At 35.5% G+C, this 72,089-nt stretch overlaps 1 long non-coding RNA gene across 1 annotated transcript; it reads left to right on the forward strand.

The window, feature by feature from the left end:
* Positions 1 to 11,291: 11,291 nt before the first annotated feature.
* On the forward strand, positions 11,292 to 30,844 carry LOC143678911 (uncharacterized). The gene is made up of 2 exons (XR_013173469.1): positions 11,292 to 11,621; positions 30,521 to 30,844. It is a non-coding gene; the product is annotated as an uncharacterized LOC143678911 (long non-coding RNA).
* The last annotated feature ends 41,245 nt before the right edge of the window (positions 30,845 to 72,089 follow it).

The raw sequence follows: 72,089 nt of genomic DNA on the forward strand, positions 1-72,089 counted from the left end.
GAAATTATGTCTTACAGAGGAGGAAAGGTTAGAGTATGGCTTGGAAAGAGACCACATTTGAGTAACAGCAGAGGTTTTCTGGAGATGACTTTTAGACACTAATTATAAATAGGTTCAGTTTGCTATTGCAGAAATAACTTTCATAAGGGCAAACCTTAAGATTGAGACCTTGGCTTATTAAATCGGGGGCCCCTCTTGCTTAAGAAAAATGTCAGGAATTCCCCAGGTGGGGAAGTTTAATAGTTCTATTTTTCCCAGTCCCTCAAGGGATTTTGCAAATACTTTTTCATTTTCTGCCCCAAATACTCTGAAATACATCAAAGTATAGCATTAACTTGTACTAAGATTTTATTCCTTAGTCTAGATTTTATATCCAGTAAACCTGAATTAGGTGGCTTAAATAAACTGACTAAACAGACTAAATTAATGTGCTATAGAAAATTTAAATTTTGGACAAAATACACATTTTTCTTTTTGTCTCACACAAAAGTTAAAGGTTTAAAACAGCGACAATATTATTTTTTTGCCTTGTACATTGGTTTACCTTCATTTTAAACACATTAGTTTGATTACAACTTTAATCAGAGTTTGATCTTTTTTTTATTTTTAATAGTTGCTGTATGGAATTATGCTGACTTTCAGAGAGTCTCAGGTGTCGCACAGATATTGTAAGTTCCAGGGAACTACTAGGTTATACAAAGAGAAAAGCATTTCAGAATTTAAAGATCACAGTTAAAGCTTACAATCTAAGCTCTGATTTTAAAAAGTATTTAAAACTGAAACTACTTTCAGAAAGAAAAACATTAGACAGTTGCTTTATATTAACACACCATAGCAAAGGGTTTTGTTCTGTTTCACATTTACTTCTTATGTTAACTAATCAACATAAGAAGTCCAAGCAGTTAGGTGCATTTTTTGTGAAGGGGGTTGGAAGTATTTATTTTATATATCAAACATAGACTTTATATGTTCTTTGTAAGTATCATCTTTTTAAAGTATCTTTAAAATTTTTGATGGGAGGAAAAATATTCTTACCTATCTTTAGAGGAGTAAACAGAAATACGGGAAGGGCAAGTAAATTGCCCAAAGCCATACAGCTGTGAGTGGAAAAGTCATGACTGCGAACTCAGGCAATCTGGCTTCAGAATAATTGTTCTTAACCACTATGCCGTATTGTATAGCTCTTTAAAGTTACAATTACATATACAGAGTAGTAAATTAAAGATACCATTTGAGATCATTTGGATCCAAACTTGCTGCACAATAACTAAGGAATTTCTTTTAATTCCACCCATTAGAAACACAAAAATAACTTAATTATTGTTCTAGTTTGCTAGCTGCCAGAATGCAATACCAGAAATGGAATGGCTTTTAAAAAGAGGAATTTATAAAGTTGCTAGTTTACAGTTCTAAGGCTGTGAAAATGTTCAATTAAAGCAAGTCTATAAAAATATCCAAATTAAGGCAACAACAAGAAGTTACCTTCACACAAGAAAGGCAGATGTAGTTCAGGCTTTCTCTCTCAACTGGAAAGGCACATGGCAAACATGGCAACATCTGCCAGTTTTCTGTCTAGGCTTCTTGTTTCATGATGCTTCCCCAGGGACATTTTCTTTCTTCATCTCCAAAGGTGTTTGGCTGTGAGGGCTCTCGTAGTTCTTGTGGCTCTCTCATGGCTCGGTCATTGCTCTCTCCAAAATGCTTCCTCTTTTAAAGGATTCCAGTAAACTAATCAAGACCCACCTGGAATGGGTGGAGTCACATCTCCCTCTCATCAAAGGTTAATACCCACAATTTGGTGTATCACATCTCCTTGGAGATATCTAATCAAGTTTCCAAAGTATAGTATTGAATAGGGATTAAAAGGAATGGTTGCTCCTGCAAGTCTGGATCAGAATTAAAAATGGCTTTTCTAGGGTACGCAGTCCTTTCAAACCAGCACAATTATGAAAAACCGAACTCTCATCATGTCATAAATTCTGTGAGGTTTAATTTCATGTCTTAACTTGCCCAGGTTATGGTATCCAGTTATTTGGTCAGGCACACACTGGCTGGATTATATTTGTGAAGGTATTTCACAGAAAGATTTGCATCTATAGTCAGTTTGTGTGTGTGTGTGTTTGCATGGGTAGGCTCTGGGAATTGACCCTTGGTCTCTGGCATGGCAGCTGAGAATTTTGCCATGGAGCCACCATTGTACGGCTCTTACAGTCAGTTGATTGCATCTATGATTTATTGGCTCTGCAATCAACAAAGGAAATTGTCATCAGCAATGAGAGGAATCCCCTCATCCAATCAGTTGGGGGTCTTGAAGAGAGAACTGTGGAATCCCTGCCTCTGCTTTAGTCATCCCTTTTTACCTGGGGAATTCATCATCACTTTCATTGGTGCTTCTGATTTGCAGCCTGCCCTGTGGAATTTGGGCTTATCAATCTCCATGGTTGCATGAACTGATTCTTGCTTCTCTGGGGAACTTTGACTAAGACAAGTTCCTGTGCCAATTTTCATAGCATATTAAAAATACTATTCAGTTATATTTATATTGATAGGTATTCATTACTATCCTTTCTTAGACCTGAGTTTATAAAATGGATTACCTTAAAGAATAAGAAATCCATTTCTGGAAGAGAATGAAAACATTTTGGAATGTGCTTTAGGAAAATTGAGACAATGTGATGGGATTCAACGGGAGATTAATAAAAGCTTAGTTAATCATCTGTGAAGCCTGACTGAGTTCAGATAGACCACATTGACAATGGACTAACTGGGCTGGTTTTATGACTTGACTTTCACCAACAAAAGTCAACAGAGAAAGGAAATAAGTGAATCTGTGTGTCTAGGATGAAAGTAAATGATCCTGTCTGTTCAGGATTACTGAAGGGAAAGGCAGTGTGGCAGATGGATAAGGGACAGTTGGAATTTTAAGAATATATATATTTACACAGCTTTGTACAGTTCAGTAATAATCCAGATAAATTGCCTGGGCCAGATGGTTGGTTTATCCAGCCATGCTGTGTCCATTTTTGTATGCAAATGAAATGTCTACTTATCAAGAGGGCTTTGGGAGGAGGTCAAAATAGAGCAGCCAATTTGATCAAAAAGATGAAGAATTTAGTGCTCAGTGATGAGAATATTGAAAGTATACAATATTGTTCCCTACTATATCTTAGTGACTTAATTTTTAATGCAATTTTATTGAAATATATTCATATACCATATAATCAACTAAAGTATACAATCAGCGGTTCATGTATCAGCATATAGTTGTGTATTCATAATCACAATCAATTTTTTATTATTCCCAAAACAATAAAGAATGAAAATAAAAATGAAAGTAAAAAGAACACAAAACATCCTATACCCTCTATCCCCTCCTATTATTTATTCAGTTTTTGCCTTTATTTTCATGCTCATCTGTCTATAAACTGGATAAAGAAAGTCTAAGTCACAAGGTTTTCATAATCACACAGTCATACCATAAAAGCTATTTTATACAATCATCTTCAAGAATCAAGGCTATAGGATTACAGTTCCACAGTTGCAGGCATTTCCTTCTAGCTACTCTAATAAACCAAAAACTGAAAAGGGATATCTATATAATGTGTAAGAATAAACTCCAGGATAACCTCCTGACTTAATTTGAAATCTCTCAGCCACCACTTTGTTCCATTTCTCTTCCTCTTTTGGTCAAGGAGTCTTTATCAATCCCACAATGCCAGGGCCAGGCTCATCCCTGGGAGTTAGGTCCCATGCTACCAGGGAGATTTAGACCTTGGGGTCATATCCCATGTAGTGCGGAGGGCAATGAGTTTATCTGCAGAGTTGACTTAGAGAGACTACATCTGAGAAACAAAAGAGGTTCTCTGGGAGTGACCCTTATGTATAATTATAATTAGGTTTGGCTTCTCCTGTGCAGAAATAACTTTCATAAAGGCAAGCCCCAAGATGGAAGGCTTGGCCTATTAAATTGGCAGTCCCCAATGCTTGCAAGAATATCAGATCTTCCACAGTGGGGAAGTTCAATATTTCCACATTTCCTCAGCTCCTTAAAGGGATTTTGAAAAGTGCTTTTAAATTTTCTTTCCAGATTACTCTGCAATATATGAGGACACAACTCTAACCTGTATAAATCAACAAGATCTCACTCCTTATTCAAGATTCCACGCAATTAAAGCGTTTGAATAAACTGGCCATACAAATTAAATTAGATAGCATGCTACAGAAAATATAAATTTTGCACCAAATAAACATCTGTTCCTTTGGTTTCACACAGAAGTTGACATTTTAAAACACAGTAAATATCATTCTTTACTCTTTATTCTGATTTACTTTAGTCATAACCCTATCAGCTTCATTCATATCTCCACTTGAAGTCTGGTCTCTTCTTCAGATTTTTTAATAGTTGCCATGTGGAGTAATGCTAACTTCATAGCTGCAGAACTCTAGCTCTGAATCTCAGGTGTCAATAGATACCCAAAGTTCCATAGAAAAATCAGGTTATACACAAAGAGTTCAGCACCACAAAATTTAGAAATAACAGCTACAACTCAGGAATAGATGTTACTGCCATAAGAGCTTGCAATCTACGAGCTTTTACAATGTCTTTCCCTATATCCCCTTATAACCTATGCTCTCAAATTCTCAGAGTTAGTTCATATTAGTGAGACATTAAAATATATTTTAATACATTTGTAATATTTGTCTTTTCATTTCTGGTTTATTTCATTCATCATACTGTTCTCAAGTTTCATTCACTTAGTGCATGCCTCACAATTTCATTGCTTCTTGCAGCCACTCAATATTTCATTGTTTGTATACACCACAGGTCACTCTTCTGTTCATCAGTCAGTGTACCCTTATGCCACTTCCATCCATTGCAAACTAAGAATACTGCCACCATAAACACCAGTGTGAAAATGTCCATTTGTGTCCCTGCTTCAGTTCTTTCAAGTATACACCTAATAATGGGGTTGCAGGATCATATGGCAACCCTATACTTAGCCACCACACTGCTGTCCAGAGAGGCTGCACCATTCTACTTATCTACTGACAGTGAGTAGATACTCTCTCTCTCTCTCTCCACATTTTCTCAAGCACATGTATCTTTCTGTGTGTATTTAAACAGTTTTATTCACATTCCATACACTCCATCCTAAGTAAGCAAGCAATGGTTCCAGGCATAATTGCATAGTTATGCATTCACCAGCACAATATATATGAGGACATTTCCATTTCTTCTGCAATGAAAGAATAGGGAAAGAAAGAATAATAAAAAATAACACAAATATAAATAAAAAGGAGAAATAAATAAATAAAGTAAAAAAGTAATAGCCACACCAGCAAGAATCCCATGCCCTTCCCTTATATCCACCTCAAATTTGCATTTAGCTTTGGTTTACTGCCTTTGCTACATTTCATGGAAGCATATTGCAATGTTATAGACATCTACAGATCCTAGTTTGCATTTATTGTGTTTTTTCCATATTCCCTACTGGAGTAGTTAGAAACTATTGTGTACCCCCCAAAAGCCATTTTCTGTATTCCTACTTTGATATTGTTGGGTGGGATCTTTTTTACTATTTCCATGGAGATTTGACCCACTCAGTTGTGGGTGATACTTTGTGATTAGGTGGTTTCCATGGAGATAGCTCTCCACCCATTCAAGGTGGGATTGCTTACTAGAGTTCTTTAAGAGGGAACCATTTTGGCAAAAGTTTTAGACACCACACAAACAGAGACCATTGGAGATACGGATGGAAAACATCCCTGGGAAATCTTTATGAAATGAGAAGCTGGGAGAGAAAGCTAGCAGATGTTGCCATGTACCTTCCCAACTGAGAGAGGTGTCCAGAAGCTGATGACTCCAGCAGATGCCAGCCACGTGCCTTCCCAGCTGACAGAGTAATTCCAATGGCCTCATCCTTTATTAAGTGAAGATGACCTCTTGTTGGTGTCTTAATTTGGACGTTTTCACAGCCTTAGAACTGCAAACTTACAACTTAATAAATTCCTCTTTTAAATGCCATTTCGTTTTTGGTATATTGCATTCTGGCAGCTTTACAAACTAAAATACATATTCATTTTCAACCTCTTACACTGTTGACATTCATTCTCCCTCATGGAAAATCCTTCTTATATTTGTACATTTAATCACCATCATTGTCCACTCTAGATTTCCCTAAATTATACAGTCCCAGTTTTTATCTTTTTTTTCTTTCCTTCTGATGTCACACATGCCCCTGGCCTTTCTCTTTCAACCATACTCACACTGAGTTTTGTCAGTGTACTTACAATATTCTACTACCATCAGCTAGTATTGTGCTATCTATTTCAGAATTTTTACAGTCAGTCCTGCTGAACATTATGTACTACTTCAGCATCAAATGCCCAATCTCCAACTTCCATGTATTCTCAATTTTAACTGTCAAAATTCACTAAATAATGTTAGTCCATATTAGTGAGACTGTACAGTATTTGTCCTTGTACTTCTGGTTAATTTCACTCAACATAACATCCTCAAGGTTTATTCACATTGTTGTGTGCATCATGACTTTATTCTGATATATCATTTATGATTTTTTCTCTCTCTTTTTATGCTTAATGGTAGGCTTCATTTCTCCAGTCTTCCCCAGACCTCTCTCTTCTGTCTTTTCCTATCTGCCTGTAGTGCTCCCTTTAGTATTTCTCATAGAGCAGATCTCTTGTTCACAATGTCTCTCAGTTTTCTGTGTATCTGAAAATATTTTAAACTGCCCCTCATTTTCGAAGGACAGTTTTGCTGGATATAGAATTCTTGGTTGGCAGTTTTTCCCTTTCACTATCTTAAATATATCATATTACTGCCTTCCCACCTTCATGGTTTCTGCTGAGAGATCCACACATAATCTTATCAAGCTTCCCTGAACGTGATGGATTACTTTTTTCTTGCTGCTTTCAGAATTCTCTGTCTTTGGAATCTGACAATCTGATTAGTAAGTATTTTGGAAGAGTTCTACTAAGGTCTATTTTGTTTGGGGTATACTGTGCTTCTTGGATCTGTAATATTTTATGTCTTTCAAAAGAGATTTTTCAGTGATTATTTGCTCCATCATTCTGTCCCTTTTCCTTTCTTTCCTCCTTATGGGACATCCATTACATGTATATTAATATGTACCCCCATCTGTGCTCTTATGTGTAGAATTTCAGATGTCCTGTCCTCTGGTTCACTAATCCTATTTTCTGCCTCTTCAGATCTGCTGTTGTAAGTCTCTGTTGTGTTTTTCATCTCTTCTATTGTGCCTTTCATTCCCATAAATTCTGCCACTAGTGTTTTCAAGCTTTTGAGTTCTTCTTTATGGTTGTTCAAGTCTCCTTTATATCTTTTGCCATATTTTCCCTCAACTTGACAACTTGACTTTTAATTGATTTAGCATGCTTGTTTTAACATCTTTAATTATTTATTTCAACTCCTGTATCTCATGTAAAGTGTTAGTGTATTCCTTTAACTGGGACATATCTTTATATTTCCTAGTATGACTCATAATTTTTTGCTGATGTCTAGGAATGTGATTTCCTTGATTAATTTATTCTAAAGGTCATTTTCATTCTTTGACCTAGAGTTCCCTTGTTGGTTGGCTTTGTTCTCTGTTCTTTGGCATTCAATTCAAGCTCTTCTAAACTTCTAGCATGGCTTTTGTTTAACTGATAAGAATTTTTTGGCTCTTTTTTTTTCTGATTCTTATTTTGCCTTTATGGAACTTATTTTGTGGAGGGTCTCCTCTGATATGATTGAACCTAATCAGATTTTCTCAAGAAAGTCAGACCCATATCTCAGGAGGAAGGTACAATCAGTACCAAGTTTCCCTGAGGATGAGACCTAGTGGGTTGTCTGATTTTCCTGTCTTGCCTCTAAACTCTGTGCTTTTCCTATCCTTACTAGAAGGCGGTGCTTGTCAGCTCACAGTTCCCTACTGGCATAAAGTGATATGGTGCCTTTAATTTTCAGTGGCCCCTGTCCCTGCCTGGGGCAGGTTAAGACAGAGGCTGAAGTGGAAGATATATCTGTGAAATACCTCCACTGCAGCAACTAAGCTAATGTTTGAGCAAACAACTGGACATCATGACCTAGCTATCTTGACATATAAAATTAAGCATCTCTGAAGGAGGCCACCATTTGGATTGAGTCTTGCCCCCTCCTTTTCCTGGAGATGATATGCCCTTTAAGGAATTATTTCCTTCACTTGACTAATCTTGAAGCTCATAATCTGCAGGCCAGATTTGCTCCCTAACACCGTAATTAGCAGTTGATGGAGCTACTTTCCCTTGCTCCTAAAACAGTTTACTTCTTTTTCCCACAGGGAGAAACCCCAGCAGCCTGCCACACTGGTGGGGGAGGGGCACCAGCCCCTGAAGATTAGGAGTTTTACTTGCAGTTCTGTGCTGTGATCTTGGTCCGTCCACCTATTCCAGAGTGGTGTATAATTTGTGTCTGTTGATGGCTGCCCCTCAAACAGTTCAAGACAGTTCCTGGCTATTTACTAGCTGCTCTAGTGGACTAACTAAATTCCACACCTTTCTACACTGCTACCCTGCCCTGCCTCTTTCCCTAGTGATCAACTTTTGTATGAATGGAGACTCACGAGTTACCTAACTGTTCTCTAATAGATTTATTGTGGTGTAGTTTTGTGCATAGTGTGCAGAGGGAATCAATAAAAGAAAAGGCTTTTTACAACTATTGGTGTATTCAGAGCATTTCAGTTTTCATTTTGTGAAAATTCACCTCTGGGGAAAATTAAGATGCTCCTAAATGGGTAAAACAACTGATGAATTCTAGCAATAGCCTCATGAAAATGGTTGTCAATCAAACCTGGGGAGGAAAGCACGGTGGGCCAGAATGGGGAGAAGCCAGAGGGTCATGATGAATTTATGAGCATCTATTTCATGCAAAACCATATCACCCTTGATAACTGTGTTCTTTATCAAGTTATTCTCCCCTCTCAGACTGAAGAAGGAAATGTGGCTTATAGTTTGGCCAATGTCTGCTGCAAAGTGAAGAGCTGGCAAATGAAATACCTCTATTGATAATTTTTTACCTGGTTAGCTAGGATTAGGAATTGTAATGATCAGGGTTTTCCAGAGAAACAGAACCAACAGGATGTAGTAAATTGATTAATATATGCCTATATTAACAGATTTATCATAATGAATTGGCTTATCCAACTGTGGAGAATGGTAGGTCTGATTTTTCGTTTCAAGTCAGAAGCTGAGCATTCTAGAAGGGGTGATTTTGAAGTCTTTAATCCAAATCTTAGGGAGTTCAGGGAGGAGAAGAGGGGGTAGTCTTGGGGCAGAGTCCTTCAATTCTTGAAACCCTCAGTTCTTTTTTTTAAGAGTGCCAACTGATTGGATGAGGCCCACCCAGGTTTCTGAGAGTAATCTCCTTAATTTACAGTCAACTGATTGTTGATGCTAATCCTACCTATGAAAAACCTCCACAATAACAATTAAGCCAGTGTTTGACCAAACAAATGACCACCAGAACTGTGCCAGTTTGATGCTATTATGAAACAGCATAGTTTTCCCCCCAGAAAAGCCATGTTTTAAACCTGATCCAGTCTTGTAAGGGCAGCCACTTATTTTATTTCTGATTCAATACCGGGGGAGGGGGGAGGGTCCTTTGATTAGATTATCTCCATGGAGATACGTTGTCCCCAGTTGTGGGTGTGACCTTTTGATTAGATGGAGATGTGACTCCACCCATTCAAGTGGGTTTACTAGAGTCTTTTAAAAGGGAAATATTTTGGAGAAAGCTCAGACCACGTGTAGATGTTTGGAGATCAAGACAGAAATATCCAGAATCTGAATAGAAGAGATCTCCAGCCCTGGCAGATACTAAGCTAAAAGATGAAACTCAGAGATTTGTCCCGGAGTAGCAAAGTGAATGCCCACAGACGCTTGAAGAGAAAACCATTGGTGTCAGAAGTTGGAAGCAATGGAACCAGGAACAAGGATCAGCAGATGCCAGCCATGTGCCTTCCCAGACTACCCTTCCTTGAGCCAAGATATCTCTCCGGATGCCTTAGTGAGTATGTGTTTATGACCTTAGAATTGTAAACTTGAAACTTATTAAATTTCCTTTTTAAGAGCAGTTCCATTTCTCATATATTGCATTCCAATAGTTTAACAAATAGGACAATAACCTAGCCAACTTGACATGTAAAATAAACAACTGAGGATCTAAAACAAAAGTTGAAAGAAAAAGAAAGACAAATTACGAAGAAGTATAAATTATAAGTAAGTAAAGCATTCTTCCTAGAGGAGAGAATCATCTAGAGGAGAAACTTCATGAATGAGGGAACACACAGCTCTTGAGACTGTGATAGAGATTTATTACCTTGGTGGAGTGAGTTGAGTTAACTAATTATTTTGGGAAACATTTTCATTCCTCTCCTTCTCCTAATAGATTCTGAGCCTGGAGATAGAGGTATGCTTATGACTCAAACCAAGCCAATTATTGTATTCCAACCCCCTGGTCACAATAATTGGTCCAAGGAGTAGACATGTGACCCAAGCAGGGCCAATCATATTTTTCCCTTGAGATTTTTATTTGAACATTGATAGGAATAAATTCTTTTTCTCCTGGGGGTTGGTAAACTGAGGCACTGGTAGCAATCTTCACTGGCACAGGGAGAGAGCCTATTTCCGGTAGAAGAAGAAGGCTTACCACTGAAAGAGAAACAAAAGCAAGGAGAAATGAGAAATAAGTGAAGAGAGTATCTCTATTTCCATCCTTAGAGTCTCTGGTTGCTGAGGTTTCAATTCTGTAAAGAATACTTTAAAATAACGATCTTGACTTGTTTTCTGAGATATGGTGGGTCCAGCTTTTAGGTCCTATACTGATCTAAACAAAATTAACCACCACAAAATAACTCCCCATCATTTTATTCTCCAGTCATCCAAGAGTGTGCTTTTATTTTTTAAATAAGAAGGGCATCTTAAGTGAAACAGGGTTTGAGAATTCAAATACTAGAAACATGTGGCTAGAATGAGAAATTTCAGGATTACAGAATTTCAAGATGCAGCAGTTTTAGGAGATGACAAGAGCTAATGGAAGAGAAACTGATGAAATGTTGTAAGGGACAGATACATTTGTAGAGTCTGTTCTATTCAACTGATGTTGCCATTACATGACCTTGGTAAGAAACATTTGAATTATGCATTCTAGCTGGGAGGCCTGGCTATCCTCCTGGATTGAAGTGTACTTTGATAAAGATATCTAGGTCCCAGGAAGCTCCTCTCAGTTCCTAGCCAGTTCCAAGAGGACCCATCTGGGTCTTGTCATGTAAGCTAATTGGAATTTGGCCACTATTGTGTAAAGATATCATAAAAACTGCATGCAAGCAGTTAGAGGAGTAGATGAAGAAAGAGAGAGGAGAATCTTGTGAGAGAGGAGAATCTTATGAGCAAGAAAGGGCACCTTATCAGAATCTTATCCGGGAAAGGAATGCTTTGCTGTGGATTTTTACTAAGGAGATTCTGAATGTTGTATCCAAGATTGCTATGGAGTTTTACTAATGAGACTTTGAATGCTGCTTTCAAGACTTCCCAGCACTTCTCTTCAAGTATTGGTGCCATCTTATCTGGTGATGTAACTATTCCTTATTTTTGAAAGCTCTTTTAACTGCTTTCTTTTATTTATTTTCTTTAATTAATTTCCTTAAAAAATTGGTTTTTATGTCACTGAAGTCTGTGTTGTCTATGCATCCAAACCTATAAATTAAGCGGCCACAAATATTACGTTGCCTTTCATGAGACAAATGTCAAGTCATGTTCTCCAGTGCAAATTTAATAAAGGCTATGAGGATAATGTGCAAAGAGAAATGGGAGGATGGGAACTTGTGATCTCCTTTAGAAAATCATCCAGGGGGAAAGGAGATCTGTAAGTCCCAGAAATTAGATTTTTGAGATGGTACACTATTGAGCCATGGTGGGGAATCCAAAAATTTGTGTGAAGCAATGATAAAGTAATGACACTTACTAAGCACATTGCGTGTCTAATACAGGCAAACCATTTAGGTCCTGTTTATTATAACCTTTATGGTTTAATTGGAAGGTTGTTGTTTTTGTTGCTGCTATGGCTCTTTGGGGTAACATATAGAATGTTTATAAATAAGATCAGAGACACCACTGGGCATGAAGTCTATAAAACAGCGCAACTCATGTCCAGGGAGAACTTGGCTTGTGAGTGCTTACTATTTAGTGGGAGTGTTATTTCATAGTTATCACTTTGTATTTCTCACAGGGATATTCCAAGGCTAAAGATTAGCTAAATAATTGAAATAATGGATTCTACAAATTAAAAATGACCTCCACCTGGTGACAGCATGCTATAATTTTGGCAATAAAACTAGCCTTTACATATATTTATAGTTTGTTTAATTACCATGGAAATCTTAGGATTTTAATTTATAAATTGATATTTTTCAAAATTTGAATATCTTAGAGAATCGTTTACTGCATTCTTCTCCTTTTATTGATGAATCTATGGTCAATACCACCAGATATAGTCATTGAAGTACACCTCATACAAAACCTTCTGCTCAATCCATGTGCTCTGGCTTGGAACTACCCAGAGAAAGGATATTTTTTGGTTTTTCCTTCCCCAAACTGATCTTCTGAAAGAGAACATCTTTATGAAATTTTCTCCAAGTCACATACAGACCAGCGGTTGGCCAATGTCCCTCCCCTAATCGGCTTAACCAGAATTAAAAGGCTAGACAAGAACTTTCTAGTACAAAATGCTTACTCAGGCATCACACACTGGTGGACTCTTGGTATGAAGTTACTTAGTATTTGATTAATAGCTTTCTCCTGCCATGTGTATACTACATGATAACCGATGCCCTGCATCTTGTTTCAATTGTATAATCCACAAGTTAGAACAGACCCTGGTAAGTAGTAAGTAGGTACTATATGAATATTTTTGAATAAATGTACGAACCCAAAATATTTTCTGCAATTATGTATATACATGTAATTATACATACAAAGTTAACATATCATCCTTCACTGAACTTTAAGGAAACTTAGTGCATGAGAAAGGGAAACTGGAAAAAGCGAAAAAGATAACCAGTTTAAAACCCAGACATACTGAAAATGAATGATACAGAGAATTTAGGTAGTCAGAAGCTGTGCTAACCGGTTTCAAACAAGGTAAAGAATACCCTGCTAGGAACACACTGTTATCTCAAAAGGTAGAACAAAAAATCAAACCTCTCTCCTCTGCATTACAGATACTGTTTGCATTTTAATGCTACTATACTCTAAAGAACATGTTTTATTAAGCTTGTTAGATAAGCCACATGTGCCTTGTTTCAAACCACATAGTAATAAAAATGATCTCGTTCTTTGATAGATTTGCATAAGTCCCTAAATGCACTACCATTGATTCCCCTTAAGAAATGAATATAGACTCTCCGTGAAAAATAGAGTTTCTTAAATCCAACTTGCTATGTGAATTGTGTTATTACTTTATAGCAAAATAATTTCTAGCTGTTTCCTTGCTGTTCCCAAGAGTCTTTCCAATTCCTTTATATATCTATCCTAGAATGTTTAATTTTCTCAAGCTCCCCCCAAATCATTCATGCCTTTCTAGTTATTTTTTGCTTGCAAATCTTGACCCAGTTTTCTTTTGGTCTCATATTTTATCTTTCAACTTTTATTCCATTCCCTTCCAATTCCTCTAAATAAATTGTATTTTCAGACCAACATACATATTTTTGTTTTTCCTATAAGACTACTTTTCCAGGAAACTTAGGTGGAACATTCTTGACGTATAGCAGGCATTATTTGTTTCTCCTAGAACACGAATTTTAACAAAAACGTAATTCCTCTGATATGAAATCACTGATTCATCATATTTTTAGTGGCATTTTAAATGAGAGCACAAGATATGTGTTCAGTCCTTGATATGCATCAATTCTCTTATCATTCATTCAGTCAGTCATTTCCTCAATATGGAACAGTAGTTGTGCATCTTTTTTATATCAAATTACTCCTGATTCTCTCCCTAGTCTGCCCAAGGCCTCCGTCTCTCTGGGAGTGTGGCATGTAGTAAGGAGGTACTTAATAAGTAGGAAACCAGGATTGTTAAAAGGAATACAAAGAAAAATAGTTATCAATATTTTATTTCAAGTAGAATTTTGTAGTGAATGAAAAATTTATAATGCAAAAGATTTCATAAAGACTCTCAAAGTCATACCCAGAGGTCTCAGATGAAGGAGTTTCCTATTTAACTTGGATGGTTTTACCCTTTCCACAATAAAAGTTAGACCTTGGGACATATTAGCTATGCTAATGGACTAGAGGGAGAGAAAACTTGAAACTTTATTTACGGAGCTGGAGGATTATGAGAAGAATCAGAAAAGAGAGAGGAGAGGCAGGTCAGACATATATGTCTTTTTTCTTCTCTCTGAGTTCAATGTGTTAGGAAATCTGAAATTGCCAAGGATGGAGGCTTCTGACTGGAATAATGTTTGAGACTCTGGGAGATGTTTGCCTTAGCAGCCTACTTCTCCAAGATTTTGATGTTGGCCACATTAGGGGAAACAGTGGAATAAGGTGATTATGGAGAGGGCAAGCTGATATTTACCATTTCAGACTCACTCTTCCTTTCTGTGTGGCATGGATGAAACCATGTGCTCTTGCCTCCAGAGGAGTACTTGGAAGGTAGCTGAGTGAAGAGCTGGCAGGACTGCCATGTCATCCACTTATTCTTACTTCTTCTGAAGATGCACTGCCTAGACTGGAGGATGGATCAAGGATGTTACAGAGATAAAGAGAAGTCCACAAGCAAGTAAGAGCTGCAGTGCAGCCCAGATCAACCACTGATCACCACTGCATCCTGACCAAGTAATGAGAGACCACCCTGTCGGTTTCCTGATGCAACCCTTCTCCAAATTAAGCCGCATTGTTAACATTGTAAGCAATGTTTAAGACAACAAGGGCATTAGGTGAGGACCCAAGGAATGAGAGGACTCTGTGTACATCTCAGAATGACCCCAATCCATGAGCATAAGGCCATGGGAACCCACCATGAGTAAAAGAAGGAAGATCACTGAAACCCACAATTTTAAACTATTATCTGAAGGGATCTGAGAAAGGCCTGAGGGTTCAAACTAACTTTTAAACCAAACTAATATAGTTTTTAAGTGTTTCCCCGATTGGAACAAATTTAATTGTGGAAGATGTGGACATGGAGGATTCTAGATCTTAGAAGCAGATTCTAGGAAAAATCTGCTTCTTTGTTTTTCTGCACATTCAGGTTGTGTGAATAAATTAGCAGCTCTGCTACTGATATTAAATATTTCACGGTAGACAAGTCATTTCACTACTGTGAGTATCAGTTCCTATTCTCATTTGGAAATATGAATTGAGCTATATAATTTTTAAGGTCTTTTACAATTATGAGATTCTGTATGTATGTTTAGTTTATCCTTTTTATATGGAAGATACCATGCCCCATTGCTTTATTTTTTATGACAGCATTAAACTGATACATCAAGCTGGCCTTGTTCATTCCTGCTTGTAACTACATTTATCAATTTTGAAGTCAGCTAACCAAATCTAGAGATTTTGGGCTATAGCTGTAAAATAGAGCAGAGATGTCTAGTCTATGGAAATTGAATCTGTCACTTTGTGCTGATTGTAAGATGCTCCATTCAACTGCAAACAAATATTTCTCAGAAACAGATCCCTGAGCTATACCCTCACCTCTCTCCACTTTTCCACCTTGGCCATAGAACACTGTTCCCAGAACAGGCTATTTCCTTACTTTAATCCATAATGTTAGACATGCTTTATTTATTTATTTTTTTACTGCCACCTTCTTACCACTTATCCTTCCCCTGGCTTGCCTAACATTTACAGTATGGTGAATTCTTAATTTTCCTTCTGGATTTACTTTAATAGCTACATTATTAATGACATTTCTATATTCTGGCTTAGCTGTCTCCAGAGTGAAGGCTTCTTCACTTGCTGTCTGATAACTTCTGAGCTCTGCCTGCATTGTGGCTTGGAAGCACTCCACAACTATTAATGGATCTACCCTTTGGATTGAATTCTCTGCAGCTTGTGTCATATTACATTCACAGATGAGTAACAGAGTGAATTCTAACCCCCGCCCTGATCCTAGGCACAAACAGTAAACCCATAAGATCTTTGAAATCAGAAACGGCACCTTAGTCAGCCTTACAACTGCTCCCTTGAGGTATAAAGCAAATATTTTGTAGATAAATTGATAACTCTCATTCAACTTTCATGGATAGTTCTCAAGTTCTACTGGTTATTCCTCCATCGGGGCCTTTTGTGTTTTCCTCCATCTACCCATGTATTCCTCTAATTCCACTTGTTCACTTTCAAACCAATGATTTCAGTTGGTTAAAAGCAAACTTGGACTGTTGGTAGACATGATCAATAAAATCAGCAGATATTATAAATTCAAGGTGATATTAGGTAATTAAATTGTACATTATTTTGTGCACAAGCCTTTTTAAAAAGTCTGTCTTAAGATCTTATCTAAAGATGAGTATTAATTTTTGAAATAGCTAAAAAGTGATTTTCATCATGTTCATAATTATGGTATACTGAAATGTTGAATTTATAAATAGGGAAAGGGAGCAAAATTCACAACTCTTGAATGTGTAAAGCTTTTATTCCACATCTGAACATGAGATAGAACACAAGTCAGTTTTATTCCTCACCTGGGAACCTAAAAACACTTTCTCTGTATCTGCTTTTGTTATGTTCAGTAGAATAAATAAGAAGGAAGTTACTCTATTTGTAAAGGAGAATGGTCCAGAGAACCTTGAATAGTAGTTTCAAATAACTTGGTTGTTACAAGCTGAGTGACTTATTTGTCATGGAATCAATAAAGCCGTGTATGAGAGGTGATGGCAGAAAACTATACAAAAATTGTATAATACTGCAATAAAAACACACCTGGAAATGCTGAGAAATGAATTTGAAACCTACTTCATTGCTTGAATGGAGTCTGTGTTCTGAATGATAAGAGAACCCATAGTGTATTTTCTATCTGAAAGATCACTTTGTAATTTAAGCCACAAGAACACTGTATAATACTGCTCAGTGGAGACTGTGTTGTGCTCTATGGGTATACTGAAACAGACCATGGGCTTGGAATTAGCGAAGTAATTGATAAATAAAAAGCTTCAGTATAACACGTACTTTAATTTTCAACTGTTAAAATGGAAATCAGCATCTCGGAGGTGCTCTGCTATCTTACTGGGCTTTCCTTCTTGCATCACAGGACAATTGCATTTAAGGATGTGATTATTTTCCTTCAAATTAAATAACTTTCTGATGCTGTTTTCTGAAAGGTGCTGTTTTCTGACAAAGTCGCTTTGTGCATCACCGCTTTAGGGGAGAGTATTGTGGTGGTGCTCCAGATTCTATGGACAGTCAATTTTGTTTCTCATTTCTTTAGAGAGATAGTGTTGTACGTAACCCCTGCTGTGAAATCCGGATTTCCACTTGTGGGGAAGATCCAACAAGTACGTAAAGAGTAAAGGCACCTGAAAAATAGAACAAGTCAGAGAGGATCAAAGAGCACTGCTTCATATGATAACTTTCCACACTAAGCCCTTAGTTTGTCAAATGCAAATAGGAAAACCTGTCTCGCTACCTACATAGCTGTTTTATTTTACTTGAAGGAAAAGAAGTCTGACAGCATTCTTTACCTCACAATCAGACGTTCAGACATATAAGAAGCTGCATGCAGTTACTTATAATTGTATAATCTCTCTCTCTCTCTCTATATATATATATACATGCACATATATGTACACACACACACACACACACACACACACATAGTTTTCATAGGCTACTCCAGTCATCTAAGTCAAATGTTTTTTGAGGGCTGGAAAATAGCTACAGTATTAAAAATTATTTTAGAGAAAAAAGTTTGTCTAATATTAAAAGACATTATACTTCATTCCTTCTGTGGCATCGTGAAATTAGTTTTGTCAATTCAGTTTATAATAGTACAGCTGCGTGTGTGTGTGTATATGTGTATATACACACAGTAAATCTGATCCCATTTTCAATCATTTTTCTGTATGGTAACAAAACGTCGCTTCCTAAGTAACATTTTTTCGTATGAAATTATGCACAAATTCTTAGGAATATAAACATCTATAATGTGCAGAGGGAAAAATCACATTACAGGTCTCATTTCCAAAGATGCTTAGTTTAAATTATTCTTCTGACCATGAATAAGTGAGAAATTAAAGTCAGCCATGAGTGTGTGAGATTTATTTCAGTCATGTTAAGTTTAGGTCAATATTAGTATCTTTCTTAATGTAATTATTCACACCTCAAAGACAAAAAAGAAAACCGATATTGGAAAGAGGTGGTAAATTTCAATATCCATTCTGTATTTTTAAAAAAATTAACTTGGACTGAAAATGTTTGACTTTAACTTGACAAGTCAATTGTTAGCTCTTTCCCTGACAGAAAATTCCTTCTTCACTACATGTTTACAGCTGACGTGGTGATAGCCTAACTCCTGAACACCTCTCGGTCCGGCTCATCACCTCCACCCTCACTCACACCACCTACTTTTCTCTGTCGTCTCCCACCTGGACTATCACAATCGCCTCCTAATTCATCTCCCCGCCTTCTTTCTCACTTCCCTTCAGAGTTATCTTTCTAAAATGCAAGCATTATTCTATTTCCCTCAGCAATGTTTTAATGGCTCCCCAGTACTTTTTTTTTACTTTGTGTAAATTTTTAAATTTCTGAACTCTACAAACTAAATCTTTATGTTTTAATGTCTGTAACTCCCTAACTTAATCTACCACCTTTCTCACATTCACGGTGAAAATTCTAACTTAACCAGTTTAATCTTCTGAATGCCATCTCCCTCATACCTGTAACGCTTTCATGTGTTGTAACTTTGTTTTAGAATGTTATTCATTCTCAAGAAAATCAAGATTTAATGCAAGTATCAACTCCAGTGAAGAGTCTACTCACATTTCAAGACGTTAGATCCCTCTTCTCCATGATTTCACAGTCTGCTCTTGGCATCAGTGATGGTCACTTTCCATTGTATGATTTATGCTTGTCTACATCTCCTTGACAAAGGGTTTATATTTTACTCAGTTTTGTTTCCTTAAGAAATGCACTGTGTCTGGGAAATAATAGATAATTGCTAAGTATATATAGAAAGATTTTTCCTTGAGTCATATTTAATATAAGGCCAACCTAGAATTTAGGGTCCTAATGGTGACCTGGCTTCTTACAGTATCTCAGATGCGAAAACAAGGAGATTCTTATGCACTCCTTAGTTGTAAGTATGCCCGTTCATCTAGGTCCTCATTGGTTTCCAAACCCAGTTCTTCTTGCAGGACTCAGTCTAATTCGTGTTTCTAGAGCAAAATTAGGTTCTTGTCTTAGAGCTCCTTCTCCACGGATACTGGCACATCATCTCAGAACCCAGAATTCTATGAGGAGTTTGATTTGTGGCTATAGTTTCTGGGTACCTACCACTATCTGGACTTCAAAGGATTAATCTTCTGGATTCCTAAAAATTATAGTTTGAACTTATAGTGGACAATTCTATACTGCTACTGGTGTTTTTTAATTTGAGCCAAGATATGACCTGGAAGACACCCTTCCTGCTGTATTTATAGACTCAAACAGGAAGCATCAGCAGTGGAGACAGAATACCAGTGCCAGCTGTCTCTTGTTCTGCGTCCTCCTCAACCTGCCCACCTATTCAACTTGAATAATGTGTTTTTTTCTGATTAAATGCTCTTCTCTCTTGTCCTCTGTATTACCATACTTTCTCAGCTTTTCACCTATTTCTCTGATTTCTCCTTCTTTAAAACCTTTGTGTTCATCTGCTTGCACTTTTTTTGAAGTCCCCCTCTCAAAATTCTGTCTTCAGACATCTTTTTTCTTTAATCTCTATTTAAGAATAATCAACAATTTATGTGGTTTTGTCTTTTATTTCTGTGCTGGACTTTTACCAAATGAATGTCTGTAGAGCTGATCTTCATCATATTCTCCAGAATAACCAATTTAGTAAACATTGTTTCCAAAGGTATCCAACTAGCATACCAGACTAAATACATACAAAAAATTGTCATCTCCACAACTATGGTTCTTTTGCGTGTTTCCTAACATGAATGTTAGGACACTCCTCCAGATGACCCAGAAAGGAAATTTCAGTGTTACTCCTGATTTCTTCTATTTCTCATTCCTTTAATTATTTTTTAAATCACTATGTTGTAAAGAACCATTAAGTATCTGAGGTTTTGTCATAGTTGCAGGCTACTGAGTTAGCCCGCTACAATTTCGTGGATGCTGACAGAAAACATGAGACTCCGGGGTCAGAGATAAAGGAATTTATTATTCATGACACAAAAGGCAGCGTGATCTTTATATTCACATCAATTCCCTCTGATCCTCAGTTTCATGTGAATGGAGCAGTAGACCCCAGCAGATGTTGTACAAACATAGTGGGTTTCTTTCTCAGCTGAGGAATACTATACTTAGGAAACCCCAAAAAGGGGTTACAAGCAAGTCTGCCTACACTTTGTCCTGCAGGGAGACTATTTTTATTATGCTGGCTAGCATACCAGTCTTCCCACACCCTGGAGGGAGACACCTTCTTTATCTTCTAAATAGGTAGACTGTAGAAACACCTTTGAAAAATAATCTGGGACAAAGGAAGCAAGTATTTGTACTCACAAAACATGTCTAAACATAAAAAACGCATAGGAAATGTCTCTCAACACATTTATTGTCCCATCTATTTTCTTTCATATTTTATTAGTAGCGTAATCTTGAACAAGTTTCTTAACTTTCCTTTGCCACAATCTCCCCATCTGTCAATGAAACAATAATAGTACCTAAATAATAGCGTTATTGTGAGACTTCAATGAATTAATACATATGAAGTTTCTGTAGCAGAGCTTGGCACATTAAAAGTGCTCTTTAAATTTAGCTATTGTTATTATTATCATTAATATACTTACTGCAACCTTTCATTTCTGTTGTCACTGATTCTTAGCTTTGCCCTTTAGTCTACTGTTGTACTGTAGATCCTGCATCCAGGTTCTTACTTCCTCTGTCTAATCTTTTAATTATTTCAAAACTTATTTTCTAAAATATGTATCAGGGATGATCAACCCATTCATTCAGAAACTTGTGATGGTCACAGGCTCCATAAAGGATCTTGTCCTCAGTATGGAACTCAGGGTCTTTCCTAATAGGATGCTATGGTAACTCTTTAAACTCTTTTTCCTTTGGGCTCCAGTAGTTTTGAAATATTTTATGTTTTGTGAACACATTTTTCTCATTTATACCTCCATGTTTTTGCTCCTGCTTCTCTCCCAGCTAGGAATCCCTTTCTGGTATATCTTTGCCTATGGACATCCTTGACGGATTCCAAAGATCAGTTCATGTCATTGCCTAATTAAAGCCTTCCTACAAGCACGTATAATGCCTTATTTATCTTTCACTGATACCATTGGTTTTAAAATTATTCCGGACTATAGGATTATCATAGTCATAATCTGATCCTTGTTTTTATAATATTTCACTTTAACTTTCTACAATCTGGTTACCTTGCCTATGCTTGCCATCTTGTTCCAATAATTTTCTCCATACATATGATTTTGGGCAATCAGTCTCACTTCCCTACAGCCTTGGGATCCACCTGGATGGCTTCTTTTTGGACATTTTACTCAGGCAATCCATTGGCAAAAACTGATATATATATTTTTTCTCCAATCATGATGCTTAGTTCTGGCTCCAGGTCTGTGACCTTATATGTCTGGAAACAAACCATCAATGACCCACAGTCCTACACCTCACTGTTTTTTTATCGAAAGCACATTTTTATGGTCAGCTTATTGCCTTGATGATCAAAACACAAAAATAAACATTTAAAATAACTTTTAGTTAAAACTGCAAATCTTAAGGTAATGTTTTGATGAGCATTAAAAAAGAAGGCAGGCATATAACCTTCTCATTATAGGCTGTGTCAAATAAGACTGTGTAGGAGGAGATTTATTGCAATTAAATCATTTAAAATATTATATGTAATCATACTTAATTGAGCAAAAATGTAATAGGATTCAGGAGAAAAGAGCAAAGGAAAAATCAGTGTAAATTAAAAAATGTATCTTAAATGCCAATCTGAACTTATAAAGGAAGTTAATTACTGCTATGAATTCACTTAGTTTCTTATTGAATCGCACATTTCTTTTACAGTTTTTATGGAATTTCTTTCAATCTTGGAGTGCCAGATTTCTTGATGTTTTTGTGTCCCTTACAGAACCAAATCCAAACTCATAGATGGTGATCAATGAATGGTCTTATCTGCCTTAAAACAAAACAAAACAACCTATCAACTTAAAATGCTACTCTTTATTAATACAAAAAGCTGAATTAATAAAATCAAAGATTAAAATATTACCTATAATAAAATGTAAATCATTCAGTATTAATGTATAGGAATTTTAATGAATGCACTCTAAACAATTTGGGCATAAGTCAATAAAATGAAAAAATAACATAAATGACCTAATGTGGTAACTAATATTAAGATAGAAGTTATTAAAAATCAAAACCAGAATACAAGCAAATAGTATATTTAATTCACAAAGAAAAGATGTGATACGTGAAAAGAATCATTAAAACAGACAGTAAAATGTGAGTATTAGAGGTCCAAAGCCTTTTCTAAAACTTGCCTCATAAATATTCAACGCTCCTAAAAAAAAGAAAAGAATCACAGCATATCTTTTTTAATATACTGGATGGCATGTCCCCTGTGTCCTGTGCCTTTACAACCAGAGAAATTGCCCTAGTTCGTGACGATGAGATAATCGCTGTATATCTCAGAGCCAGATAAAGAGCATTGATAGTTTTTCCCTGGCCACTGTGGCTCTTGAATTAGTGTGTTACTTCTCACGAGCAGGTGGAGGCAACAGGGTGATTATGGCAGTGGATGATCCCAGATGGTGCTGCCAGTCCAGTGTCACTCATTGGCTGGTGACAAGAGGAGAGCTTAGACTGAGTTTCCTCCTCTTACAACCGTCTCCCAGATCCTACCGACTCCCCATCTTCTAGCATGATTTTACATAAGTTATAAAAGTAGACCACCCAAAGAGGATATTTGGAGTAAATGGGGTCACAGAAGAAATGTAGTTAGCATCATATTCACTGAGCACTTGGCTTTGATGTTCCTTTCTTGGCCACATTGATGTTAAGAATTTACTAGTTTGTTCCTAAACCAGTCTAGATTGTCATCTTCCTCCCCACCTCTGCCCATCCCAGAAGGTTTGCCTGTGATTATCTATTGCCTGTAATAATCACAGCAGTGGTCCACTGGATTTATGTTAAATTGCAGGTTGTAGAATTTTCTTAGCTACATAAAGACTAGGTAGGTAAAAGGCATATTTTTTCAAAGGAAAGGACATATCCAAATTTTAATATGACCAAAAGCAGCACTTCAGTTCATGAACAGAAAATTAGCATAGTTATTTTATTGATAAGTGTTTCCAATTACTATGTGTAAAATATACAGTAAAACAAAAATGGGTAGAAAAATTCAGGATTCTGTCAAATCTGTTGTCATTAAATTGTGGTAATTTATTCTATTTTTGAATTAAGATAATCAGATCTCAGAATGAAATGTGTTTTCTAACCAAATATGGTTCACTTAAAGAAGGTTTTTAATAGAAGCACTGTTCTAGTTTGTTAGCTACCGGAATGCAATATTACAGAAACAGAATGGCTTTTTAAAAAAGGGAACTTAATAAATTGCTAGTTTATAGTTCTAAGGCCGAGAAAATGTCCCAGTTAAAGCAAGTCTATAGAAATGTCCAATCGAAGGCATCCAGGGAGAGATACCTTGGTTCAAGAAGGCCAATGAAGTTCAGGTTTTCTCTCTCAAGTGAGAAGGCACATGGCAAACACAGTCAGGGTTTCTCTCTCATCTGGAAAGGCACATAGTGAACATGGTCAGGGCTCCTCTCTCATCTGAAAGGGCACATGGCGGACATGGCGTCATCTGCTAGCTTCTTCTCCTGGCTTCCTGTTTCATGGAGCTCCTCAGGAGATATTTTCCTTCTTCATCTCCAAAGGTCGCTGGCTGGTGGACTCTGCTTTTCATGGTTATGTCATTCTGTCTGTTCTCTCTGAATCTCAATCATTCTCCAAAATGTTTCCTCTTTCATAGGACTCCAGAAACTAATCAAGACCCATCCAAATGGGTGGAGACATGCTTTCAGCTAATCCAGTTTAACAACTCTTGATTAAATCACATCTCCAAGGAGATGATCTAATTACAGCTACAAACACAATATTGAATAGGAATTAGATGAAATGGTTGCCTTTACAAAATGGGATTAAGATTAAAACATAGCTTTTCTAGGGTACATACGTCATTTCAAACCAACACAAGCACATTTTAGTATTCTGTCCATTTTTCATTGTTGAACTTGGTTATGTGCATTTAATTGGACATTTATGATATTTTTCAGAGATTAAAGCATTTCTGGGAAACTTTTCCTTCCAGTGAAGTTTTATTTATTCATTGTATTGATAATCCTCTTAATCATTTTCATAGATTTAAAAAAAATATCGATATATTTCAGAATGTTCAGTTTCTAGATGCTAAGTCAGAGTGCTGACATAACTGAACTGCTGTCAATGTTATAACAGACTATCTATAAATGAAGGAATAAACTGAATGATTTGAAATAAGCTAACCTAAATTTTATTTACAAAACTTTTTCCCAAACAACTCATTATTATATTTAATAGGATGCAAACACATCAATAGATAGATAGACAGACAGACATGGTCTTTTTACTCATGCATTATTCTAGAATAAACTGTCCTATGCAACTGATTAAATTCTTGTGATTACAAAAGAAGTTATAAGTTAATATTCCGTTTAAATTACTGAAGTTTTATCTATGTAGCAGTTTAGAAAAAGAGTGATTTTCCTAGAAAATATATCAACATATTAGCTTACGATGTGCCAGCCTACTATTGTTGGTTTTAATACCTACATGGACTTTATCACAGAGACAGTCATTTTTATAGTGTGTTTTCTTTATTAGAAGCCTTCTTTTCAAGCTACTAGGTAGTGCTAGGGCAGAGTTTCCAAACTCTATAACTGATCCAGACTCTCCTAGATGCAAGGTTCTAAGAAAAACACAAAATAAAAACAAACTTGAAGGTTTTCATTTTCATTGTTTCAGACTGCCATTTAACACTAATTTGCTAAGTACTATTACACTTAAGGAACTGTAAGAACAGACAAGTAAAAGGCATGGCTCTAAGAAGCATATATTTAATGACAATATACTAAACATCTTCATGTACAGATTCTGTATTTACCTTTAGAGGTACAGAATATAGTAAGCCAGATAATTCCCTTGCTATCCTGAACCCTACAATATGGAGGATGAGATGAACTTTAAACAGGTAATTATACAAATTATTTTAATGGCAATTACAATATCCACAGTATGCTGTGAGAAGAGAACATGTGGAACACCCTCTGGTCTAAAGTTATTGAAGTCTTTCCTGAGGAATGCACGTATAAACTGAGTAGAAGCTGTAAAGAGTGGAAACTGACCATGTAAAAGGTGGCCAAAACTATCTATTATTAAAATAATGATAACCTTCAAGATATCGGCCATGCATATTTTTAGAAAAAAATTTACAAATTAGCTACCTGCAATTATTTACAAATGTAGAATGGCATGACTACATATAAAAATAACATAGCAAACAAGAAAATGGAACTGGAATAGCCAGGAGGAAAATAACTTGGGCTGAGTCCAAAGGATAGCTAGGTTGTACATAGATGGAACAAGGGAAGCAATCTATGTCACTTCACTCATCCAATATTCTACTGATATTTATGAAGTACCTAGTATATTCCAGCAATTGTATTGGGTGCTGGGAATTCGAAGACAAATAAGCATCAATTCCTTGCTTTTGAGAAGGTTACCATCTAGGAGGACACATGGATATATTGCAAAATGTGAACTACATGTAAATAATCTTCACAGCTATGTGGTCAATGCATTTAGAGTAGAGTAAATAACAAATGAGTTGGAGAGTGATTCACAGAGGAGTTGATGACGAAGAAGAAGATGATTATGACAGTAATGATGATGACCAATGATTAAGCTAAGTGCTTACTATGTGCCAGATATTGCTGTAAGTCAATTGTTAATTCATCTAAACCTCACATCAACACTATGGTGTAGAGATTACTATTGGACCCCACTGATAGATGAAAAAACATAGGCACACAGAAGTAAAGGAACTTGCCCAAAGTCATACAAGTAATAAGTGGTAAGCCAGGGATTCAATTACAGGGCTCTGACACTAGAGTCAATGCTCATAACCACTATTCTTGCAAAAGGTGACAATTATGGCAAAGGAAAGAGACAGGATACTATTTCATGCATGAGACAGCTGGCATCCCAATCCCTAGAGTGGTATCAACATTTCTGGGTGATTAACAAGTTCAAGGCTATAGCTCTTAGCCTCCTAGGCTTGGAAATTCAACTTTATTAGTGCATATTGAAGGATTTTATCATAGGGACTAACTAATGCTGATTAGTTATGCTATAATAGCCTGGAGCAGTCATGAACATTTAAGAGCAGACTTTGAAGTCAGATACCACATGAATTGAATTTTGACTCCACAACTCAGTAATTGCTTGGCCTTGCCCAAGATATCTAATAACTTGGAGTCCAATTCTCCTCATCTATAAAATTAAAATAATGCTAACATATTGGATTTTTGTGATGATTAAGTGTGTTGTGTATGTGTGTGTGTGTATGTGCAATTGGTACAGTGCTTGGAGCAAAACCCACAGTCAATGCAATAATGGTAGTGGTGGTGGTGGTTGTGACTGAAATGAATCTGACATAAATATTGGTTAGGAGTCAGGATCAGTTTTTTCTGGAGATTTTAGACAGCACACTGCCACTATTAACTTCTGTTTCCCAGTTTCTATGGAGCAGACACTATTATTAGACCTGACTTTAAAGATGGGAAACTGAGGCATAGGGAAGTTAAAAAAAACAACAAAAAACTTTTGGATCTCTCCTGTACAGTGCCACTCCTTTCTGAGTGGCTCATTATTTCTTTAAATACGTAAATGCTATTACCCTATGACAATCCCCTGGAACTGGAGCTAGACTGGTTCTTTCAAATGACTTTGCAAATATCTCTTTGCCCCATCATGTATTTGTGAGATAGTTCCATGTATCAAATGATCTAATCAGATTAATTTAAAGTTTTTGGTGAATTATCATTGGGAGAATGATGTATAGTCAGCACAGTATAATTTGTCATAGCAAAAATATTGCCAACTACTAAATAGGTTATTATGTTTGTTTGAAGCTGTTATGTACTCCAGAAAAGACCATATTCTTTTAACTCATTCCTGTTAGTGTAGACCTGTTGTGGGTGGGGCCTTTTGGTGAGGCTATTTCAGTTGAGATGTGACCCACCCGGTTTGAGTTAGGTCTTAATCTTTTTTACTAGAGTTCCTTATGAGGGGATAGAGAACAGAAAAAGCCAAGAGAGGTCAGAGAGAAACACCCAAAGAAGTTTGGAGAAGGCTGAGAGAGAAAAGCCCTGGAGATGCTAAGAGAGGACCCACAGAAACTCAGAGAGGAGGTCACTGGAACCAGGAGCTTAAAACAATGAAACACATGAGTGAAGGACCAGCAGATCTGACCATTCGCCTCCCTATCTGACAGAGGAAACCTGGCTGTCAATGGCTTTTTTTCAGAGAAGGTATCATCCTGTTGATGACTTAATTGGGACATTTTCATGGCCTTAGAAGAGTAAAATTGTAAACTAATAAATCCCCATTGTAGAAGCAACCCATTTCTGGTATTTTGCATGCAGCAGCTTTAGCAAACTGAAACAGTTATTAATAGAGAATTGGTTAAATAAATTAAAGCAATCCATAAAGCTGAATCTCATGGATTTCTATGTCCATCTTAATGGAAAGGCTCTATAACATGGTACAATGAAAGCAAAAAAATATGAATGATTTTGAGGAAAGCTTGACAAATTAGCTACTGCCAATTATTTGATAAGTGGAGGATACCATGATAAAAATTTATTAATCTATGGCCGATATCAAAGCCATCTAGCTATGTATCATACATATCAACATGTAGTAACAATCCCATTGATGTGGAATTCTGTGTGTGTGTGCATACATATGTGTGTGTGTCTATCTATATATGTCTGCATACAGACATTTCTGGAGGGGTGTTCACTGAAAGTAGGAAAGCCTATGCGTTATACTAAAAATGGAATATGTACTGAACAGATGAAAGAAAAGTTTTACAGGTTTTATACAAGGGTATAATATAATCAATTTGGTGTTTTAGGACAGAGAATATGGAGGAAAAGCTTGGCCAGGTACTAAACAGAGGTCAGAAAAGGTAACAAACTGTGATAGTGAAAATAAGGTAGGTTTGAGGGAGTGAAAGCAACTGTAGGTAGTGTGAGAAAGCAAGAGAGGAAATGAGAATGTCACTAAGGTTTTCATTTTTGGTTGCAGATTCAGTGATAATGCCAGGACCTAGAAACAGAAATAGGATGGGGATGATGTAATAAGTTATAGATGTCTTGATTTTTTAATTAGAGCTGATGATCTTTCCTACCTTTGGAATATGAATATGTAGAATTGTATTGTTTGTCCATTTAAAAATATAATTGCATTGAAATAGTTCAAAGAACTAAATAAGGTAATTTAAGTGACAAGCATCCAGAACAAATGTTTTCTATCTTCCTCTTCCAAATGTACTCTCCTTGGAAGTGAACACTATTAAAAGCTTGATGACCGTGCACCTGAAACTTAAGTGACTCCCCCAACACACCCATGCAAATGTTGCGTTTACATATCAGATAAATCTTATCACCACTATGTTCCTCTCAGCCTGACTTCCTCCCTAGGTCTTTTACCACGTGTCTTCTACTCAAGACTTCACTGAGATGACCAGCTCTGCTGGATGGCCATGAACTACATGCAAGCATAACTGAATGGTCCTTTTTCTCTGCCTCTTGCCTTCCTTGATGGTATCTCCATTAAAACAGGTCTCTCCAGGTGCTCACATATATGTCTCAGAAGTACAGAAGGATTGAAACTTGGGAGACAAAACTTTGACAAGGGGATAAAATCTACTTTCCTTCCCAGGACAAATTTTTTTGTTCTAGAAGCAACTGTTACTCTGGAAATACTGTCCCTAGAAATCAAGCAATCATGGAGTGGGAATTTGCACCAATTGTAGGTGCCTTGCATATTGTCATTGGCCCTTCCTCCTTCCCACTAACTCTTATTTCCTGGAATTACACTCTCTAATGTCACAGTACAATCTAATCTTTGCTTCAGGATTTGTTTTCTGTAGCTACCATGATAACATGATTTAATATATTTTGGAGATTATTTTGTGCATCCCTATATGGAAAGATCTCATTTTTTTAATAAATGGTTATAGATCATCATTTATCTGACCGTTTTCTTTTTGATCAACTTTTAGATTTTTTTCCATTCTGTTGAAATTGAAAGCAATGTACTTCATTTCAGGTTTATTCTTTAACATTCTATATATGCCGCATTATGGGTAGGTGATTTTGCATTGTATTTTTAATTGTAATTTCTAATACTTATATAATAATATCACTGTGGATACATGAACTATTGGTTTAAGGTAGATTCTGTAGTTAGAATTCTGAATTCAAATGGTTTGAAAATTTTTATTTTTATCCCTAAAATATTCTCCTAGAGCAGGATGCCTCACGTATACAAATGAGTAATTAGCATACAATTACTCTTTCATGTCAATCAATAGAAGACAGATGCTAGATATCTTACTGTGGTTTTAATTTGATCCTCCTGATTACCTGTGAGGTGAAAAATGTTTTTGAATATCAACTGACCATTTTTACATTTTAAAAAGTTCCCCACCTACACCCTTTTTACTTAACTTGTCTGATTTTATGGTTGATTTTCTTTTGGTCTATGGGTTATAAAATGTAAATTTGGCTAAATACTAGTAGAAGAAATTTTCTGCTATTCCAGTTTATTAAGAGTTATGTTTCATTTTAAAAACAGGAATGACATGTTCATTTTAAGATGCTCTCAACACATCCAGGTGGTGATGTTAAATACTAGTCATAAAAACATTTAGAGGACAAGAATATTCTGAGCAAAAGAAAAAGGACAGCAAGTATCATAACATAAATGGATATTGAATGTGAGTGACTGAAATCATGAAAGGAGAGTATTTCCAATAGGGTAATAGGCTGATTCTTCTATGTGCCCATTGACCTGTGTATTTACTGCCTTCACTGTCCCTGAGAAAAGGTTCTGTTCTTTTAATCCATTCCCTTGTGTGTAGACCTATTATAAGTAGGCCCTTTTGATTGAGATGTGATCCTCCCCATTACAGGTGTGTCTTAATCCTCTTACTGGAGTCTTTTACAAGAGGATAAACATGCACAGAAGCTAAGAGATGAAATTAAGAGGAGCTCACACAAAAAGTTACAGTAAAGCTGAGAAGAAGCCGCCGAAGTCAGAAGCTGAAAGCAAATACACTCATGAATGAAGGACCAGTAGATGCCGACCATGAGCCTTCCCATGAGACAGAGGTGTCCCAGATGTGGGCAGCCTGTCTGCAGAGTCCAGGTGTCATTCTGGTGATGCCTTGAATTGGGACATATTTACAGCCTAAGACTGTAAATTGTAAGTTAATAAATTCCACTGTAAAAACCAACCCATTTCTGGTCTTTTGTTTTCCAGCAGTTTTATCAAACCAAAACATATATCATATTATAATTACTTATTGTTAGGTTTTCAGTAACATTCTGAAAGAACTGACATGGTTTTTTACTCTACTTGCCATTGGTGTGTTCCACATTCACTGACAGAGTAGCTGTCTTAGGGTTCTCAAGAGAAAGAGAACTGACAGGATATATGTATACATGTAAATATTAAGAATTTATTAGAAGATTCGGCTCACACAACCATGGGGATTAGCAAGTTCAAATTCCATAGGGTAGGCAGCAAATTGGAGTCGGAGAAGGTAATGTTGAATTTCCCAGGAGAAGCCACAAGTTGGGAACTCTGATGAAGGGATGATGGATTCCCCAGGAGAAAATAACTGGCTGATAGAAATTCTGATTACTACTGCTGAAATCCTCAGATCTTCCTTTAAGACCATCAACTGATTGGATAAGACTTCTCTCATTGCTAAAGGCAATCACTTTTGTTGATTCTAGATCATATCAGCCATAGATGCAATTAATTGACTAATGATTTAAATCCAAGCAATGTCTGCATAGTAACAATCAGACCAGTGCTTGCTTGACCAAACAAGTAGACACTATAAACATTTTGACAATGAAATTAGCCATCACGGTAGCCATTTAATAATTGTGTTTTAAACCAGTGGAAGGATAAGGAATAACCAGAGATATCCAGGAAATCCAAGAATAGATTCCATTCCAATAGTGGCAATATTTCAAGGATTAAGCTGAAAACCAGAAAGGGCCTTGGATTTAAGAAATCAGAGCTCTTTAGTAACTTTAGCGAGATGAATTTCAGTAAAATAATGGATACAGGATACAGAATGTAATGGAATGAGAAATGAATGAGAGGAGATGCATTGCAGTGAGATAAAAAAAGAGTATTGTTTCAAAAAGCTTGCAAGTGACACTAAAGAGAAAGAAAGGATGTTTAGCTTACAAGAGAGGGTTTCAATGCTATTAATTTCTAGAATGAGAGAAATATTAAGTTTTGGGTTATAGAAAAGATCTCTTCAAGAAGTTAAAATTTTATGGCTCTGTCCTCTGTTTGAAATAGGATTGGCTGAGTTTCACATAAGTAGGAATTCCTTTTTTAAAAAAGCCAGTTACTATTATTTTAAGTGGACCCATTAATTTACTTTATGTATGGAGAAAAATTATTTTGCTATTTTATTTTAGGGTGGCCAGATAAATATAAACACAGCATAGTCATTAATAAATGCAATTATAGATTTGGATAAAGAAAATCCTAGAGAAAAAATGAAGTAGTCATTTTCCATTTACTGATCATAACAGATTTCAGGGCTGCTTCATCCAAAACAATTTGCTGCATCTTGGGGTGAAAAACATCCAATCTTCTTTTGCATAATGTTTGAAGTAAGCCTTTGTACATGACAAAATGTGAAAGTCTGTACAAAAGTCTTTATTATTCAAAGCTGCTTTCCTTGCAGAATATGTCATCTGGATGTTTACATAAGGATTCAAAATTTTATTTTATTTTCTTCATTTTGGGTTCAGCCTGAATGGATGAAAGAACAACCAGGTCAGCAGTTTTGCCACCATAGAACTGTATAAAGAGCATTCAAATATCTACTTAGCCTCCTTCTTGATGTTATTTGAGTGTTGTAAAGAATATGCTTTTCACTTAAAAATTTGATGCAATTAACTAACTTTGAATTTGCTCACATCAGCAAATCTTATATCTGAGTAATCTGAATGACTACTGACACAAACTCCCAGATAAGAACATAGAGTTTATCTTAGCATATAAAAGACACATATCACTGCCATTTAAATTGTAGAGACCAGCATATGAGTTACAACAGCTCCCAGTAAATTACCAAGTTGGTTGTATGTTTCTAAGAAATAGCAGTAAACCTAAGTCTAGATAATAAACTCAGAGAGGAGGACTGATGAAATAATTTCTTCTGATCTTCCAGAATTGTTTCAATTCCTTGGAAATGCATATCTATGTCTGCCTTACATATAGTTTCACTCTTTCAATTTACAATTTACAGGAAAAAATCACTCCATTTGAGGCAATTGTGTGTCTATTATGGCGTGCACCACAGTGTCAATTTGCACTTTGCCATGGTATAAACAGAATCTACTTGGAGTTAGGCAGATGTCCGTATGAATACTTAAGGTACCAGTTACTTGCAGTACGTCCTTGAGCCAATTACTGATTGCTCTGAGCCTCACTCTCTTCATCAATGCCATAGAAATGAGGATACTCACCTGTGGCATTGTTGACAGAACTAAAGAAAGGATGGTATTTAACTTTGCACATGTTAATTACTAGTGCTAACAGCCATTAAGTGCTTACTGCATTCAAAATGCTTCACTTTGTGCAATTCTACTAAATTCTCACAATAATCATATGAAGTAGGTGTTCTTATTATCTAAAGAGAAGTTAGAATTTTAAGGGAGATAAGACACTCAATCCTGGAGTGCCTTATCTCCCTTAAAATAATAACTTAGTTCTTCACGCCATTCACTGTATTTCCAAATTATCTTTTATGGACTTCTGCTTTACGTATCAGTAAATTATGTGTAACAGAAACTGAGTAGGGTATGATAAGAAACACATTCTCCATAATTTTATCATAATTGTATTAGAGCACATAAGAACATAGACAGTGCATCGTTTACGATTTATAGACTACACTCATTCATTCATATAGTATGTTTTATTGTACGTCTGATGTAATTCAAAGTAATTATACATGTGGAAATTTCATATCACATGTCAAGAAGTTGAGAAGGAGAGTGGATCCAGTGTTGGTTAATTGGTCTCATATTGTCATTGAAATTTCAGGTTCTTTCATGTTTTTACTCTGTGGTTCTGGGTTGGTTAACTCAAATCAGTTCTTCTCATGTTTGAAAAATGTCTATAGCAGTTCTAAGCTCTACCTCCATACACATAATAGATAAATAAAATAATTAGTTACATTAATGCAAACCAAGAGTAAGCATATTTGAATACCAATAGTTGAATGCAGTGGCCAAGAAAATTCCACAATTAGAGATGTGATACGGCATGCACCTGACTAGTGCTTATTAAGCACTGGTGACTTAATGAATCTTTATGGCAATCATCTACAGTAAAATCTTTTATCATACCCATTTTTCAGATGAGGACAATGAAGCACAGAGAGATTAAATAGTTTGCCTCTTGCCACTAACTGACAAGCAGTAGGGCCAGGATTTAATGCCATAGCCCCTAGGTTTTTATCATTATATTAAAGTAAAGGGAGGCTACTGAGTTCTGGCTCTTCTGTGAATGGAAGCCTTGTATCTATTCTTTATTTTTCTCTCATTTGTTCAGCACCTACTCTGTGCCAGGCACTATGCTTGACTCTGCAGTTGCAATGATAAAATAAACCTAATCCTAGCCCCCAGGTAGTTTTAGTGGGAAATAGAGAAATTAAATAAATCACAAAGATATACAATTTCATGGTGAGATATGTGCTATGGAGTTCAACAGGCCATGGAAATATTTGCTATAGGATCTTAACTAGTCTGGGGGATTAGGGTAGCCTTCCTTGAGAAAGTGGCATTTGTGCTGAGGTCTGAAGGATGAGTGAGTTGATTGGGTGAGTAATGAGGGAAAGGCTGCTGCAGGCAGAAGACAAAGGATATTGCTCTCAACAATGAGATAATTCTCCTCATATATGCCTTTGGAGATCTTAAAGTGAGAACTGAAGATTTCAGAAGCTAGAAAGAAAATGTTCTGCCTCTTCTTCAGCCAGTCAGATTCTCCTAGAAAAAACAACTTTACCTTTTTTTTTTCTGAGTTTCCAGCTTATAGCCTAGCCTCCATAGTACATAATTCAAACGTGCCATAAATCACATTCACCTTTTTTAAAGATTCCAGCTTGTGTTCTGTCCTACGGAATTAAGACTTGCCAATCCCCATAGCTGTGTGAGCAAATTTTTATAATATATATCATATATAATTTCTATAATATATGCATGCACATTGTGTATGTGTGTGTATGTGTGTATCCTGTTGGTTTTATTCCTTTGGAGAACTAATATGCTCAAAGCTTAAATGGAGAACTTCCAGGGCACTGAAACACAGGCATTACGTTTTCTTTTTAGCAAATTCCAATTAAAGTGATTGGCAGATCATAAAAATAGAGAAACATCTGCATCAACAGTGGAAGCAGGTATGCACCATCCTCATACCTAAATCTCTGAATATCTGCAGACATGCTGCAGTGCTGATGCCTTCTGGGGAAATAAGTCATTGAGGGTTGATGCTCAATCTCTATTTCAAAGCATGTCAAAGAACTCAGTAGGTCTAAACCAGTGCCATTTTAATTTCTCCAAAATAAGGGATAGTATTAAGGATTGTTTTGAAATAAATGCCCACACCATTCAGAAACAATGCAAGGCAGAGACAGCTGTTTTCCCAGGGACTTCATTTAAATCAATAGTACATGAAGTTTCTATTTGTGTATGGGCTCACTTTCTACTTCTTTTGATTTTCTAAATCTCCAAATGGATAATACACTGTATTTTGTGGTTGTTGTTGGAGTAATTACTGCTTAATGTTGCTTGTTTATTTTTTTTAATTTATTAAATATGGGCCTGTACTTATGCGAAGAATTTAACAGGGACCCACGGCAGTTACTCAGAAGACCCAGTTATAAAAATCCTCCTTGACAATAAGTCAACAGTGTAGAAATCTCTTTACAGTGTGCCTACACAGATATCTACACAGAGACACATCACACATCACCAGGCTTAATATATTATAATAATAACTACTGTATATTATTTCTTATATGTCAATTATTGTCTTTAATCCTCATAACAAACTCACAAGTTAGTATCATTCTCTCCTTTTCATAAAAGAAGAAGTGAAGCTCAGGAAAGAAACCTTCACAAAGTCAAGGGTGCTATAAGTGGGAGAGCTGGGAGCCAGTCCCAAACCTTTTGTGCTCTGAAGTCCATGCTCTGTCCACTGCCCCACACAGCCTTCCAATTTAAGAGAAGGTGACCATTCTGAACACAAGAGGTGTGGACTGATCTGAAACAGATGGTAAGTGTAACAAGCATGGCTTGCCTCACATACTGGGGATGCAATCATCTCTCTTTTCCTTAACTTCAAGTAATCATTAACGTACCTACTTAGCTTTTTGGCAGAAAAACTGATGTTTCCATCTTCGGGCTCCTCTGTTTGCATGAGCTGTTGTGGGAGAATCTTAGGAGGTAGGTCTGACTTCAACATCCCATTTCAAAGAACACTGCACCTTAATTAATTTATGGAACTCTGCTCTGTGTTGCTCCCGGTGCTTCTGATGAAGAATTGCCCTACAGAGTCCCCAGAAAACATGAATGCCATGAGTTTCAGCTTCTATCCTGGCACCCTTGGTTCTTTGAAGGAGAACGATCACACTTTCTTGTGGGGAAACGTGCTCTAGGATGCCTTTATGGGGAAAAGGAATCATCATCTCTTTCTTTTTATCTTCCTGAAAAGGGAGGAGCACCTTCACATTTCATTGGCCAGAATTGCTTCATATACTAAATTCAAACCACTACCTGGCAAGAGGGATTGGTTCATCAATGATTGGCGGAGGTCCATCAGGACTCAAACACTCATTCTGCAGCTAGAGCCAGCTTCCCCTTTGCCTTGTCCCCAGAGTCATGTGGAAAATACCAGCACCTGAATGAAAAAGGGTTTTTCTTAGTAAGTAGAGAAAAAGTGGAAAAATAATTTTGGATAGGCAAACAAAATGTCAGTTATCAACTTTGGGATTTACCTGGCAAAGGCAAAGCAAATAAAAGTTAACAACAGTGTGGACTGTACAGTTTTTTTCTGACAGCTCTAATAATTATTCTACGCATTAATTTTAATTGCATTTTAATATTTAATACATAAAAATGGCAGTTTGGCTTAGGAGAAGCTTACTTCAAGACTGACAATTCTAATCTATTAAATTATAAGTAATGTTACTTCTATTAATTTTCTTTTTTAAAAGCAAGACCTGGTAATATTTAATCTGTGAGTAACTGCTTTCATGTTAGTAGAATAAACACCCTTAAACCATCTGAACATAGCAAAAGAATTTATGAAACATACACTGATTTGGCTGCAAAATTTGGTCATATTCATGTTCAACATCCTTCTTTCAGAATGATGCATTAGAATAACAGAGTAGGAAAATCCACTAACAAATCATTTAAAGGAAAGGTGATAACTGAAAATAAGTAAAATATTGTAAAATAAATAATTCTTAAATCTCAATGTTGGTATAATTCTGTCTTGAAGCCTAGAAATTATTAGCATAGAAATCTTATTTTGAAAAATTACTGTTAATGGGCATAAAATCATACTAGTAAAATCATAAAATTCTGGGTTTAAGTACACATTCCACAATTATTATTCATTGAAAACTCCTATCTTTTTATAACAGATACATGTGGCTCTCTTGTGCCATTATGCCATTAAAACTAACTAGACATTTTTAGGGCAAAGATCTGTTTAGTATAAGAATATATAAACATAGAACATAAAGATTAGTCCCAAAAGCCTACTAAGAAAAGGACTTATACTTTACTTACTCACTTATCCTGCTTACTTTTTCCTAGTACACTTCATCATTGAAATTAAACATTGCAGTGTAACATGATTTAACATGATGTTCATTTGACATATTGTATTTTTGTATTTTCATGTTCATGAAATGTGTTTAAGAAATACTTCGAGAAAAAAGAGAACTAAAATGTACAAATACAAAAATAAACTTCTAAAAATATGGTCATATAAAGGGCTATGGTCATATATCATCCCATTTTCAAATCTTTTATAGTCCTTGCAATTAAGCAATGCCCAGAGTTATTGTATATACAGAGGAAGTCTGTCACGTGTACATTTAGAAAGAGATTTTCTCTGTTGTATCCAGCTCCTCACTGGTAATTTCTCCCTTAGGCCCACAGTGGGCCAGCTGTTTTTCATTGCTTCTTCTTTTTTTTTAACCTTCAGCTTTCAAACTTTTAATTGTGTATTGTAGAAAACTGAAAACACAAGAAGCAAAGAACAAAATAAAAAAGTCATCTAGACTCACAAGCAGTTTTACAGCTTAACATATTCTTCTAGGTCTTGTGTGTGTCTACACACAACTGAGCATATGTTTTTATGTGGTTGTGATCACACAGAATATATCATGCTTTTTCACTCATCATAAGTATTTATTCATTTGTAGTCCCAAAGCCATGAGTACTGTGATAACCATACATGAAAATACATGACACCAGCTGAATCAGGGAAATTATGTATCCCTGCCTTTCTTGGGGACAAAAAATTTCATAAAAGAAAAATAGTGACAGGTCTTTATAGATATTGGCAGTTACAAATACTGCATTCCCTTAATGCACAATTAAAAATGAGACATAAAGCAATAGAGTACAATGCGTGTGATTCTTCTAAGAGAATTCACTATCAGATTTCTACTGAAATATTAGTAAGAAAGTATGTTTCCACTGAATTGTTTAACAATGTTCTCCTACGGTACAGCCAAGAGATGCAAACATGCATCAACGGTTAGCATCAAGATGGAAATATGAACACATCTGCATACCTCCCTCCCTCTTCACTTCCTGCTGACACTCTGCAGCCAACTTAATGAACAAGTTCCCATGTATACTGCTCAGAGACGGTTTACAAGGATGTTTCTTTTCTATTAATTTAACAAAACAATATTTATATATTTGTCAATTCACTAGATCTAACTTTTATCAGACATTGTCATCTCAAGATATCTAAAAAGCTTGGATGTTGTGAAATACAGAATGAGACATCTGCCATGAACACAGGAATTTTACAAAAACTATGCACATACAGCATTCTGGTTAGAATCTAAAACTGCCTTCTAAATGTAGAAATGCTAGCAAAGAACTTTTCTCTTTGCCCTTTCTCTCCTTTCTCTTCCACCATTTAAATAACTAAGTACAGTAATATGTCTAGCTCCAAGAGATGGTAAACAAAGGTCACTCCCAGTAGATAACCCATTCTACAAACACAAGGACGTTGATAAAGGGATTGCTTTACTACCTCTACTGTTAACATACTTTAACATATTAGGACTTCTCCTTTAATACACAGCAATAACTAAAATGCTTATTTAGAACAATGATCAGACATTGTGTGAACTTGTCCAACAACTCATAGGCAAAGAACCCTTCCCTCTAAACTTCCTTCCCTGGTCTCAACACAACTGCATCAGCATACCGCTCCAACACAGGTAGTTTAACAATTTCACTCCCCAAGTACAGCCATTCTTATGTAATAACAGAAAAAATGTTTAAAGACCTATTTCACACTATATAGTTTTAATATATGTTGTATACTTCTAAGCATCTAGAAAGGCTTGATGTTTCAAATAAGAACTTAAATTTGTCTACTATTCGAACTACTCTGAATAAACAACACACATGTAACAATATCTGAAAGTGTCTTCTAAATAGAAACATTCTGTTCTAGAGCCCTACATTTTCCAAATTCCTTCTCTCCACAAAAAACCCAGTGGATGAATTAAGCTAATGTATCACTTAGATGTGGATTTACAATTTTTTTATTTCCAAAAGTTATTTTCAGAAGACAGCCTTTCTATGAATTTAACACGAAGTGTGCAAAATGTGTTAATTTGCCAATGCTACTTTTGCCATACATTGACAACCTTTTTAATATCTAGAGAATATATAATATAAAATTAAGACTCATTTGTTCAGTATATGCACAATATAAACAATACAACAAAGTTAAATGAATGCACATAACATACAGGGCAATGAATAATCAGAAATTTTCTAGTACACACTAGCAAAACGTCTTTTACTATTTCTCTCCTCCCTCCTCCTTCAACCCAATGAACAAGTATAGGAATACACTGTTAAGAGATGGTTTAACAATTACATTTCCACAGATACTATTCCCTACCAAATTGTTAGTTTCATTCTACTACCTCAATTTTTAAACACATGAAGTACTTCTAAACATTTAGAAAAAAAGGCTAGACATTTCCAATAGGAACATACTTGTCCACTGCATACAGAGTATTTTTAAGATAAAACTGCACACACATAGCAATGGTCACAACCTGAGGTATCTCCCAAACATGAGCATATCGGCCTCAAAACATTGGCCTTAATTCCTTTTCTCCACCACCAGTTCAATGGGCAAGTATAGACAAGTGACCAGGCTGGGTTCCACCGCTGCCTCAGGACCTGGACTGGGAAGCGGGCAGTCCCGGCCAGGGCTCAGGGTCTCCGAGGGCAAGGCCAACAGGCAGCCACCAGGACCCCATCTCACCCTTGGGCCAGGGGCCGGGAAACTTGGGTCACACATTCTCTCCTTGCTTCTTAGGACTGTTCGTTCAGCTTCTTCTTGCCCAGAAGAACCGATGATAATTATACTATCCGGTGGCCCCATCTTATTATCTAAGGCCTGATATTGATTGATTGATATACTGATTGGGTCATTCATTCAAAACCATTTTTGATACTATAGCTATTACCATTTTATTTGCCCTTAGTGCTCCAAAGAACAAGCCCAGATTGATTATCGGATTCCAAAATAGACATCATTCTAATTAGAATTTTAAAAGAGCATTTATTTCTCTAAATGTGCTTCTGTGTATACATTTACATGTACAGGATTTAGAAATAACCCAGGGGCACTAGGAGTTGAAAAATATAAACATATGACATTGCCCCATTCCACTTTCAAATCTCCATTAATCACTTTATTTCATTCCTAAAACCTTTTCTATTAAGTTTATTGACTGACTGAGGGGTGGCCATCTTCCACTAATTAAGCAAACAATCTTCACTCTTTTTATTAATATTCCCTGTTCTCTTCATATCTCCTTTTGAGGTTCTATTAGAAGCATATGGCCTGATAAATAATTCTTCTGGAATGTGCTCTTACAGGTGAATCAAAGTAACGTGTAGTAGAATGTTAAACAATTAAAGCCCACTGCTCCCTTCTGCTATTGATTTTCTTTGCTCAAAAACTAAACTGCATGAATTTCTAAAAGACCTTAATGATGTTCTACATTTTGCTAGCCCCAAGATGTTAAATGTGTTGCATTTAGATTAAGGAAACATTCATTGACTTATTTTACACCTGCTATCCAAACTCTAAAGTGCAAATCCTCCCAAAGTTTGTTAAAATGCAGATTCTGATTTAGTATCTATGAAATTGGGCTGTGAGTTTGCATTTCTAGCAAGTTCCAAATTGATGCTTATGCCACTGGACTTTAAACCACACCATCTATGAGAGGGCTTGTGATAGGCATGTTCACACTCATGTTTTTTTTTAATTTAGCAGATTATGTATTATTGACTACTACCTGCTAAGCACTGTTGTTGGTCTTGGAACACAGCATTGAAAAGAACAGATAAAATGTCCTGCCTTCATGGACTTTTAATAGAGCTTTCATTTTAGTGAATTGGAGAATAGAAAATAAATAAATAAAATCATTATATTTGATAATGTTAAGTTATATAGATATAAATGAAGCCGAGAATGAAAATAACCGAACGTGGAGTTTCAAAGTGGGAATGGGTATTACATTTTTTAATAGGGTGGTCAAAGAGGGCTCAAGAAGGGGACATTTGACAAGTGACGATGAAAATGCCAGTCATGAAGATAAATGGAGAAGAAAGATCTGGGCAGAGGAAAACAGAAATGCAAAAAACATTTTTAGAACTAAGAACCTGTCTTTACATTAAGTTTATAATATAAGCTACACGCATCCCTTTTTTTTTTTAACTTTTTCATTGTACAGTATATCATATATACAAAGCAAAGAAATAAAAAAAGCAATAGTTTTCAAAGCACTCTTCAACAAGTAGTTACGGGACAGATCTCAGAGTCTGTCATCAGCTACCATAAGAACCTCTCAGATTTTTTCTTCTAGCTGCTCCAGAATATAGAAGGCTAGAAGGCTTAAATACTTTATCATCACAATCGACTTTTTTGTTCCTCCTTTTCTTAGTGAAAAATAACATATATACACAAGAAAGCAATAAATTTCAAAGCACACCATCATAATTAGTTGTAGAACATATTTCCAAGTTTGACATGGGTTACAGCTCCACATGAACGTGTATTAAGTCCTCATGGGTTGGGGGCAGATGTGACCCAGCTGTGCAGGTCAGCGCTTACTCAGTGCTTGGAAGCGTGACTCAGGGCTGTGCCCACGCACAGTTCTAGGACTGCTGTAATGAAAGACGTGATTGGGGGCCTGAAGTTCCCAGAACTGAATGACGTAATTGGGCGCCCATGCACATGCGCGTTTCTTGGAGTGTCATAAACCGAAGTTCCCAGAGCTGAAGGACGTGACTGGGGACATGCATGGGCAAGCGAGGGACTAGGAGCACCGTAAAGTGATGCGCAGAGCTCAAGGGGGCGGGGTGAGTCTGTGGCCCCTATGGGTAGGGGGGCGAGGGTAGCCTGGGCATGGAGGTTAGTGCCCTTAGCTTTTATATGCTGGTAACAGCCTGCAGGGAAGAGGGAGGGGGAGGTAGTGCTTGGGAGGGGTGCAGAAGTGGGTTGGGTTACACTTGGGGTGGGGGTGGGGGCAGGTACATGCGCTGGGGGTTGGTGGAACAGGGATGCTTGGAGTACAGGGAATGGGAGCGGGTGATGGGGTTTGGGTGTATGGGGTGTGGGTGGGGTGAGTTGCTGGTCATGGGGCTGTGCTAGTGAGGGTAGCGCATTCAAGGACCAGCCTGGTTACTTAGCTTTCTAGTCCCCGCTTCCCATCCATGCATTCAGGTGGGCTCCACGCCTCTGTGCCAGGCTCCAGCTTTTTGCTTTTCGGCTCCTTGGCCTCTGCAACCAGGGCTGCCGTATGTAGTGCAGAAGGCTCTCCCAGGTCAGTTGCACTCTTAAATGACCTTCTCAGTCGTCCTCCTATCCCTTCTCTAATTTTTCCTTGGAGCAGGGTTGATCTCAAGCTTCTCTACTTGGCCATCTTCCTATATGCATCCCTTTTACAAATACGTATCTTTCATCCAAAATTTAGACCTGGTAGAAGTTTGTAACTCATGCATTTAAAAAAGAGGGAAATTTAAGTGCACAAATATGACAATATCTGGTACTGGCAGATAAAAACCTTCAAAGGCAGTATATTAGTTCGTTAATTTCTGCAATATAGCAGAAATGGGATGGAATGGCTGTTAAAAAGAGAATTTAATAAGTTGCAAGTTTATAGTTCCAAGGTCATGAGAATGTCCAAATTAAGGCATCACTAAAAGGTTACCTTCACTCAAAGACTGATGCCATATGGAGGACCTTGAACAGAATGTGCATATTTATCAGGACATGTTTGCATATCAAAGACCTGAGATTGTGACTGATATTGAAAAGCATCTTGAAAGGTAAAAAAAGAAACAAAAGTCTTAAAAACATGTAAAACTATAAAGAGAAAAATGGTTAAGGATCAGCAAAATTGGTGAAATGAGTTTGTGTATCTACTACAGGGGCATGAATCATATAAAAATTCTATGTTGAGCCAAAAGCATTCTTGGAAAACATGAAATTGTTGCAAAAATAATCTTAACAGGTAAAAACTACCAAGGAACTTTAGAGTTAGGTGCGCCAAGCTTTTATTTTATTTCATTAAAAGAATTTTGTCTCTAATTTTGTTGTTTTAATATACATTAGGGAGATGAAAACAATGCCTAATACACTGACTACCATGTGTAGGATACAAGATTAGTAAAACAAGGGCATCTTCTATAAAATCCTAGAGCAGTTCTGTGAGACTAACTTGATGTCATAAACTAAGTAAATAGAAGATGGTCCATTGACTGAGCTGCCTTTCCCTTTACTGGTATGATTATGTGTCAACACCATAATGTCTTTCTATACTTCAAATTACAATTCTAAATGGAGATGAGACAGATCACCTCCCAGTGAAGAAAGAATTTGAAGTAGACAATAAAATAGCATAAAACAAGATTGTATTCAAATATAATAGTTTATCAGGGGGGATTAATGACAGTATTTAAAGGGCCATAGACAGTGAGACAGATTTTGAAAATAATCTAACTCATAGGAAAACATAAACCAAAAGTTGAAATGAAAAACAAACTTGAATGAAACGTTTAATTTATTCAGAGTAGAATTGAAGAGATATTATTTAATTTGTGTCTATCTTTGTATTATAACTTCTAACACTTAGAGTACACAAGAGTATAGAAACTATCCATTATGACAAAAAATTCTCCAATCTGAAAAATGGATATAAAAAGCAAATTTTCCTTTCACTTCTAAATAATAGATTTAATGGATGGATGACAGCATGCAGTGATTTCATCTAGGCCCAAGGGTGTAATTATTACGTATAATGCTGAAGACTTCCATTTTTATTCCTTCAGCTCAGATCCCTTTCTCTCTTGAACTCCAGGTTCATGCATTGTGTTGCTTTGAAAATGTCAATGGAATATTTATTAAAAATCTTAAATTTAACATACCCAGACAGAACTCCTGACCTCTCCTAAACTCTGCTCCACTCACAGTGTTCCCCATCTCAGATGGCAACTCTATTAATCCACTTGTTGAGGTCTGAAACCTGGGAGTCATCTTTGGTTCTTCTCACATCTTACAGAATTTGACCACTTTTTGACAGCTTCATTGCTACTACTCTGCTCTAAGCCACTGTCATCTCTCAACCAGACGATTGCAAGAGCTTCCTAACTTCCTCTACTTGGTCTACTTCCAACCTTATGCCTTCAGTGCCCAACACAGTCTTTCCTGTGCCGTATCCAGAGTGATGCTAACAATTCTAGGCTCAAAAATCCTCCAATAGCTTCCTTTCCTGACAGTAAAAACACTTGACAACAAAGTTTTTACAATGTCCTACAATGTCACAAAAACTCAGTCTTCCTTATTTATCTGACCTCAGCTGCAACTACTGACTCCTTTGTATTTTGCACTCAAGCTATAATGGGTTCCTCACTATTTCTTAAAAAGTCAAGGATGCTCCAATTTGGGACCTTTGCTGTGGCTGCTCCCACTTCCTGGAATGCTCCTTCCCCAGATATTCTCCTGGCTAATTCTCTAACCTTCAAACTTTGCTCAAATATCATGTTATCAAAGGTGTCTTCCTGACAACTCCATTTATAATTCATTGTCTGTGCTTGGACCATCATTAAGAAATCAAAATAAAACAATGACATTAGAAACTTAGTTTATAGAGGTGGAGCTAGAGATTATTAAAAAAAAACAAAAAAATAAGATAAAGTATAGAAAAGATTAGGCATTATGGAGATAAAACAGAACATCCAGGACAAAATGTAGGTCCGTGACAATAACTTGCATCTAACTGTATGGTCGTCCTCTAATGCCATTCTCTCTACCCCACCCCACCTAAGCTAACAATCACTTTGACTTCCAGGCTCAACATTCCCTTGATTTATTTTATCTAATTTTATTCTTCTATACATTGAAAAACTTATAGTTTATCTTACTTGTTATGACGTGTGTCATAGTACATATAATTTTTGGATGTGTATTATCATTTAATATATTACTAAATTGTTGATGCTTGTCACTTTAATTCATTTTTTTGATAATGCTTAATTGTGTAAATATTCCAAAGTTTTCACATCCACTCTACTGGTAATTAGAATTGGTGTTCACTCACACGTCTGTTATTATGGTGTTACTGTAGATATTCTTGTTAAGTCTTCTATCATATGTATTCCTTCTTTCCAGCATTCCGGTAATTTGTTATCTCCTATTCTCAAGCCTCAAAGGTGCTCTGATATTTGGTGCATTAAGCGATATCAGGTTGCTACAGGTATCTTCTACTCCTGCGTTTGGTACTCTGACATTCAGAGACTAGGTGGTCAAGAGGAGGTCAGGCTTCCATTTCATATGAGCTCCCATTTCAAATGGGTTCCAATTTGAGAGGCATCTCCACAAAGCCTGAAAAGCTATCACGACAATCTACCCCTCCAAAACTTTACTACAAATCCTGAGTCTACCCCTCGGAATCTGCCCTCCCTTCCTACTACATCCGTCTCGAAGGACAGCTACCAGAAATTCACTTCTCTTCAGGTGTGGATGAGAGGAAGCAGGTCTGGTAGGTGAGGACACAGTCCAGACTTCTCTATTTGGAAATTGAGGAGATGTTTTTATATGAAAATGGCATAAAGGGTGTTCTAGCTGCATTTTAGTTCTAAATATTGTTCACATTGTAAATCAGCTACATTATATCTGGGGAAAACATAGTCTGACTCCTAAAGAACCTACTTACAAATGACCTTTTGGAATATAACCTGTTTACAAGTTAGGGACACTGGATAATGCATCTCAGGACTAAATGCAAATAGTTTTTCATTATCTGTTGCTATGGACCATCTGCTTCATTGCTCTTCTTCATTAGCACAGATAATAGAGACCTAACTGAATTACTGCTTTCAAGCGTGTCCATTACTTTTATTCTGCATTATGCAAGTTTCCTTTGATTCTTAACATCATTTCCAGCTTAAAGTTTTAAGTCCCTGCTTATTTTTAACAGAAAACTCTCTAATATAACTAGTGACCTCCATAATATACCAATGAACAGACAAGCTGAATAAGCTTTGCCTTCTTTATTAAACAGACATTTAGTCAGAACCAACCCAGGATGTAACGGGGTGTCAGAGACTGCAGGGTACATAGAAATACATTATGTTTTCAGTAAGTTTATGAAACAATTGTTGAAAATCTGTTAATTATAGGCCAGTTTTCTAAGTTTTAGGGATACATACCATGAGCAAATAGAAATGGCCCATGCATTAGTGGAGTTTACATTCTAGTGGAGGAACGCAGTAAACATTTTTAGAAAGTGATAAATGCAACGTAGAATATAAAAGTAGGATCATGCATTAGTGAAGTAATATAATGCATAAGGAGGGGCCCTTTTAAGCAAGATGTTCAGAGAAGTCCTTTGTGATGACTTGATTTATGAAATAAGATCTAATAATGAAATGAAGCCACTCATGAGAAGATAAAGTGTTCCAGATAGAGAAAAGCAAGTATAAACCAAGCCTGATTTTAGAATAGGCTTGGTCGGCCCAAAGGCTCAAGGTGTCTGAGACATAGGAAGTAATGGGGCAGTGTGAGATAAGGAAAGATAGCAACACAGTCTGAAGCCAGATCATGTAGGAGAGAAAGACCAGGGTAAGCGAACTGTGTTTTATTTCACCTGCTACACACAACAAGAGTTCCAAGGAGTAGAGCAATATGATAGGATGTTATATCTAGCATTAGAAATACTATAGTCTATTAAGGTGGAAATATACTTTCAAACAAATTTTTGGTGCATTGTCTATTCTCAAGGTGGAAAGGTATGCTATGATAAGATTTCCTGGGACCTTGAATAGCAAACTATAAGAGGGGGCTTTATTTTTGAGAAATGGGAGCCGTCAAAGGTATTTGAGTGAAGTCAGAGAAAACAAATTTTTCTAGGACAGCTAAACTGACAATAGGAGCAAGTGAAAGAGAAAACACTAAAGAAAGGAGGATTTTCATAAAATATATATATATATTTTATGTACATATATAAATAAATAAGTACATATATAAACTGTAAAGCAGCTTCCACGGATAAGCATCAAGGACATAATACTGACAAACCCTGTTCATTGAAATCATATCAGCATCAAGGGTAGAGAAGTAGGAACTTTTATTTTCAAATGACAGACTTTGAAGACACTGTGCTATTTAAATTCACAAATGAGGTTATTGAGCTAGATGGTGGGAGAATTCAGATGAAGCATCATCATCTCCATTAAATGGCAATCAGCTTTTGAGAAAAATTGATCAACGTGATTTCTTATCTATAAAATAAAGGGGCTAGAATAGATTATTTCAAATGTCCTTTCCAAACTGAAAATGTGGTGACTTATTTATGTATCTATCTACATGGAACTTTTAATACTTTGGCATTGGCTTTGTGTTTTCTTTGAGCTCTTGTTATTTTATGTTACTTTGATTTAGGTAAAATAGGGACAAACCCACAGTAAATGTCCAAATAAAAGACTATTATTTTCATAATTGCTTTTGTCAGTTATTACTACAATATAATTGTAACTGTATCAAAAGTTTTTGAAGTTTACATCATTACATTTGATTTTCAAAAAACTATATGTGGGGCAGTGCAATCAGTGGTGGCTCAGTGGCAAGAATTGTCGCCTGCTGAGCCGGAGACCTGGGTTCGATTCCCCCGAGCCTGCCCATGCCAGAAAAAAAAAAAAAGTTAAAAAAAATGACTATATGTAGCAGGTAGGCAGGTATTGGATAATTAAGGAAGCCCCGATCCAGCAGAATTAAATAAACTGCTAAGGCTCTATTTATTAAATGGGGAAGCCACCACTCCAACTCCCTGTCTGCGCATTTGTTTTTAACAAAACTCTATGTTTAACAGTTGGCAAAGACAATGATATGCTATTACCCAAAACTTCTGGAGATGAAAATGAAAGGGAGAGGAGATTCAGATGAAAGCAAGCAATGTGAGCAAATTGAAAGGAATAGACTATGTGCATGGGAATGCGGATTCCAAACTTCAAAGACAGAAACTATCAGTTATTTTCAGTGTAAATATAATAACAGCAAATACATCTATTGAACTATTGCTATGGTCCAGGCATTGTTCTGAGTCCTACAAGCAGAAACTAATTTAATTTTCAAAACTTCTTTGTGAGAAGATACCTTGAAACTATACATCTTTTAACATATGGAGGAATTTAGGCACAGAGAGTTGAAGGAGCTTGTCCAAGATCACATAGAAAAATGATGACACTGGGATCCAAATCCATGCACTCTGAATCATCACAATCCTTAATAATCTAGCATTTGATTTGTAGCTGTTGGTAAAAATGGCCACAATTTTTTTCCCATCTTTTTTGCAGTGTGACTTGGCGCTGCTCCCATTAAGTGATGGAGTCCAGTTTTCTGCCATTTGAATCTGGGTTTTGTCAGGTGGCTTGCTTTGGCCAATGGCACATTATGAAGCATGATTCAAGAAGAGACTTGAAAAGTGCTGATATGTTGTGAATTGCCTTCTCTTCCTTCATTCGGAACCCCTGCAACCACCATCATGTGAGGAAGTCTGGACTAGCCTGCTATGTGATGAGTAAAACATGACCATTCACCTCACTAATCTTGGTGACCTCCAGCTCACCACCAGACACGTGAGCGAGGATTTACATTGCTGACTAAGCACAGGTAAAACAATGAGCCCTGCCAATGCCAAATTAAGCAGAGATGTTTCATTCCAGTGTGCCCACCCCAATTTGCTGACATGCAGAATTGTAAATCAAGCCACTAAGTTCTGGGATAGTTTGTTGCTAGCAGGTTCATGGGCCAAAGTAATATGACTGCTTTGGGTATTTGAAGATTTTGATCAATCATCCCGTTTTACGTATTCATAAATGAAGAGCCTATTGCCCTATCTTGAAGAAAAATAAATGGCAATAATCAATTTTTTCTGTTTGCCTAACTGTTTGTGAGGCCAATAATCTTCAATGATCTTGATATAGCATATATTTAAGCCCTTAAGGCAATGGCACTTGACATGAGAATAAAATAATTAAATATACTTCCAGTCATTTCTTCTGGCATTTAAATTTAAATGCATAATCAAATGACACAATGGAAATATTGGTACTGAATCACATTATCTCTGTCAACATTGAAGCATGGGTGATTTCATAAATGCTGTTGTAGAACACTTTGGATATGAAGCGCATCCTGAACTTATTTCGATCAAAGAAAATTTGATATTGATAATGTTCAGAAAAGATGCTAGCTGGTAAAAATGTATCAGCCACCTCTGACATAGAAATAAAAGAAGAAATATTTAATATGTTGTTCATAGCATGAAGTAAGCAAATTCTTTCCACCAGGGTCAGCAAAATCAGGTATTGCATCCTTTAGAAGATCTGCTTATCTGTTCAAATCTACCAACTCCTGCTTGAGCTGACAGCAGTTGAATCAATATTCACCTCACAGATTTAAGTATGCAAAATTAACATCCGTGAAAATTGACACCCATCAATATTCATTAGCAATAAGTTCAAATGTATTAGCATTGCACATCTCCTATTTCAAAACACACCGTGGTTTCATGGCATATATTCCTAAGATTCAGGGAAAGATGGTAGTTACTGTGTTATTGCATTTCCAGCAGCAGTTGGGAATAGCAATGAAGAGCAGATAGGATATGTGGGCTCCAAATGGTCAGCTTATAAAATGAGGTGGAATACTATTGTATCAGAAACGAAGAACATTTTTAAAGACATCTAATACCATATACAAAAAAAAGTGTAAGTAAAGAAAATGAAAAGTATATAATTGACATGTAACTGAGAAGCGAAATGATCCCAATGCAGTCACTTTCTATGCTATGAAATACATCATGTCTCCTTCACAAAATAGCTTTCTTTTGCCATGACTCAATGGCAGTGGAATAATTTTTCATAATGAAACTTTGCCACTTCCAGAAATAAACATTCAGGGTAATGTTGATAATAATGGCCACCATTATTCTTATTATTATTCTTATTGGAACAATTTGACCTATAAATCATTTAACAGATTTCCTGTTACCTTGAAGAAACAGAATTTACTGGGAAAGCCCATTTTTTTATATTGATTTTAGTCAGAATAGCATTTCATCCTAAATCCAGAAGTGCCTGCACAGTTACTTTTAAGTTTCCTGCCGTTCTCAAAGCACCCTGAGATAAACACATTCATGAGTAATTAATGTGGCAATGAGAATCTCTAACTTTGTATAGACAAACCTTATAAAAATCTGTATTAGTCATAAAAACCACCTTGCCAAACTAAAATTTTCTCTTTTAGTTATAATGGTAAGGACTCATCAGATTCATAAAAGGAAGTTGTTTTTCTTTGTTCACATATTAAATACAATAAAAAATCATACTTAAAAAGATTTACTACATGCTTTCATCAAGTTATCTCATTTGAGTATACTGATAACTTCCCCTCTCCTACTCTTTAATAGCAGTTTATTGATAAGGAGACTGAGCTTATGTAGAGAGAAAAGTATTTTTGAATGTCAGGGAGCAGACTGGAATTTGACACTTCCAATTTCCCTGTATCGCTAGTAGTAACCCAACTAGTAGTTTCATAGAGAGGGAGAAGTTGAGTGCATGAGGTCCTGGGTTTGCTTAATTTAAAAGTTTCATCTGTATATGCTCTGTATTTTTAGCTTTTGAGTAAGACGTGCATTCTACTGATAAATAATATACTACTGATAAAATATATATAAAGATCACCTTCGATATAGGGTATGCTGACTCCATAACTCTTGTTGTTTGACTTTCATTTGAAGGAAGAGTCTGAACTTAGCACAATCCAAAACCTTTCATAGGAATTGAAGATAGGAGGGGAAAATAAACCTCATTTAATTGTGTTTGCTATTCAGTTGTGAATACTTCCTATCGATAGTTAGCTTTCTATATGTGAATATAGCATCTATGCAAAATTATGTTTTTCTATTTTTATTATAGTAAGATGCTTAAGTATACATCTACCACAAATTTGATATGTAAGCATAATGAAATGCTCATTTTACTCTACATAATTTCAAGATGGTTCAGTGCCCATTTTCCCTTCAGAGGCTTTTGAATTATTTTCTAGTTCTCTGGTCTCATCTGCCAAAACAGGGTTGGCTGGTTTGCTTTGCATCTCTCTTGACCTCTGCGAGACAGAAAACCAGAAATCTCTTCATCTTAGGCCACATGAGTCAACATCTCAACTCTGTAGCTGCTAATATGCAATACTATTTGCATAGGAACAATTCTTTCCCATATATGACTCATCCTTTTTTCCATTTCTTTGCTGAAAAATGGATACATGAGGCACATTTTACCCACACATTTTGTTTCACATACTTGATTATGTGTAAACATAACTATCCAAAATTTTAACCACCACCCAGAGGTTTTCAATTTCATGATGAGATGCTAACAAGTTGTCAACAAAATTCCAATGAAGCAGGTAATCATTCTTTCCACTGACTTTTCACATTTGCCTTATCCTCTTTTTAATGAGTGTCAGGTTTCAGCAACCCAGTCTGCCTCCACTTTCAGTGTAAATTCTAAAGTAATATGAAGAGGTAAATTCCTCTTCCTTTTGGAACATTTTTTAAAAATTTCCTCTCAGGTGATCTTTTGGGATAATTACATCTTGAGGCAGATATGTGTTAATGAGTAAGCCGTCTTTGCTGACATCTATGTAAATTAGTGCTTGAAGTAGAAAAAGGAAGAATTTCGCTGCAATTTGAGGACATTGGCTAGGACCTAAAAATGCCTGATACCTTTGGTACCAAAGCTCCCACCTCTGTAAATTCCTTAAGGAAGCTGAACAAATAAGAATGAAGTTTTTTTTCTGGCTATTTTCTAAAATCTTTTAATCGAAGTTCTGAAAAATATTGGTTTGAGAACAAAGACAATTTACTCATTGTCTAAGTGGGATGATTCAAGTGGTGGTCTTGAATCTTGTTTTGGGGATCTTGCCATTCTTTGGCTGAATGAATAGATGGACATCCCAAGTGGTAAGGGGCACCCTTGAGCATTCATAGGAGAGAGAGAGAATGCACAATACACATGAACATATCCACATGACTTTATGATGCACAGACATCACTCCTAGTCGTAAATAGTGTCCTGGAATTTCAGCATTTTTCCAACCCATTTCTTTTGAAGGAAAAAGAAGGGCTATTTTTGAGTATTCAATATTTTTGCATTGGTGAAAATATTCTTTGTGTGAGAATGGAATAAGTGTGTCCCGCTTTGCATTTCCTCTTTCTTTCATCTATATAACTCCAAAGGGACTTGAGATTATTTAAAATCTATTTATATTTACTTTCTTCTAAAAGAAGAAATGTATTTGACCTTTGAAGCTGTTAATATGCTCATACTCCTAAAATTTCTGAACATTTTACTTGTTTGTTTTTAAGATTATTTAATTCATATATTTCTGAAACTTATTTCATATCTTTAATTTACTAATCATGTAGTATTTTCTCACAAATTAAATTGTTATTGCTGTTGCTGGGTATTTATGAGCTACCGTGTTCAATAATGTGGAATTTAGAAAGTGTAGATCTGAGTATTTTCTGCAGAAGTGAGAGATATGACCTTTTGGCCCTTTCTTTTGTTCATATCAAATGCATTTCTCTATCAAGCCACTCTATTCTAATATTTCTTCCCAATTTCTCTCCATATATTTTACTATTAATAATTCTTCTAAAATCCTAAATTTGTATGGAATTTAAATTTGTTTGCTGCTTTTATAATTTTACTTTATGTGGATCAAATATGAAATATATAAATGATTCTATTTATATGAAAATCTTACAAGATATTTCTTAAAAGTTTAAAACACTGTATTCTACAATTTGTTTTCCATGTTCACTGGCATCTCAGACATAATATTTCATTATATTAAGACTGTTTTTTTCTTAACAAGCTATAAAATATCTCTTTAGTCTTTCTCAGTAAGTAATTAAATTTTTCAAAAAGCCATCTTTAAACTTACATAGATGAAAACACTGCTGTATTAAGCCCACTTACAGAACTATAATAATAGTGAAATCAATGTCTTAGAAAAAATACATCTATCTACTGTCTCTTTAATAACCAGTGAACAATAAAACCTACAGGGAAATATTTTTCCCTATTCTCCACAGGATGTACTGAATCAAAAGTATTTTCATTAAAACTAATATGAAATGACAGAAAGTAGGGGAAAGGAGAATGCTCCTTGTTTATTTTATTTATTTTTGCCACATATGTATTGATAAAGCAATTTTAAGAGATGTATGCATGATATAATACAGTGAAATTGACTTTTCTTTTTCATAACCACATGCACATTTTTACATCTACAGCAATATTCTTTTTGAATAGCTACCTGCAGTTAATTTCAAGTTCCCATTGATCTTCAGTGGCCTAGACAAGTTAAAGTGATGATAAAGCAGACAACCTGAATTATAAGCATACCAAATAGGATATGAAAACTTGGTCATGCACAGACATTCATTTGTGATAATGTATAGTGGCAGGAACCAAATTTAAAAATATACTACATGCTTTTCAAGCCAAAACAGACTTTAACAATGTGAAAAAAAAAAAATGGTTGTTTCATCTCTCTTGTGAGGTTGGGCTGCACAAAACATTTATTAAAAATAACAGTTATCAAGGAGGCCATGAAAAAGAGCTTAAATAATCCACCATATTTAAGTGTATCCAATAAAAATATTCAAAGATCTAAAATAAAATGGACCAAACATCAAACTTATATCTATACCATTAAAAACATTTTTTTGAGTCTCGCCAAAGTGAGCAGACATGTAGAGGGGTAAATGTTCTTATGTATAATTCAATGGGAAACCAAGGGAGCAGTAAATTCTGCAGAGAATTTCTGAAAGAGATTTCAGCAGGGAAGCAGATGGATCAAACTGGGTCATGTTAGACAAGATAAATATTATGACTTCTCTTCTGCCATAGAAAATAGGAAAACCATAGAGCTACATTGCTGATGCTCTTTGAAAATTGGCAGTTACATTTAGGTAGAAAAAACTTGAAGTCTTTCACTTTTTTTTTTTTAAGGTTTTGAAATGGGCTTTTTGTCAAGAAATGTTCTCTATGATCGTTCTCACTAAATACAAACCAAAATCAATCTCAGGCCTAAGTCCTATATCTTTTCTAATAGTGGATTGGTTTACAGAGCTCTTATTGACAAACAGTAAACCACCAATTTATAACCTTCTATGGTTAAATGGAAATAAAAATAAGAAAAGCTACTGCATGGGAAAAGGCAATTTTAAACTGAAAAGAATGTCCAAGTGAAAAGAAAAACTCCTAAGTTGTGGCAAGTCAGCATCATGCTGGAAGTTAGAAGGGAAAAAGTAATTTAAGCCAAGAACAGTAAGCATAAAGAGTGCCTTTACTCTTTATTTCTTTTATTTCAAAGAAAGTCAGACAAGGAATTTAAGCATTTCCTTTTTGAAATGTTTAAATTGTTTTCCTTACACTGTAATTACACATCATATACTGCTTTGTTGTTTCTGGCAGTGTTGTTTCTTGTCAGTATCTTATCTCTCCTCTGGATTCTCATTCTTTCAGGGGTGTACTGGAACCCCATTTCATTAGCTTGCCAGAGCTGACAGTGCCGGTCTTTTAAACACAACGTCCAGTGATATATCACGTTGATAGCTTGAAATCGATCATATTGAGAGTATTTTTATACCACGGAAAAAGGTAAACACTGCAAATAAGGTCTTCTTTCCCCTCAAAAGACCAGCTGTTAAACATTTTCCTGCCCACGCCTCTGTATATCCCTCCTGCATCTAGCAAAGTTTAATGCTTAGTGGAGATTCATTAAACATGATTAAATGACTAAATCATTAAATTAATGATTAAGACTACATAAATGTTTACTTAAAGTCTTTCCCTGTTGTTTTTTAAAGGTTTTGAGATGGGTTTTTGTCTGTGATCATTCTGGCTAACTTCAGTCACTTCTCAGCTGTGGCAGTTATGTTCTATAAAGTGGCAGCAAACAGTGAATTAGCGAGTACTGAGCACTTCCTCCTAGGGGAAATTCAGCCTTAGGTTCATGAGAGCCTCTGGTCACAGCGGTTTTGTCAACTGATCAATACATAAGCTTGTTTTAAGTGCATTTCTGTTTAAATACACCTCATTTAATATATATTGTTGTTTCATTAACATTATACTCAAGGCCAACAGCATTATAACTCATGGATGAACAGAGGGTATCTAATTCCCAAAGCACATCACAGCTTTCTTGCTCTTAGGAAAACAAGACAACATTTCAACACTATGTTTGGGGGCCATTTTAAACTGTGGAATCACCAACTGAAAGGACGAAAAATGCAAAAAAAATTTTTAAATGTAGCATTATACTGCAAAAAGCATACTTGTATTGTAGTATGAGAGTGGAAACAAGAAGGCACAGTGTCACTTTGAGTCCTGCTGGGACCATGAACATTCAGTGACTCAACATTTTTGCATTTTGTATTTGGCAACAAATGACTATGAAAGGCCATACTGTTGATTTCAGGGCTTGCAAATAAATTTTAGTGAGTAGGTGAATTTGAAAATACAGAATTCACAAATTATAAAGATTGGCTATATTAACTAGCATTAATCTCAGGACTAATGATTTAGACATAGTTTATTAAGGCTTAGAATCATTTTTAAAATTATCTATATTAATAGATACTTTAATTTATCTGTTTTATCTGTTTTAAAACAGATAGTATCTGTTTTAACTGTCTTAAAATAGTCAGTAGCAGGAATTATAGGCTTCTGGTAGTGACCCACCTCTGCCATCAACTGATATCTATCGGCAAGTGTCTTTTTCTCTCTGTGAAAAAAAATGAAATGAAATAGTGCAACGTAGAGTATTTGTAAACTGTAAAGTTCCATGTGAACATAGAAATGTACAATAATGTGAATATTATAGGAAGTTGTCTAAAAATGAGAAGTTGATAGGAAAGTTAAAGGTATCTATAAATATCAGTAGAGATCAACATTTGAAAGATTTATATACGTAGTCTAATTGCTACAGAAGCAGCAATGCACAAAAATATGTCTGCTTTGCTAACTCCCTTACCTCCTTCAAGTCTTGAAATTAAAATATCACCTAAGGCAGGCCTTCTTTGACATCTCTATTTAAAAATTGCTGTACCTTCTCAACCCCAGCACTCCCTACCTTTCTTCTTTGTTTCAATTTAATGAAGTAAATATTTTTTTCTACTTCATAGCATTTATCTTCTTCTAATTCTAGTGTAAAAGAATGCAAGGTAATAAGGGAAGTGTTTATTCACAGCTGTATCCCCAGCATTTAGAAAAGAGCCTGGCATATGGGAAGACCTCAGGATATATTTTCTGAATGAATGAATGACAAGGATATAAATCAAGAATATTATCTTCAAATTAAGCCCTTAATACTGGAAGCCAAAGGACCTGATTTCTAATCAAAGTTCCATCAATGTGTGACCTAAGCAACTGCTAAAGGCAAATGGTCTACGGGGAATGCATTTATTTGGGGAATTAGTGTTAATCTCTCTACGATAATCAAAATGGTGCAGGACTATCAAGAATCCCATTGATACTTAGGGGATCAGTTTGCAACCCCCTAGGAATCCTTTCCCAATTTTGATTGTTTTCCATTAATAGACATTATTTAATTCAAACGCTAGCTCCTTCACGAAGCAATCTTCAATCAAATGTACATTTCCATCTTTTGGACTTCCTTAGTATCATAATTTCCACATTACGTTCATCAACGTACTTTTGAATAATATATATATTATGCTTGATTATTTAATTATTAGGCATTTGAATCTTTAAATTTTAGGCTTTAGTGTTGAACAGTGACTCAATAATAGTAGGCCTTGAAAAATATTCTTGATAGACTAAAAAGAGGCAATCTAATATTTGATCAAATTTTAATTTCTTACATTTTATTAAATTTATTTTGTTTATGGTGAAATTCAGGGAATATGTGATACAAAATAAAAACATAAAACTAAGAGTTACCAAGAAAATATTTAACTCTGTACTTCCATACTCATGAAACTTAAGAAAGGAAGTTTATGAAAAGGAATTTTTTCAAAGTTTATTTTCTATTTGAAGAGATAAAGTTTTAAGATACTAAACCAAGGAATATGTTCACTGAAATTTACATGAAAGCTGCACCTTTATAAGGAAACATGAAAGAAAGTGCACTACAAAGAAAAGAAATAAAAATGTCTCTTTCCATTCCTTGAAATTTCATAACCCTTCTATTTTTTGGGGGGAGGCAGAAGATAAAATTGTCAATATGAGTTTATGTTTCACCATTATAATTAAAAGTTGTAACACTCCAAAAGAGAAAATTCAAGTCCCATTTTAAAATTATGTTCAGCTATTTCCACCTTCACTTACAAGAAGGATGACAAAATACCCAATATCAAGAAAATAACCACTAATATTAAATGTCATTTGTAGAATGATGAAACATTTTGATGTTTATTTAAACAGGTATATGTGTGTGTCTTTGAATGTATAATAGAGGTAGAATAAATCAAAATGCTGTGTTTTAGTAAAAACACAATTGCATTATTGGACACTCTATACTTCAAACTATTTCATGTCACCTGCACTGCATATTTTTCATCCCATAGGATTTTTTCCATCATTATTTTGGAACAAATATTGAAGCCACATCCTGATTTTCAAATAACTCCTGTAGGATAGTTAGATAAAGAAAATGGATAATTTGCTCTGAATTCATGTGAATTTGGGGCAAAAATTAAAAAGTAGGTTTAGAATTCTGGGCTGGAATTACATCATCTATACCTATACCTTTTCTATACCTAAACCAATAGCTATAGCTACACTTTCATAGGCATCTATAGCTATACGTTTTGAACATTATGTTCCATTTGGCTAATGAATCATGGTTATGCCAGGAGGGAAAAAGAAATATCCATGTTATTGAACCTCACAAAGTTAAGTCAATTTTGATACTCACAAAGTAAGAATGGGAGCTTTGTGGCAACTATTTGGGCTGTAAAACTGAGACCCTCCACTTCAGCAGCTCCTGGGACTATATTTGAAAACTTAAGGTGACTTTCTTCAAACTTAAAAACATGCACATAAAAACTCTAAATAGACAGATGCAGCAAAAGCCTTTATCTGCAATAACACTGCGAACTACAACTAAAAGAATTATATAGTTCTAGGCATGTTCCTTCCTTCGGCATGCCTGTGTTAAGTTCTCTAACTTGTACTCTCTCTTTTTGATAAACTTCTCTTTTAATAAACTTTACGTTCTTTTTTTGACAAACTTCTCTTTTAACAAACTTTACTACTTATTCCTGAAAAAAATGAATTATATGGTTCTAAACACTCATGAAGAAGAAACAACTATTAATCAGGGGTAGCTTAACTTTACAAAATTTATGAGAAATGTTACTAAAATTTATGTAAGTATGTTGTAGTGTTATATATTCAATCTCAAAAAGATTTTGACAAGAAATGCCAGTAGGGACACCTAAATCAATAGGTCAAGCCTTGATCTTGAGTCTTGCTCTTGTGAAGCTTATGTATGTAGTGGAAAAGCTTAGCCTAACTATTGGTATGCCTAAGAGTCACCTCCAGAAGCCCTCTTTGGTTGCTCAGATGTGGTTTCTCTTTTTCTAAGCCCAACTCTGCAAGTGAAATCATTGGGACAAGACATCCAGGGCTGAAAATCTCCCTGGCAGTGGAGGAGATGGCTCCCAGGAATGAGCCTGGCCCTGGCACCATGGGATCAACAATGCCATCCTGACAAAAAGAAGGAAAAGAAGTGTAACAAATAAGGTATCAGTGGCTGAGAGAGTTCAGATAGAGTCTAGAGGATACACTGGAGGTCTCTCTTACATGTTTCGGTTAGACAATGTTATCTATCATAACTTGCCAAACCCCAACCAAAACCATTCTTGCCAATCTTAAAGAATACCTAGGGCATTATATAAGATTCTACAAGGGTTCCATGCACTAGGGGTAACTTTCCTGAAACCTGCAACCTCCAGATGGGTCCCTGGAACAAATAAGTCCTGAAATGCAGAGGGACCAGCCTCTCTAGAATATCAACTAGTTTCATCCCCTTTCCATATTATTGACAGCCCCTTCCTATGTGAAAAAGTTAGAACGGGCATAGCCTATATACCTCTAAAGTGTGGGAGAAAGATCAAAGATGATGGCTTTATACAGAGAAAGTCAGGTTTAACAAATGAGTATGAGTGCTGAATCATTATGCTGATATTTCTTTTAGCGTCCAGTATCTTAGAGCAGCTAGAAATAAAAACCTAAAATTGTGAAATTGTAACCCATACCAAACTCAGAAATCTGTTCTACAACTAATTGCTGCAATGTACTTTGAAATTCATTGCTTTTATGCATATTATTTAAAGAGAAGGAGGAGCATAACAGAGAAGATAGGATTTAACAAATGAGTATGACTGCTGAATCATTATATTGATATTTCTGTTTGTCTCCACTGTCTTGGAGGAGCTAGAAATAAAAATGAAAAAATCGTGGATTGTAACCCTTACTAAGCTTTAAAATCTGTTCTATAACTACTTGTTAAAATGTACTTGGAAATTTATTGCTTTTTGTAAATATATTATATTTCACAATAAAAAAGTTGAAAATAAAAAAATAAATAAAAGATTTTGGCAAGAAATGCAGAAATATATTTTATAATTCATTCACATTAAGAAATTTAAAACAAATACTCCAATGAAGATGAACCTTAAAGAATTTGATGAAATTGCAATATATATATATTGCAATATATATATATATATATATATTGCTATATATATAACTAATAGAAAAATAAAGGTAAGTGAATGGTTTGGGGGATATTATAAGATGTTTCTAGGAAGAAAGACATGCAAAAGAAAATAAGGTCATCCAACAAGAATAAATAAGATGAATGAAGCAGAATGAAAGACTTTTCTTCACTCAGAGTAAGAGCACTAAAACTAGTATTTAAGATATACAGAATTTTACCAGAAATAGCTAAATAAGAAAGGCATACACCACAGTACTGATTTCTCAGAAGCAATTCTATGCTGAGAAGGAAGTTAAAAGATGAAGAATAGACTGGTAATTTTCATTACCATATCCTAGTTTGGACAGAAACAATCTAAGGGGCTGAGTTGAAATCTTTGTAAGGAGATAAGATAAATCATTTCAGAGTATTAGCCCCTACAGAGCTATTGCCATAGCTTTTCAGCAGAGGCAGGGTGAGTCACCATGGCTTACAAAGTCAGTGTTTGTTGCAGAATTGCAAAAGTTGAAGCACACCAGAGAAACAACAAATAAATGGTCCATAACTCATTAGATTGAACAGCGTTATTTGTGTTTTTGTAAGTCAAATCCATTAAAAATCAACCAACAAGACACATGTCACTTGAATTCAATAAACATCACTTTAAGCACTAAGTCATGAAATAATGTACTGAGGTCATCATGGAGACAGAAGGACTAAAAGAAGCAAAATGAAACCAAACCAGTACCATTAGAAAACTAGCTGAAAATAAGATGCACAATGGGACACAATAAAGTGTGCTAAAAAGTCAAAGACTGACTTGAAATAAGCCCAATAATCACTATAAAGGAGTCAAATAAATTAGAGAAATTAAAACAAAAGATGGTAGATAAAGGGGAAAAAGATATCTAACTTAAGGATAATTGGTGTTGCTAAGAAGGGAAATCAATAACTGGAAAAATGTACGTAGAAATATAATATAGAATGATACATATAAGATAATGTAAGAATCCTATCTATATGTAAAAAACACACACAGAATACCTGGAAAGTTTAAAAGACAATGATCAACATTGAGAGCTATTCTTGTTAAGCAATTAAACTTAGAAAATGAAAAAGAACAAGAAGAAGTAGTGGGAGGAAAATTATTCTCCCGCAGCCAGAAAAAGCAAGTTTGATTGATGTCAGACTTCATTAGAGCAGCAGTCAATGCCAGAAAATCTGCAATATTTTGGAAGAAGAAAGTGTGACAAGAGCATTCTCTATCCACCCTAATTGTTGTTCTTATTTTAAGGAAACTGGGTGTTTTTAACAAACATGAAATGCCTGTGGGAATATACAGCATCAATAAATTCTTTGACGAAAAAACTCTTACAGGATTAAATTCACCCAACCCAGACATTAATCAAACTAAAATACTGAGGATGAGAAATATTGTGCAATGCGGACTGATAAGCAATGACACAATTTAAATATATAGGCCAAACTAAGCACCTGAATAAAATGGAAATACACATAACTAATAAATTGTTAGTGGCAGAGAGCATTCAAATAGAGTCAAGAGGCTACTCTGGAGGTTGCTCTTATGCAAGCTTCAGTTAGACCTCGTTACCCATCATAACCTGCCAACCCCCAACCAGGATGATTCCAGTCAGTCCTAAAGAACATCTAGTGCAATAAGATTCCACCAGAGTTCCAGGCACTGGAGTAACTTTCCTGAAACCTACAACCTCCAGGTGGTCTCTGGTCCAGATAAGTCCTGAAACCTAGCCCAGCCTCTTCAGAACATCAGATAGTTCCATCTTACTATCCCATATTAGTGACAGACCTCTCTAATATGAAAAATTTAGAATGGCCATAGTCCAAATACCCCTAAAGAGAGGGATGCGAACAGCAAAGGTGATGTTGAAGTTATACAGTGAAGATAGGATTTAATAAATGAATATCCTGAATCATTAAATTGATATCTTTTAGTCTCCAGTCTCTTAGAGCACCTAGAAGTAAAAACCTAAAATTGTGGAATTGTAACCCATGTCAAACTCTGAAATATGTATTACAACTAACTGTGGTGCTGTGCTGTGAAATTTATTGCTTTTTTGTATATACGTTATTTTTCACACAAAAAAGAAGGAAAAAGTTGATTGTGATGATAAAAAAAATATTTACGCTTTCTAGCCTCCTATATTCTGGAGCAGTTAGAAGGAAAACATCTGGGAGGATCATATGGTAGCCCATGACAAACTCTGGGGTCTGTCCTATAACTACTTGCTGAAGAGTGCTTTGGTAACTATTGCTTTTTTTTTAGTTATTTGCTTTGTATATATGTTATACTGCACAATAGAAAAGTTAAAAATATAAATATAAACTCCGAGAAAATAGGATCATTATAAAGCAAGGAACTGAGATATGATAGACAAGAAAAGTATTAGTAAGCTAATCAATGTACACTCCTAGGAAAAATCAGATGAATCCATAGTATCTAAAACTGAAACTGTAATTAAAATAACTTTCAATGTCATGGTTTTCATGACATATTTTCCTTTGTTCAAGAGGTATCTTTGAAGAATTGGAATTTATGGTGACAAAATATTTCTAAAATTAAACAGTTTCTTCCATTTTATTTGCTAAACTTAAGGAAATTGTAATTAATGTTTTAATTTATAGTACTAATCTGTTATCTTAAATTAGTTCTGTCTAGATAAGTATTCATCCATCCTACTATTCACTTTTATGCACAAAGACACATTATACTACTTGTTTCTGAACATAATTTTTTGAATGATGTTGCTTTTTACTTTGGATTTTTTTGTGTTTCCTTTTAATCCATTAAGTTATTGGCATAGATCGTTTTTTAAAATAATGAAGTCTCTCCTTTGAAAATATATATGCACTGGTGTGGGATTTTTGAAAAAAATGTCTTTATGAAATCAGTTGATACTCATTTTCTACATTTCTAATATTGAAATTAGATTTTAAAAATCGCATTGGAATGTATATCAGGTCTGTCTCTGAAACTTCCCTTTTGATGAAAAACTATCTATCATTACATTTAAATTAGAGTCTGGGGATAATATCACTGAAGTATTTTGCTGACATGTTTTAAAAATACCTTTTTTAAAGACATTAATCTCAACTGGAAGTTGCAGGTATACTGATCATCTTAATGGTTTATACTCAATTGTGTTGATTTGTAAGAGAATTTCATAAACCATTTCTGCATGCTCTATTTCATGCAAAATTGAACAAAAATGATTAAGTATTCCATAAAGACCACAATGGGAATTTTCAGGTGTTCTTATCTAAGTTTAAGTTTTAGTTACCAAAAACTAAGAAAGTAAATGTATCTATTAGGCACAAACTTTAAGAGCTCTAGATTATTTCATATTTATCACGCCCAACAAACTTGACTACAGATATTCTTTAATTAAACTCTTTTCTGGTGTATAGTTTTAGTTGTGAAGCAATTCAGAATTTCATTCCTTTAAAACTATATGTGGCATGACTATGGAAAATTTATTTCTAATACTATGGAATGCTATATATTGAATGTTTCTTTGCATGTAGAAATTTCTACATTGGGAGTATTATATTTTTTAGGTCTCCTGCACTGTCCTTTTACTTCTAGATTAACACTTTTGATGATACTTATGAAATAAGAAGTATTCTAGTAGACTTCTGGTTTCATATTTAACATGTAAGGAATTTAGAAGTTGTCATTCCTGTACTATTTTAATTTCTCAGGTGCTGAAAAAAATACCATGCAATGGTTATCTTAATAGGAATTTATTGACTCACAGTTTCAGAGGCAAGAATGCTTGATTTCTCCTTGAGATCAGGATATTTTGGCTGGCTGGTGATCTTTGTGGTTACTTAACTTTTGAATGTTTTGGCAATGCACATGGAGGCAGCTTATCTTCTGAGTTTTGTTGATTTCCAGCTTCTGGCAACTCCCTGTTGCTTCTCTCTCAATAGTCTTCTCTGAAGGTCCTTAAGTAATTAGATTAAGACCCATCCTGATTCTCTTGGGCTACACCTTAACTGAAGTAACCTCATCAATGGATTCACACCAGAACTGATGCATTAACATTAAGAATAAGTTTTTCTGGATTCCATAGCTTGAAGCCACCATGGTCTACCTTGTGGACCCCCCAAATGGCAGGGTCTTCCCACATGCAAGTTACATTCATTATATCACAACGTCCCCAAAGCCTTAAGCTATTTTAGAATAATTTTAAATACAAAATCTCATCAAAATCCCTTGTGGATGTAGTACACCCACGGGTAAAATTCCTCTCTGACTGTGGTCCTGAGAAACCTCAGAAACAAGGATCTTCTTTCTTCCAATTTCCAATAACACATTGACTATTTCCTTCTAAGGCCTCAACAGAAGTACCTTTAACATTCATCTTTCTACTGACAATCTATCCAAAGTAATCTGAGCTTTTTCTTTTAAGTGCTTTGCAATTCTTCCAGCCTCTACACATTTCCCAATCCCAAAGCTGTTTGCATATTTTTAAATACTTGGGATAGATGCACTTCACCTTAAGGTGCCCAAACCACCTTAATTTCCAGGCTGCTAAAATAAATACCATACAGTGGGTTGGCTTAACACCAGGAACTTATTAGTTAATGGTTTCAGAGGCTATAAGGCTTGTTTCTCCTAGAGTTGATATCTTTTGACTGGTTGGCAAACAGAAAAATGAAATACCAAAAGAGACATGAAACAGAAGAAATATATAAATAACTTATGGCAAGAACTTTTAAAAAATGACAGAAGCCAAATCATGAATCCAGGAAGCTCTGAGAACACCAAGAAAGATGAATCAACACACACCCACACACATACACACAAACACATACAAGCACATACCCTCACCCATAGGTTTATCATATTCAAATTGCAAAAAAAAAAAAAAAAAAAAAAACTAAAGGAAAAGAAAACTATCTCAAAATTCTCAGAGGGGAAATAAAAAAAACAATATCTTATCTACAGATGAACATAATGTTACATAGGACTTTTCATCAAAAACTGTACAAGTTGGAAGAGATGAAGGAAAAAAACACACTGACCTAAAATTATGTATCTTCTATATCCAGTGAAATTTCCCTTCAAATTGAAAGAGAAATAAAGACTTTCTCAGTGTCATGCTCAGGTTCATTTGTCAACTTTGTCATGTGGTGGTGCCCAATTTTCTGGTCAGGTGAGTACTGGCCTGTCTTTTGCTATAAGGACATTTGATGGACTTAAATCATGACCATGTTGGCTGCAACCACAGCTGATTGTATTTGCAGTGAGTGATGCTTAATCTAATCATCAGAAGGTTTAGGAGAGTTCAGAAGAGACAATCACCCTTCCTGCTTCAGCCAGCCAGCCTCTCCTGAGAGTTTATCGAGCACCTTCCCTGGAGCTGTCAGCTTGTGGCCTGCCATTCAGATCTTGGGCTCTTACATCCACACGGTTACATGATACAATTTTATAAATTTTATATTTAAAGATATCTCCTGCTGATTCTGTTTCTCTAGAGAACCCCAGCTAATACACTCAGGTAAACAAAAACCAAGGGCCTTCATCACCAGCAGACTTAATCCTGCAAGAACTGTTAAAACGAGTTCCTTGGGCAGATGGGAAATGTTATAGGTCAGAAACTTGAATCTGCATAAAGAAAAGAAGGGAATCAGAAAAGGACTAAATAAAGTGAAATAATTTTTTTCTCTTATTTTTAATTGGTCAAGAAGATAAAGGTTTAAAGCAATAGTAGTAACAATGTAGTGGGTGATTATAGCAAATGGATAAGTGAAATAGATGGCAGCAATGTCACAAGGGAGAGGAAGAATAATTTAGGAATGTTCTGTTATAAGCTCCCTACCCTAGATTTGAAATGTATGACATTATTTGAATACATACTGAGACAAGTTATAAAAGTATATTGCAAACTCTAAAGCAACAGTTAAATACATTTTTCAAAGAAGAATAATTGAAATGCTAATAGAGGAGATAAAAAGAAATCATATACAATGTTCAATTAAAACCAAAGAAGGCAGACAAAGGTAGGAGGGGGAGAAACAAAGAACAAGTTAATAGAAAATAGTTACCATCATGGTAGGTATTAATCTGAATATATCAGTGTGGTAGTTAGATTCAGTTGTCAACTTGGCCAGGTGACAGAGCCTAGTTATAGTGCTGTGGATATGAGCCAATGGTACGTGAACCTCTCTGTTGCTGATTACATCTGCAGTCGACTAGGAGGCATACCTGCTGCAATGAATGATGTTTGATTTAATTGACTGGTGCTTAAATGAGAGAGCTCAACGTAGCACAGCCCAAGCAGTGCAGCATACCTCATCTCAGCACTCACAGCCTTTGGAGATGCAGAAAGAAGTCACCCCGGGGAAAGTTGTTGGAACCCAGAGGCCTGGAGAGAAGGCCAGCAGAGATCACCCTGTACCTTCCCACATAAGAAAGAAACTCAGTTGAAAGTTAGCTGCCTTTCCTCTGAAGAACTAACAAAATAAATCCCCTTTTATTAAAAGCCAATCCGTCTCTGGTGTGTTGCATTCTGGCAGCTAGCATACTAGAACAATCAGTAATCATGATGAATGTGAATGGAGGAAATAAACCAATTAAAAGACAGATTGTTGGAGTGGACAGAAAACTGAACCAAATTATATATTGTGTACTAGCAACTTTAAATATACAGTGTGAGATAGATAGGTTAAAAATAAAAGGGTAGAGAAATACACATCATTCTAACACTAGCAAAACGAAAGTTGGAATAACTATATTAATTTCAGATGAAGAAAATTTCAGAATAAGGGAAATTATCAGGGGTAAATAGGAGACTTCATGATTACAAAGGGTTCAATTCCCTAAGAAGACATAAGAATATTAAACATGTATTTAGCTAACAATAGAGCATCTACACATATGAGGCAAAAACTGATAGAACTGAAAGAAAAAGTAGGCAAATCTATTCTAGTCAGAGATTTCTTCATCACTTTGATAGTAATTAAAAGTTCAAGCAGAAAGAAAATCAATAAGGATAGAAGTAATATCATTAGTTAATTGTATTTAATTGATATTTATAGAATACATCATCCAAAAACAATAGAATACTACTTCTCAAGCTCATATAGAATCTTCACCAAGATAGACGATATTCTGGGCTTTAAAACACACAAATGTAAAAATAATAGAAATCACACAAAGTATGTTCTTAGACTACAGTGAAATTAAACTGGAAGTCAATAATAGAAATTTGGCTCTAAAATCCCCAAATATTTATAAATTAACAACCTTTTTAATAATCCATGGATCAAATAGAACTCATAAGAGAAATTTAAAACATTTTAAGAAAATTAAAAAGGAAATCACTTCTCAGAATTTGTGGGGTAAAGCAAAAGCAGCAGTTAAAGAAAAAATTATGGCATTAAACTCATTTATTTGTGAAGAAAAAATATCTAAATTTAATAAACTAAGCTTTACTTAGTAAAACAGGGAAAGAAAGACAAAGTATGCCTAAAGCAAGTAAACCAAAGAAAATGATAAAAAAAAAAAAAAAAGTTAGAGAGTTCAATGAAAGTGAAAACAGAAATCACCAAAAGCTGGACCTTTGAAAAGGTTGATAAACTTGTTAAAGCTCTAGACATGATAACCATGAAAAAAGAGAGAAAATACAATATCAGAAATGACAGAGAGATCATCACTACTGATCATGGGGACATTAAAAGGGACATAATCTCCATGCCTAGAAATTTGGTAATTTAGATGAAACGGTCCAATTCCTTAAAAGATATATGCTACCAAAACCACACAAGGACAAATAGATAACTTGAAAAGTCTTTATACTTATTTAAGAAATTGTATCAATAATTAAAAACTTTCCCAAAAGAAAGCACCAGCCCAGATGATTTCACTAGTAAGTTATATTAAACATTTAAAGGATACATGATACCAATTGTCCACATCTTTTCCAGAAAACAGAAGCAAATGGAACATGTCCTAATTCATTTTATGAGACATTTATTACCCTAATACTCAAATCATATAATGTTATAACAAGAAAGGGGAAAATTAAAGGCCAATATATCAAATATGGGTTTAAAAATTCAAAGCAAAGTATTAGTAAATCCAATCCAACAATGTAGAAAAAGAATTAAACATCATGACCAAATAGGATTATTCTAGGTATGCAAGGCTAGTTCACCACTAAAAAAATCAATAAACAAAATCTGCCCTATTAAGAGACATAAGAAAAAAAATCTTATGATCATATATGTTATATGAAAATGAACAGAAATTGCATCATAGATCTAAATGTAACATGAGAAACTATAAAACTTTATTTAATTAATTTTTATTTTATTAAAATGAAAAGTTTCTGTTCCATATATTCTGTTAGAATGATAAAAACAAGTCACATGCTGAGAAAATATTTGCAAAGTGCATATCTGATAAAAGGCTTGTATTCAAAAAATATAAATAACCTTTAAAACTCAACAAGAAAGCAAACTAATCAACTAAAATTGGACAAACAATCCCCACAGCCACTCCAGCACAGGAAAAGTGAAAATAACAAGTATATGAAAAATGCTCAATAACATTTGTCATTAGGGAAAAGTGAATTAAAACTTTTATACTACAGGGGAAAATTCTTCTATGAACCAAGTGTTCTGAGAGAATATGTACCCTTACTGGATTCTGGGTAGTTTTATGATTTTCGTTAATGGTTCCAATGTATGCAACTATCCCAGGCAGTGAGATACCTTGCACTTGCCTTCCATAACATGATGTGAACTTCTACTGTTACATGCTTATATAAAACTGTTTACAAGTGAAAGGAATAGACCAGGTTCTCCCACTTGCCTATTGAATGAAATCTCCAAAATATTGTTACATATGAATATGAAAAGAAAGAGTTTTCCATGTTTTATCTTATGGTTATGTATTACCGTTGCTTTAAAGTAAGTCTGGGGAACAAACTGAAACATTTGTTATGTTCATTTTTCATTTTATAGCCTTTAAGATGGAAAATGAGTTATCTGAAGTGGCCCAAGTGGGATCCTTCCAGGCATTTCTCATAACTTGTAATATCACACTGCTTGAAATTATAGTGATATATACTTGACTTAACTTTATAAACTAGCACCTTTTATTATTAAAAAATGCCAAAGCATTGAATATCAGAGACCTGCAATAGACCAATTTTGTCCTGAACATTGTAAAAGCAAATGATTTATAATGTGTGATTCATTTCTTTGGATAATAACCAGAAATCTGTGCCTCTGTCTGCTTTGTTCAGAACATTCACTCCAGCTGGAATTATCGCTGTTCTCATTCAAACAGTAGGCCCATTCCCATGTGGAACCACAACAGGGATTTTGATTAATCAAAAAATTACTTTACATCCAAGATTTCCTGACTAACTTTGCTTCCTTTCTTTTAAAAATTCTTTTGTATTAATTTGTCTTTGAATTGATAGGGGTCTGCTTAAATGTCCTGTGAAGAAAGTTAAAAAAAGACAAAACATCCTACCTATCGTATGAGATCCATATAGAATAACAACCCAGTAATGTGCTATATAACACCCAGAATGATACAAGAGATAAACAAGATAGAGAATATGTTCCTTGATTCTGGCACTGCTTGGCTGCTATTTGATTTGATCAAACACAATCCTTTTCTATTCTTTTAACTTGGCATCTGTTGAGTACTGAATCTCTACTGTCTCTGGGTTGGTAACTTCTGGCAACCAGCTCAGGTTTTCACTATAGCCAAACCTCTCTTGAACTATTCATTTCACATACCAACAAACCAATCAGGTGTTTTTTCTCATTGTTTCTTGATAGTAAGGCTGATTAAACCTAAAATCATTTACTGAAAAACTATTTATTCAACAAAGCTGTGTAATCTCCACCATTCTAGGCACTTGGGAAAATTTTATGAACAAAACAGAGTAAGCAATACCTTAATAGTTTAATATATTATATATGTTAGAGGTAAAAATTGCTATGAAGGGACTCCCACAGGTGTAAATCTCCCTGGCAACATGGGACAGAAATCCGTGGATGAGCCAGGATCTAGCATCAAGGGACTGAGAAAGCCTTCTTAATCAAAAAGGGGAAAAGAAAAATGAGACAAAATAAAGTCTCAGTGGCTGAAAGATTTCAAACAGAATTGAGAAGTTATCCTAGAGGTTATTCTTATGCTTTATATAGAAATCTCTTTTCAGTTTATGGTGCATTGGAGTGGCTGGAGGGAAGTGCGTGAAACCATTGAACTGTGTTCCAGTAGCCTTGATTCTTGAAGATGAATGTATAAAGATATAACTAACACTATGACTGTGTGATTGTGAAAACCTTGTGTCTGATGCTCTGTTTATACAGGGCAAGGGTAGATGAGTAAATATATATATATATATATGGATAAAAATAAATAATAAAAGAGATAAAGGGTAAAATAAATTGGGTAGATGGAAATACTAGTGGTCAATGAGAGGGAGGGGTGAGGGGTATGGTATATATGAGTTTCTTTTTTTCTTTTTTCTTTCTATTTCTTTTTCTGGAGTGATGTAAATGTTCTAAAAATAATCATGGTGATGAATACACAACTATGTGATGATATTGTAAGCCATTGATTGTACACCATGTATGGACTGCATGTTTGTGAAGATGTATCAATAAAAATATTTTTTAAATGTTATGAAGGAAAAATAAAAATTAGAGCAGTTTAAGGAGGGAAAGATGTATAAGACAAGCGTGGTCACATGGCATGATTTGGAAAAAGACTTGAAAGAAGTGAAGAAGCTTGCTAGATAGAAATGTATGGTAAGTACATTTCAGTAAAAAAGATTCCAGTTGATAGATGGGAAGTGTGCCTGGTGGGTTTGAGAAATAGCAATGAGGCTGAAGAGAATTAAGTGAGACTAGGAATAAGAGATGAGGTTAGAGGAGGTTATTATAAGGACTTCACTCAAAGTGAAGCGAGATTTATGCAGGGGTTTGAATAGAGGAGTGAAATGAGTTTACATTTGTAAATGATTATCTGCTTTATAGGCTGAGGATAGACTCAGGGAAGCAAGGGTGAAGTAAAGAAATACATGGCAGAGATGATGGTGGTCAGAAGTTGTTGGGGTCCAGATATATTTTGAAATAAGAGCTAACAGGATTCCTGACAAATTGGATGGGTGGATAATAGAAGCAGAGTGGTCAGGCATGATTCCAATGGTTACTTAAAGCAACTAATGGATAGTAATATCTTTACTAAACTTGGAATTTATTCTCTTTTGGATAATCTTGAGTCACCTTGGATATTCTAAACACCATAATCTGTTTTTAACACACTTTCTAGCTCTTACTCTCCCTATGTCTCTCCCTGAAGTACTTTTTCTCCACTCAGATTTACTATTACCTCTGTCTTGGTTTCCTTTCCTCTCCTATTGTAATAACCATTCTAACTTCAGAATGTTTAACTCCACTTCTTACTGACCTTTCACTTAATCATCTTGAAAACAAAACTCCAAAATCTAGAGTCAGTCCAACAATTTCTTCTAGAATCTTTTACATGAACAACAGTTCATTTTTTAGGTGCAAGCTGTTGTGATCGCAAATTTCCCTATTTTAATTGGACCATTAAATTAGTGGGATGACATATTCTCCTATTTTAGTGGGGCAAGTGTCAAATTGTCATTATATGTCGTTTTCTCCACTGCACAAAGTTGATGGACATGGTCAGAAATGAACAATCTCACCTACATTCACACCCACATAGAAACAAGGGAACTCTTGCTTCTCCTATTCTAGTCTATTCTCTCCACCTGTGTTTTCAGGTCCTATTCCCTCAGATCCTG

The sequence above is a fragment of the Tamandua tetradactyla genome, chromosome 4 (assembly GCF_023851605.1).
Source record: "Tamandua tetradactyla isolate mTamTet1 chromosome 4, mTamTet1.pri, whole genome shotgun sequence".
Classification (NCBI taxonomy): domain Eukaryota; kingdom Metazoa; phylum Chordata; class Mammalia; order Pilosa; family Myrmecophagidae; genus Tamandua; species Tamandua tetradactyla.